A 72,089-nucleotide genomic window follows, 5' to 3' on the forward strand; every position below is an offset into this window, starting at 1 on the left:
TTACAGAGCACTGGCTTGAAGTCAACATGCCTTTTTTTGTATAAAAATATACCGCAATTGCCAGGTATGATCTTCCAAGTTCGGCTCATGAAAGCACCCTGATTCTCTCTAGAAATAATGACTTTTCTCTGGTAACAAAATATGACTTTTTTTAGGTGAATCCTTCTTAGAGTTTTCCTTAGTTTATAATAAAAATCTTAATCTTTTCATTATTTGCATTTATAGATCACCTGACTCTACAGTGGAACTATTTTTTCAGAACCTGCTAAATTTGTTAGATCACCTGCCTCATAAAAGCAGAAAAATTCTATGCGGTGACTTTAACATTGATTATGCTGCTGCTTGTGCTACCCAAGTGTCTCTGGTCAACATATTTGAATCGTATGGTCTCTCAATGCACGTTAATTCTCATACAAGGATTATAAAAATTATATCTACCATAATCGATTATATTGTCTCAGATTTCTCACCCCTTGATATCTGCTCTACAGTTATTAATGCGGGACTATCTGATCATCAAGCAGTGTATACGAAGTTTAACATCTTCAGCAAACCCTCCTCAAAAACCCGACGTTAAGTAGGGATTTTTTCCGTCCAGAATATTCGTAAATTCCAAAATTTATGCTTAACTTCTGAGTGGCAGTTTCCTTCTATAGACGTGGACTATAATTTCAGTGTTTTTCTAGATAAGCTTCTCCGCATCTTCATTAAGGCATTTCCTTTAATTCCTATTAAGCCAAAACATCGGAAACCTTGGGTTACGAAAGGTATCCGCATATCAGCCAAGAATATGCGTTCACTTCTATACATCAATAAATTTACTACCAATGTTTCTGTCACTGAATATATCACGAAGTTCAGGACAACATATCTAAAGCTTGTCAAATTAGCCAAAAAAGCCTATTATCAAAATCGTCTGGGAAGCTCTAAAAGTGTTGCAAAAGAAACCTGGTCTACAATAAACGATCTTCGAAATAAAACTCATACAGTTCAATCATTTTCCCTTCCAAATCCTGAAAGTCTAAACGATTACTTCGTTAATGTGAGTAAAAATATAACATCAACTATTTTGCCGCAAAAAGATCCCATTTCTTATCTCCCTAATTCAAGAAAGGTCTCGAATTCATTCTGTTTAAAACCAGTCGATAACTCTGAACTGACCCAAACAATCAATAGTATCAAAAGCAAATCATCCTGTAGTACTGATGGACTATCTATAAAAATTTTCTCTAATCTCACAGAAAATGTGTTGGAAATCCTCGTCTCAGTAATTAATGATTCCTTCGAAAAAGGTAAATTTCCAGAGTGCCTAAAGACAGCCATACGCTTCCGGATATATAATTTAGATTTGTAACAGTCAAGTTTCAGTTGGTAAATATACCATAATTAATAACTTATAATAAGATTATATTAATATGCAAAAATCTGTGGCAAATGGACTAGTATCCATGCCAAACATCACCATCATCATCATCATCATCATCATCATCATCATAAAGACAGCCATTATTATTCCTCTTCATAAGGGTGGTGAAAAATCTAATGCCTGCAACTATAGACCTATTGCTTTACTACCGGCACTCTCCAAAATTATTGAGAGACTCATTAAAACTCGACTTATATCCTTTATCGTTGATAACAACTTTTGATCTCAAAATCAGTTCGGCTTTTTAACTAATAAATGTACCACTGATGCCATGTTTTCTGTACTACATGAAGTTTATCAAGCACTAAACAATAATCTTTATACTGCCACTGTTTTCTGTGACTATTCCAAAGCTTTTGATTGTGTAAATCACGACATCTTGATTAAAAAACTAAATTTCTATGGAATTATAGGTATTTCTTTGAATTGGTTCCAATCCTACTTGAATAATAGGAAACAACTAGTTAGAGCAAATGATACTGTCCCTAGTCTCAAAAGCATTGTATATGGAGTACCACAAGGTTCAGTATTTGGTCCTCTTCTGTTCCTTATCTTTATAAATGACATCACTAATTTAAAAATCGATGGTAAAATTTTTCTTTTTGCTGATGATACCAGTATCACTTGGAAAAACTCAACTATTGCATCTCTTCATGAAACTATAACTTCGGATCTACTGACGATAAAGACCTAGTCTGACTCTAATTTACTCTCTTTTAATATAGAAAAATCAACAGCATTATCCTATAAAGGAGCTCTTCAACCTTTGCCTCTTAATAACAGTCAGATCAGTACCGTTGATTCTGTAAAATTTCTTGGTATTTTTTTAGACAGCAACCTGAAATGGTCCCTTCATATCGATTCGTTAAGTAAGAAACTCGCCTCAGCTTGCTACGCAATAAGATCTGTCTCAAGGGAACTCAATTTGGCATTTTTTGTTGTTCGAGTCTGACCTTCGATATGGTTTTCCTTTTTGGGGTTCTGGTACAGCTGCTCAATTTGATGTTATTTTTAAATTGCAAAAAAGAGCAATAAGATATCTGTTTGGCCTCAGAAGATCTACACCTTGCAGAAGTTACTTCAGAAATCACGAAATTGTAACACTTCCATCTTTACATATTCTAGAAACGGTTTGTTTAATTCGTAAACACCTTCATGTCTTTCCAGCAAGGCCCAATCATATTCACCAATTCATATTTACATAATTTTCCTTGATTTATACTAATTTTCCCAGATTATTACCATACATCTTTCATTGAGTTTATAATTCACATTGTGGAAATTCTCAATTATTATATTTATTATATTTCTAATTTAATACTATTCCAAATTAATACAAAACCAGCAAATTTCCATAAAATCCAACCATATTAATACCCTTTGCTTTAGTTTTGCTTGCAAGCGAGCAAGCGAACAAACAAAACACATATCCTAAACTAAGCCTAACCTCGCTTTCGGCCATTCATTCATGTCCGTGTCACAATAATTTCGACTCGAAATTATAGTATCAACCACTTTTTTGGAGTCGCTATTAAAGTGAAACAGTATCGATCAACAGGTAGGTAGTGAAAACGCGTTCCAAGATTGCGGCTGTAATTTTGAATATTTTTTCGAGATATTTGGCACACGTATTCGTAATATAATAAAGAATGGCGGTACAGAGGCCAATTTGAAAAATATATTAATATGTGGAAATTACTCTGTAATTAAATACAATATTAAAAAAACGTGCCTGTACCGCCATTAAGAATAACAAAAAAATACACTTTCTTCAAATAAACTTTTTTATCCGATGCCTAGATTTTGTGTTATTTTGGAACTACTAATGAAATAAAAAATTTTAGTAGTTCCAATATGACACAAAATCTAGGCATCGAATAAAAAAGTTTATTTAAAGAAAGTGTATTTTTTTGTTATTCTTAATGGCGATACAGGCTCGTTTTTTTAATATTGTATTTAATTACAGAGTAATTTCCACATATTAATATATTTTTCAAATTGGGCTCTGTACCGCCATTCTTTATTATATTACGAATACGTGTGCCAAATATCTCGGACAAATATTCAAAATTACAGCCGCAATCTTGAAACGCGATTTTGCTACCTGTTGATCGCTACTGTTTCCTCTTAATTTCGATAGTCGCTATTTTATGACGTCATTTCGTTAGTTCAACTAAAATCCACAAGGCTCGCACGGTCGCATTTCAACGACGCCATATATATTGCGACTTGTTTTCAGTCGAAATTTGAATTAGAATCAGGGCCCCGATCATTTTTTTTATTATTTAATAGTGTGATTGCCTCCATAAATTCTTGTATTGTTGTGTGTTCAATTTTCACTCTGACTAAGAAGCTGTCCTCATAATTGCCGATATATTTGCCGTAAAATCATTCTTCATTCACTGTTCCCTGTATGTTATATCTTTCTTGTTCTTTGTTTTAGTTTTAATGTGATGTTATTTCTTAAAAACATTATGCTATTTTCTATATTAACAAAAGTAATTTATTATATTTTCACTTGTAAATTATATAAAAATGTAAATCTTGTAGCATGTAATTTTGTACGGCAACCTACATAATAGCAAACACCTGTCCTTGTGCTATTACGGGACAACTTAAGCGCGGCGTTGCAGCTAAAAGTATAGCTATTACGCTGGTTTTTTTTAAGATTCTGTTATCTACATAATTTAAAGTATTAATAAGTCAGTTTTTGTTGTATTGTTATAATTTGTCAGTATTTTATAGTTTATTGGAGACAAATAAGAAAAGATTTATGCGCATTAAAAAAAAAGGAAATGGAATGTAAAGCAGCTACAAAATGTAATGCGGTGAAAAGATATTTTTTTTATTAACCTTCCAGTAGTAGCGTAGATTTTCGGGACATGCATCGTCGCGCAAATCCAAGAAACCGCTAATTATTCATCATTGTTTTTGGAAAAAAATATGATACCTTTTCAATGGGCTTTTAGGATTAATAATACACACACGGTACAAGAAACATACAGTACTTTTAATTTTAAGCATATAACTAAATCTATTAATACCTGCTCCTAAAGCAGAGCTTGATAATTTTAATCCTAAAATAATGGCAACGTTATGAAAACTAAAATCTAATTTATATATTGAATTATTTATAAGACAATAGTTAAAAAATTAAGAAAACTACCATTATTTCTGTTGGGCATTAGCATGGCATGATCATCAAATATCTGTAATCTGTTCCAAATTATGTATTTGTATTTATTGCGAATAAAACAAGCATATTTTGTTTTCCGGATTTTTTCCAGTCACAATAACTGCATCTTCCAGGTACTTTTCAACTTCTTTGTAACAAGAAAATGCAGCAGCTTCATAATACCCTGGTTAAATCTGAGAGTGAAGGACGAGTCTATAGTTTCCGGTTTCTATAGTCTGGTTTCGGAGGTTGTTTCCCCCTCATCAGTAGTCCCATATCCTCTTCTCTGATTTCTCCAGGTACCACACTTTCACTTTGGGCCTTTCCGAATTGCAAAGAACCAAATGTCACGGATGAACTAGAGCCATCTACCGAAAGACAAAATAAGTTATCAATCGAAGTAGCACAGAAAACGACAATAAATATCGTTCCCATACCACCAGATTGACAACAGGTGGAAAACTTTCTTTGGTTACACCTCCTGAGATTTTCAATGTTCGATGTTATATCTTTCTTTAACATTTTCGATGTTATATCTTTCCTATACTGTTGTACGGAGTTGAGTCGTGGACTCTCACAGACGCCACCTGTAAGAAAATTGACGCTTTTGAGATGTGGCTTTATCGTCGAATCCTGAAGATATCTTATACCGACCACATTACTAATGAGGGTGTTTTGCTGAGAATGCAAAAAGAAAAAGAGCTGTTAATCAAAATAAAAACAGCCAAAATCGAATACCTCGGTCACATCATGAGGAACAGTGAAAAATATGGACTGCTGCAACTGGTCTTACAGGGAAAAGTAGAGGGAAAGCAAGGACCAGGAAGGCGAAGGATTTCGTGGATGAAAAATCTACGTACGTGGTTCAATACAACCAGTACAAATCTTTTCAGAGCAGCAGTGTGCAAAGTACAGATTGCCATGATGGTCTCCAACATCGAAACGGATAGGCACTACAAGAAGAAGAGGAGATTTACAAAAATTATAAATCATACAGGATGCCGAGGAAATTAAGATGAGAGGATTTTAGATAATTCACAACCCATCTGCTCAAGTCAAGTCAAGTCAAATTTATTCATCACATGCGACATTATACAAAGTTGTACATGTATGAGACATATATAATGTACATATTAAAAGTATATAAATTAATAAATACGACAAAACATACTTAAAAGTTATTTGTAGAATATGGCTCTAGCTCACAAATGTATTGATGTACACACCTCCGAAAGTTTGGCTGATGTAAATTCATTCGTATATCTATTGGCAATTTGTTAAAGAAACTTATGGCTGCATAATGTGTGCTACCTTCCAACAAAACAGAACGATGCTGTGGAAGCATAAAGTGATTGTCTCTGAATCTTGTTGAATAAATATGGTTAAATTGAAATTTATTGAATTCATAAATTTTGCAATGTAAATACATTATACACGAAAATATATACAGACCAGGAATTGTAAGAATATTATTTTGTCTAAAGATACCTCTACAAGAATCTCTAAATTTCATTTTATATATTATCCTAATAGCTCTTTTCTGAAGTACGAATATCTGCTCTAATTCAGAGGTACAACCCCAGACTTCAATGCCATATTTGGCTATTGAGTAAAAATGGGCAAAGTATACTGTTTTTAATATTGATGTATTAAACAGACGTGAAAGAATTCTCAATGCATAACATGCGCTACTTAATCTGGATTTCAAATTAGAAATGTGGTTTGACCATTTAAAATTACTGTCTAACAGGACCCCCAGCAACTTCGTGCAGTCTGTTTTATCTATTGCTGCTTGTATAGTGGCTTGACGGTTTAATAAATTATTTGACGTGAAAATCATATATTTTGATTTCTCTTCATTTAAAACTAGTTTGTTGGATAAAAAATAACTGTTGATGGTGGATAGTATCTGTGTAGTTTTATTTTGCAAATTTTGATTGGATGTTGCTGTGACTAGAATGTTGGTATCATCCACATAACTGATGATGTTAACTCCACTCAGTGAATTAGTTATCAAAGCTATATCATTAATATATACTATAAAAAGTAGAGTACCCAATACACTACCCTCAGGGACACCATAATGGATATCCAACGTGTTTGATTCGTATTTAAGTCCATTAGATGTTATCTTTACTTTTTGTCTTCTATTTTCTAGGTAGGAAGTAAACCATTTTAGAACTACACCACGAATACCAATCCCCTCAAGTTTTATTAGCAACAAAGTATGATCCAAAGTATCAAAAGCCTTGGACAAATCGAGAAATAAACCACATGCCTTCTCTCGTCTGTCCAAAGCATCCAACACTAAGCTGACGAAATTTGCAAGAGCTGTAGTTGTAGACTTAGAAGATGTAAAACCATGTTGAAAATTATGCAAGACACTATGCTTTTTTAGGAATGCGTTTATTCTAGTATAAACCAGAGTTTCAATTATCTTTGAAAACACAGATAAGAGACTTATGGGACGGTAGTTGTTAAGGTCATCTTTATCACGACTTTTGAATAAAGGGATTACAATAGATAGTTTAAACATACTAGGAAATATTCCTTGTTGAAAAGAGGCATTACAAATATCCGTCAGTGGATCTGCGAAAGCGTGAATGCATTGTTTTAATAACTTAGGGGAAATCTGATCAAAACCACAACTGTGTTTGGATTTAAAACTTCCGACTACACTAGTTATTTCCTGTGGGTTAGTTGGATATAAAAACATAGAACAACTATTACGGTTTTTTGATGCTGATGTAAACCCACCTATTTTAATAGGATCCAAAGCAGCAAGTAACTTTGGAGCCATTTCAACAAAATGGTGGTTAAATTTGTCTGCTAAATTATTATTATTATCACTAGGTACTTTTGAGTTGTTTTGTTTCCCGACTGTTAAGTTTACTAAATACCAAATACATTTTATTTTACTTGATGATTCGTTTAACTGTCTCATGAAGTGACTACTTTTAGCTGCTTTTAATTTAATCGAATATTCTGTCTTTGCCAAATGAAGGACTGGCCTAAGATTACTATTTTGCTGACAGATCGTTTCTAAAAGTTTTAGCTGATCCCTTAAATTGTACAGTTCCTGCGTAAACCATTTCGAACGTGTACATTTTTTAGGTTTACATTTAAGTAGTGGAAAATGGGACCGAAAGTAATTTTGGATAGTGTTTAAAAAAGCTAATGATTTATCCTCAGCAGAAATTGTATTAAATACCTCTGACCAATTTGTTGACTCAAGCGTTTGAACAAAACGATTTATGTTCCTTTCACTATATGAACGGATGAATATATAGGCATCATTGTCTGTGCTAATGCTACATTGGAACAATTGCGCACGATGATCAGAGATAAAACCTTCCACAACCATTGTTTTTTGTTGGTGATTTATGTTTGTAGCAATATAATCAATTTGAGTTTTACTAGTTGCAGTTACTCTTGTATAATTATTTACAGTTACGGTTAAGCCATAAGAATCTAAAACATTTACCAAGTTCTGCTTACTTAGTGAATTTGATTTGAAATCTATATTAAAATCACCTGTTAATATTATAGCCTTACCTTCGGAGACCAGCACATCAAGTATTAGATCCAGTTTTGACATAAAAACATCAATAGAGCCACGTCCAGGCAGATAAATACACAACACAACACAATTAAAAAGGCAATAGTCTATTTCAACAGCACTCACTTCAAAATTATATTTCTCAGATTGAGAACATATATTACGCTCAGCGTGGTAAACGTTCTTACAAGAAAGATTCCTTAGTACTCAATAAAAGAGTAAATGTTTAAAAATGGGGGGAAAAAACCTCCAAAACCGATATAGACTCTTCCTGCACTCTCAGATTTAATCAGAGTATTACGCAGCTGCTGCATTTTCGTGTTGCAAAGAAATTGAAAATGTTTATACATTTTAATTCATTTACTCTTTTGTTGAGTACTAAGGAATCTTTCTTGTTGGAACGTTTACCACACTGAGCAGATGGGTTGTGAATTATTTAAAATTCTCTCATCTTAATTTCCTCGGCATCCTGTATGATTTAGAATTTTTGAAAATTTTAGGAGGTCTAACCAAAGAAAGTATTCCAAACCTGTTGTCAATCTGTTGAATGGGAACAATATTTATTGTCGTTTTCTGTGCTACTTCGATTGATAACTTATTTTGACTCATATTATTCTTCAGAGGATCAGGTTGACCAGCATCTTTAGTGTCACACATATTTCTTAATTGAACCTGTAGATTTCTTGGTATATTTGTCATTATTGCATAGAGTGCATATCGACGAAAACCTGAAGAATGAAACTTTAAACAAGGTTCATCAAGCAATAGGACGAAAACGTCCAGATAAACTTAAGTTGCCAAGGAAAGGAAATCTACAACTAAAGAAATAGGGGATATTAGAGCATCCACCCTATAGTTCCGATTTATTGCTCTACGATTTCCACATCTTTCTGCTATTGAAAATGGCGTTAAAATTTCGCGTTCAGTTGGACGAAAAAATACAAAATGCTGTATAGTCACAAGTCTTTACTACAAGTCACAAGAACTCTTTAAACAGGGTATGCATCGGTTGGTGAAACAATGACATATGTGCCTTAAATATGTTGGTAATTTTTTGTAATTATATTTGCCGATAATTTTTTTCTGGGTCAAAGATGAGTTTCAATTGAACAAGCCTAGTAATTGTAAAGCGACACAATTACCATTATTTATTAGGCTGGTAAAAATCCAAGAGTTTTCCAAGAAGCACATACCCAAAAACCAGTGAAATAAAAATATGGCAAGCAATTTATGGGAATCATATTATGAGAATCATATTATTTTTGCAATAAAATTTAACGGAGAAGCCTATTTAGCAAATTGAATGGACGGAGAAGCATGTTTAGAATTATTAGAGGACACAGTTGATCCCATTTTGATAGATTTGGTCGAAAGTGAGAACAGGCACTTGGCATATAATTTGCTTTGCAATCAAAATGGCGCATTTCCTCATTATATCATAAACGTAAGGCGATGAGTGGCCAGCAAGATCCCCCGATTTAACTTCGCTAGACTTCTTCCCTGTGGGGCTATTTAAAATGAAAGATTACCCAATTCATTTTATTAACGTTATATTTAATACAGTTTCCTATTAATGTTGCAAATTTTGTTTTTATTTTTTAATGTAGATATTGATGTGACGGGCACTATTTAAAATTGGAAAAGCTGTATGCATACTTCACAATTATTATAGTCTAGAAGTATAATACACTTTCTCCAAGATGAACCACAAATCAATTTATTAAAAAAATTAAAAGTTTAGAACACTATACGCATTTCGGGCCAACAGGAGCCATCATCAGCAATTACAGGTAACAACAAACCAACCAGCAAGTAAAAAGAATCATTTGGCTACTTCACATGTGCTCCAGAAATTGTAATTAATGAAAAAATTATTTAAGGAAGTAGTACTTTTAGGAAGAATCCATCTTGTGAATTTAAAATTGTCTCGATCAACATGGACGTTACAGCTTATAAACATGGGTTATGAGAGTTATAAGAGGTGTAACACTTTCAATAAACTGACATTTTATACAGGAATACACTTATTATGCAAAAAGTTATAAATGCCTGAAGTCTCATTGTGTCTAATGACTTTGTACCATCATCATCATCGCACAGCCAAATTTGTCCACTGTCGGATATAAGCCTCCTCAAGATGTCTTCACCCTTCTCTATCCTGTACAGCTGCAATCCAGTTTGTCGCTATTATTTTAATGGCGTCTGTCCATCTGGTAGGTGGTCTTTCACGACTTCGCTTGTCTGCTCTTGGCCGCCACTCTAAAATATTTTTTGTCCATCTGTTGTCTCTGTCTTGCGAAATGTCCTGACAATTTCCAGTTCAACTTCGTAATGCATTTTATGATGTCTTCCACTCTAGTTCTTCGCCGAATCTCATCATTTCGTATTTTGTGTCTCAAAGTTAGGCAAAGCATGGATCTTTCTATTTTTCGTTGTGCTACTTGTAATTTTCTTATTGATGCTTTAGTCAATGTCAGTGTTTCAGCTCCATAAGTGAGCACCGGAAGTAAGCACTGGTTAAATGCTTTTCTTTTTGACTTTATTTGGATGTTTTTCTTGAACACGGCTCTTTGTTTGCCATACACTGCCCATCCTAAAGCTATTCTTTTAGATAATTCGCATGTTTGGTTGTCTCTACTTATTTGTATTTCGTGGCCCAGATATATGTATTTATCAACTGTTTCGATATGCCAATTTTCTAGATATAGTACTAAACTAGATGTAGTACCCCACATGGTATATTCCTTATTTAAGATTAAATGTTTATGGTATTGAAAGGGAGCAGTTTGACAAATAATGACAGATATTTGTATCGTTAAAAATGTCTTCTTTTTAAAAATCGACATATTTTAGCATTTTCACAAATTGCAATGAAAATTACCAAATATCAGAGAGGACTTTTTTGATTGGCCAACCCTATGTATCTAATAACACTGATCGAATTTATAAAAATTATTTCATACTATAATAGTTATTTATGATAAGTGTTAAAAGTACAATTTTAAGGCACGCATGTGAAAGTTTGCAGAATAAGCGAAGCGAATTCTGCAATTCACATGAGTGCCTTAAAAATGTACTTTTTAACACGTATTTCATACAATATTTTTTATACAAACGTTATAGATTTATAAAATACAATATTTTTGTTAATTGCTGAAACCATGAAACCTATGACCCGTAAAAGGTAGAACTGGTTGTCTACACTCGAGGGGAATGTCTAAAAACTCGTAGCGAAAATATTTTACCGTTACATAAACTTGTTTTTTCTTGTTAAAAATGCAATAATACAGATTAAATTAAATTTTAAAAATCTTTTAAACCCCCTTTTTCAAATTGCACAAGTTGTACTATTAATATTAATGTTAATAAATGAAATATTTTGAGGTTTCACAATTTGACAATTCACTTTAAACTGCAGTGCCTTAAAAATTTTAAAGCACTAGTGCCTTAAAGTAGCATTTTTAACGCTCCTATGGAGTGTTAAAATTGCATTTTTAACACGGTTGTAGAAAAAATAAATTAAATTCATCAAAAATTTGAATTTTTAATCATATGCATAACAATTTTGGTTTTTACCATTTTTAAGTAATATCAAAATGCATGCATGCATAGTACATTTCCATTTAATTATAATTTAATATTGTTTTCCAAAGTTAATTAGCAAATTCGTTCAGGTTTATAAAAGATAATTGTTTTAATATAAATATAGTTTGTTATAGGTAATGATATGATTAATTATTAAAAATAATATAGAAACTTCCAAATATTTTGTAATTTGATATTTTTCGTTTTATTATTTTTCAGGGAAATTCCGTGGTATTTCTGGTTTACAATTTTATTGCTCTTTAGAATTATTATAGTATGTATGTAACTATGAAAACTTTGTTTATCTAATGTTGTATCAACCAATCTACAGAGTGACAATTTGAAAATAGTCCACGATTAATATTTTTAATTTCCGTAAATTATATAAAATGATATCTTGTTCTTGACCCTGCTTTTGATATATTTGTTTCAATATTGAGAATAAAGTGAAAGACTGCCTAAGCTGGGACATGTTCATAGACAAGAAGATGCAAAAACGGCCAAAAAATATATTACATGGAAGCCATGGAATTACAATATTACAATGGAAGCCATAAGGAAAGTGTAGAAGAGGAAGGCCCAAAACGAGATGGCTGGATGACGTGGAAGAGGACCTGAAAACCATGATTATAAGACAGTGGAGAAGAAGGCACAAGAGAGATCTGAATAAAACGGCATAGCCAGATAGGCAAAAGACCCACCCATTGTTATGGTGCCAAAAGAATAAGAAGAAGCTTCTTTCATAATTTTGCCAACAATATTCTTGATGTTGCACACTATTTAATATCGCTCTAGAAGGAGAAATTAGGGACAGAGTGCTGAAAAAGAGAATTATTCAAAACTCAACACAGATCATGGGATATGCGGATGACCTGGAGCTGGTAGCATGAGCTAAAAAAAATACTAGAAGAGGTACTTTTAACCCTGGTAAGAGAAGCAAAGATGAGATGATTAATAATCAATCAGAATAAAACCAAATACCTTATTAGCACAAGAGACAATCTAAACAGAATAACAGAAATAAAGATAGGTGAAAATACATTCCAGAGAGTAGATTGCTTCAAATACCTGGGGGTGATGGTGGAGGGCATAAACGGAAGGAGCGAACGAAAGAATTAAAGAAGGTAATAGAGTATATTGGAAATATCACCGACTACTCAAGGACTCAAACCTGAGCAAAAAAACAAAATCAAAAATATATAGATACAGCAGCAATTACACCACTGATAGCCTATGAAGCAGAAGTAATGTGCCTTACGAAAAAAAAAACAAAAAATAGTTAAGAAGGCTCAGATGGTTTGGGCACACACAAATAAGGGGGGTAGAAGAACTGATCAGGAAGATAATGCACTGGAAACCAGTAAAAAATAGACCAAGAGGAAGACCAAAAATAAGATGGGAAGATCAACTGCTAGAAGATATATGAAAGATGGAAATTGCAAACTGAAGAGAAAAGATTCAGGACCGGAGAGAGTGGCAGAAGATAGTAGAGAAGGCAAAAAACATCACAACCTATGAACGACGACCTAAAGGAAACTGCGGACTAATCCACCCCGTGAAATGTATTAAAAGAGCTTATAGTATTTGAGCGAACTATACTTTAACAAGAGTGAACGGTCCATAATATATTCTCGATCTTGCGAAGCATGTAACAAGCCATCTGCTGATAGGCCAGTCCATTGACGAAGGTTGCGGAGCCATGACTGTTTATTCCTACCACTTCCTATTTTTCCCTCGATCTTTCCGTTGAATACGAACTGCAGTATCCAGTATCTGCTACCTCACATTATATGCCTCAGATATTCAAGTTTTCTCTTTTTTATCGTATTCGTCAAGTCACCTTCGTCTTGACCTATTCTGTTTAAGAATTACCCGTGTTGAGCTGGCCCCCCTCCCACTTGAAAAAATTAAAAAACAAATAGCCCTGATTTATGAGCTATTTATGAGCTTTCATATTCCGCAAACTAAAAATTTTGAGCTCGTTCCACTGAGTAGGAATTTAATACTTTAGTGGGGGGCTGAGTCAGCCCCCCCACTACTTAAAAATAGGAATATTGAATCGATTTTTGCGGCAGAATTACGAGCTATTTATGAGCTCTTGAAATTATATAGTTTCGATTTTTGAGCTCATCCCCTTCTCCCCAAACAACCCTTTAATCGATTTAACTTAAGAGAAAAATGCTGAGAAAACTTAAAATATATCGTATTGCGCATATAATTCCTATAGCTTATAGACTCTAAGAATAAACTATTAAATCACGTGCATTTCGATTATTGAGCTACAACCCCTTCGCAAGAAAACCACCCTATCTTCCCAGCTTAAGAGAAAGTTGTACTTAAAATGCATTAAATTAATTATTTGGCGACTACATATCATTTAATAATTTATAAGGTTCCAAATTACGCGCATTTAGATCAGTAAATTGCAATTTATTTTGTATAGTGCAGTCACTGAAGGTAAAAATCAACGATTACCTTCAATTTCGGTGAACCTTCATCGATTTTCACTAAAATTGGTCAGTGGTTAGAGGATACCTCAAGAAACGAAAGTGACATGGTACCACCTTGCGCCTTTACCCTGAGGGTGGATACCGCCCCTTCTCGGGGGTGAAAATTATTTTATAAAAAATAACTGCACAAATCAATAAAAGAACAAATTAAAAGCAAAATTTATTATGTAAAGTTATTAAAATAAGTCAATACTTTTTAAGTTATTAAAGATCAAAGATTTTAATTATTCGTGAAAAAAATGCATGTTTTGAAGCGGTTTTTCGTAAATCACTGAAAAACTGTAAGTTTTTACAAAAAAGTTAATAGTAGTTTAATTCGTATAGCTTATATTCTAAGAATAAACTCTTAAATCACGCGCCTTTCGATTATAGAGCTATAACCCCTTCGCAAGAAAACCATCCCATATTCCCGGCTTAAGAGAGAGTTGTACTTAAAATAATTTAAATTAATTATTTGACGACTACATATCGTTTAATAATTTATGAGCTCGCAAAATATACGCATCTCAATTATTGAATTGCCATTTTCTTTTTATAGTGGAGTCACTGAAGGTAAAAATCAACTATGACCTTCGATTGCGGTAAATCTCCTTTCATTTTCACGAAAATTGGTGAGCGGATAGAGGATACCTCAATAAACAAAATTAACAATAACAACTTAGCCAAGGGTATATGTCACCCCTTCTCGGGGGTACGAATTATTAAAATCTTTGATCATTAATAACTTAAAAAGTATTGACTTATTTTAATAATTTTATATAATCAATTTTGCTTATAATTTGTTCTCTTATAGATTTGTGCAGTTATTTTTTATAAAATAATTTTCACCCCCAAGACGGGGCGGTATCCACCCTCAGGGTAAAGCCGAAAGGTGGTACCATGTCACCTTTGTTTCTTGAGGTATCCTCTAACCACTGACCAATTTTCGTGAAAATTGAAGAAGATTCACCGAAATTGAAGGTAATCGTTGATTTTTACCTTCAGTGACTGCACTATACAAAATAAATTGCAATTTACTGATTTAAAAGCGCGTAATTTGGGGGCTTATAAATTATTAAATGATATGTAGTTGCCAAATAATTAATTTAATGCATTTTAAGTACAACTTTCTCTTAAGCCGGGAAGATAGGGTGGTTTTCTTGCGAAGGGGTTGTAGCTCAATAATCGAAATGCACGTGATTTAATAGTTTATTCTTAGAATATATAAGCTATAGGAATTATATCCGCAATACGGTATATTTTAAGTTTTCTCAGCATTTTTCTCTTAAGTTAAATCAATTAAAGGGTTGTTTGGGGGTGAAGGGGATGAGCTCAAAAATCGAAACTATATAATTTCAAGAACCCATAAATAGCTCGTAATTCTGCCGTAAAAACCGATTCAATATTCCTATTTTTAAGTAGTTGGGGGGCTGACTCAGCCCCCCCACTAAAGTATTATATTCCTGCTCAGGAACGAGCTCAAAATTTTTAGTTTGCGGAATATGAAAGCTCATAAATAGCTCATAAATCAGGGCTATTTGTTTTTTAATTTTTGCAAGTGGGGGGGGGGCAGCTCAACACGGGTTTAAGAATTCTATGTTTGAAATGCGTTGAACCCATAAGCTTCTAATTTGTTTATAATATTAGCTTTTATGGGCTAGGTTTCGCATCCATAGAGTAATAGGATGATTAGAAACAAAAAACGAAAAACCATGGTTTAATTTGGGGGGGGTTATGGATGGGGCTAGGGATTTAAATTTTTTTTGATCGAATACTTTGTGATGTAGAACATGTTGTTTTTGAAGTTATACTTCTTTACGCACGAGGGTAAATTTTTATTTTACTGGGCGCATGCGCACACCGGCAGTATGGTATAAACGTTATACGGGATCTGATTGGGTGTTAAAATCCTCTGTCAATAGTCAATATGGAGATTTTGGATAAACAGATTAATGTTGTGTATATTAGTTATTACTGTTGTGATGGCAGAGAAAAAAGTTTATAATTGTAGTGACTTTTTAAATAGTTTTTAAAAGGGACATGTACGTAATAATAATTGTAAATGTTTCAGTATCCTAATAAAAAAATTCGTAGGTACCTAACTATTTGGAAAATTTAAAAAGGACCTACCAAAATAGTATGTAATGCTTTGATTTACAAAATTTGATTACCATCAAAATTTCTATCAATATTCACTTAATATATTGTTTTCCTCTATGTTTTGTTATATGATTTCAATTTCAATTCAAAATTATAATAATTTGATTAAATTCAGAACTGTCAAAAGTTTATTCCGTTTAATTAGTAGACCTTCGCACATGATGACACATGGTCTCCGTGGTTAAAAGTTTAAGGTGAATGAATTTCAATACTTAAGGCGGGTTCTCACTTGTCAGTTTCGCTGACGCAGTCTAACTGATTCAGTGATCCTGAACAAATAATGAACATGAGAACACCTTTTCATTTTGAAATGATCAGTACATTTATACTTTCAGTTGAACTGAAAGCCAGTTCTACTTTTTATCATTATTGACTGATCATGGTCGCATAATAAATAGAAACTGAAGCGCGAGAACATCAATTTTCGTGATTTATTCAATGTGGCAAGTTTTGAGAGCAATTTTGGAGCAATTTTTTGCAGAATCTCTTAAAATTTGTCTTCGTTCTTAAGTGGTTTGTATATGAATCACAAACTTCCAAAGCTAATTCTTTCAATATACATAGTTGCACTAGCACCACATATGTTTCTGCGAAATATTCAGGACCTAGTCCAACATCTACGACGTTTCTTTTCTTTCGATTCACTGGAATATTCTGTAATTCATTTACTAATCATTGTAAACATACTTCCCAAATAACTGGTTTCAATTTTTTTTAACCATTTTCATTACCATAATATAAAATGTTTGGATTAACTGAGGACGACTGAATGGAGCAAAACATGAAACGTGTAAATGCGAGGGTCACTTTTTATTTTTCATTATTAATGAATCAGGCAGACTGCGTCAGCGGAACTGACAAGTGATAACCCGCCTTAACTGCGCTGATAAGCGGGTTCGAACCCCAATGGTAACTTTTGTTTTTTTTATTTTTTTTTATACATTTTATGATTGTAATTATATTTATTATAAAAATTTATTTCAGAAAATACGTATTTAGTTAAACATTTTTCCGACAATTATTGTTCATAAAACATTTGTGGCATTTTTCAATGTGTTTGTGTGTTTTTTATTCTTTTATTATTTTAATTTTTGGCACTGTTTTTAAAAATTTTTGAGAAGTAGTGATTATAAGTTTAATATTTAAATAAAATATAAATAAACTGTTTAAAGTATATTAATTTCGTTGAAATCATATAATAGAATAATAGAAGTATAACTTCTTACGTGCGTACAAAGTACACACACATTCTTTTTTATTTTTGGTATATCGCCGTGAGCATTTTTCACTCGACAAGACTTTTAGTGTGATAAAAGTTTGCTAAACAAGCAAATTTGGCTCCCAATTTTTTTAAATTGTTGTAATGTTCATATTTGGCTCTTTGGCTAAAAAGTTTGCCGACCACTGAGTTAAGCTAACAAGGTGCCATATTTTCTCGACGCTGTTCTACAGAATAGAAGCATGAACCATTAACGCGGAGACTACTAATAATCTAGAAGCATTCGAACGTTGGAAATGTATAAGAATCCTGACCGAGCATGTAGTAAACTACGAGGTGCCACTTATACTTTTTAAGAAAATTTTGGTAAGTTAAATAGGTTACAAATTATCATCAGACGATTTTTGATGGATTATCTATACGTAAGGAAATCTTTTAAATCACCTAAAATGTCGGAAAAAAATGACTGGATGAACCAAGAAATTCTAGACCTGATGAAAGTTCGACGAAAATACAAAAATAGAAATATTATCAAATACCGTGAAATCAACAAACTCATAAAAAGAAAAATTAAACAAGCCAAAGAATTCTGGCTCGAGAATTCATGTAAAGAAATGAAGACCTCCAAAAAAATCATGACAGTTTCAACCTCCACAAGAAACTTAAATAAACCTCCGGAATTAGAAAACAGAAAAATGCTCACGTACTTAAAACCGCAGACGGAAAAATTTGTGATCACGAACAACAGTCACAGATGATTGATTGGAGTCACTGTTTATAACATTACCAAAGAAAAGCAGGCCCACCAAATGCATCGATTTTAGACTAATCAGTATGATGAGTCACACACTTAAGATACTTTTACGTATTATACAAAACCGAGTATTCCTTCTGTGCGAAACTAGAATTGGTATTAAGCAATTTGGATTTAGAAATGGTCTAGGAACTAAAGAAGCACTATTTTGTATGCGCGTTCTATTACAAAAAAGTTGTGAATTCCGAAAGAACGTTAATGTTTGTTTCATCGTCTTCGAGAAGGCATTCGACCGAGTACAACATGATACACTTTTCGATTGCCTGCAGGCAGCAGGACTTGACCACTACGATATAAGACTGCTGAAATACTTATATTATAATCAAGTAGCCTCTATCCAAATTTGAGACAGTCGTACTGAAAAACTGCCGAAGAAACGTGGAGTACGACAAGGTTGTGTTTTATCACCCACCCTTTTTAATCTGTACTCTGAAGAAATCTTTAGTGAGGCTTTGGATGACAGACAGGAGGGAGTAAGGCTAGACGGAGAAGTAATCAACAATATTAGATACGTTGACGATACAGCCATTCTTGCTGAAAATTTACAAGATCTTCAGACACTACTAAATCTAGTCAGTGAAGCAAGTTACCGGAGAGGCCTTAAAATCAACATTTCAAAAACAAAATGGATGGCAGTTGGAAAGATTAATATAGATCAAGGTCAGCTTTCTCTTAGTGGAGAGGAGTTAGAACGGGCAAATCATTTCCAGTACCTTGGCATCTGGTTAAATGTAAATTGTGACTCTGATGAGGAGATAATAACTAGGATCCAAATATGACGGAAGGCTTTTATGACCTGGAAACCAGTTTTATGTAACATAAACCTGTCGATGAATATTCGAAAGAAGGTGCTGAAATGTTATGTGTGGTCTATCCTATTGTATGGTTGTGAGACATGGACGTTAAAAACCACAATGCTAAACAAAATAGAAGCATTCAAATTGTGTACTATCGATGAATTCTAAAGATATCGTGGGTTTCGCACATTTCCAATGAAGATGTTCTTCAAATCCTGAATCCAGAACGTCTGCTCATAAGCATCATAAAGAGGAGAAAAACAGAATACTTCGGCCATATAATTAGAGGACCTAAATACCATCTTCTTTGCCTTATAATACAAGGAAAAGTGGAGGGAAAGAGATGGATTGGTCGAAAGAAACTTTCATGACAGCGTAATATTAGACAATGGTGTGCCTGCACAGTTGAAGAATTATTTCGCGCAGCAGCCGATAGAGAGAGATTTCTGGAAATTGTAAACATGATGACGGCCAACGTCTGAATACAGACACGGCACCTAAAGAATAAGATCTATATGGAAATAAAGTTTTCAATTGGTAAAGTTCGTCGTTTGATTATTATTATTAGTCACATTGGAATAAATTAAGTTTTTGTTCTGTTAAGATGGCGAATGGATGCCCAACTCCAAAGCCAGTAATTCCCACTCATATACACAAAGTTCTTGTTGATCAATGTTTGCTTCATATTCTACGAAAGATTCCCATCAAGAAGTGACTTAATGTTTCCATAGTTTATTTTGGTCAATTGATATGTTTCCTACCGTCCAATTCTGTTGGAGTTATGCATAATGCCAGTTATTAGTCAAGATTAAAGTAACTATTACCTGACGGTAACTGGAAATATAAAGAGCTTTTAGCTAGGTTATGGGACAAAGATATTTTGTTAGAAGAAGAAAAACAAAAATCTCCAAAAGTGTGCTGTCGATCAAGTAGCAAAAGAACAAGGAGTTATGGTGTTGCGATTACCACCTTATGATTTCCAACTTGATTGAACTAATCTGTACTTAAGTGCAGGAATATGTCGCGATCAACAGTAGGTACCACATTTACATTTGAAGTTATTATTCTTAAATTAATAAATAACTTGATATCAAAAATTCCATCTAAAAATTGGTAAAGAGTTATGACATGTCATGACAGAGGAAGAAAAATTCTGGATAGTCAGGATATGATATTGGAGGAGAAAATAGAACCAATTATAGCTAGTTAAAGAAATAAAAAATGCAGGGATGTGTTTATGTGTCTTTAAAAAAGACTGTAGAAAAGTCATCATATTTTATATATTCAGTTTTTTTTGGTTTATTAAATAAAAAAAAATAATAAGTAGCAAATTATGTCTTCATATATTTTGCGGCATATTTCATTGTTGTTTAAAATTTTCAGACTTACCCACCACAAAAATTTGTCTCATACATTAAAACTACCCCAAACTTCACTGTTAACCCTTTTCTACTTACAATAACATCAATATCCAACTTCATCCAAATTGTCAAAAATTTCGCACGTGCTCCGAGCCGACGTTTCGTCGTAAGCAGCGCTGCCTATCACCAATCACTCTCCGTACCGTTTCAAAAACCCGTCACGCGGTAACTAGAAGCTGGATGCTGCGAGAAGACACAGGACATGCCATCCGGAGTGGCGGGAACCAGCACCGCGCACGCGTCAACACAACTTCTTCGCCGTCAAACTCACCGCCTACTACCTCCTGCTTGAATGGTCGTTAATTGCCAGGCGGATCGGTCTGTGCGAGATAGAATTTTGCCAAAAGACAAAAAACTGAGATGGAACGAGTTAAATATTTATGCGAGTGTAGAAGAGAGGAAGGTTGGTGATGAAATTCTAGTTGTTTTAAAGTATAAGACGAGGAATGCTCGCCAGTGGAGTAAATTATTAGTTAGGCCAGACGAAGTTATAGTTTGTGACAAAGGGTTAAGGGAGATCAAAGGTCTACACGTATTTAAAATATTCATTAATTTTTTATGGAGTTGTGCTTTCCATAATTTGAACACATTTTCAGGTACTCAGAAAAAACGACAGGGGAAATATAGTGGCGCACGTTTTAACTAATCTTGTTGCATTTTCTTGTTAAAAACTATTTTTATATACCTTTTTAGTATTATACGAGGTATCCCCGAGAGTTTCTGATATAAAAACTTCATTTTCAACTTCATTTCATTTCAAAACATTCCTTAAGACTCAAATGTGCTAACAATAGATACTTTTCCTTTATGAAAAACACTGCCGGCTGTCAACATACTCCTTGTGGTGATCATCATGGCAATGTGTATCTTGTTTGCAGCAGCGATAAAAAGGTGCACATATGTTGTGTTGAACCAGATTCTAAGGTTCATCTAAAATATTCTTCCTTGTCGGATGGCTTGTAGGAGGCCATATGTGGTAAACATTACCGATATTGGAGGAGAAAAAGTTTTCGTTAATCGGGATTTGTTAGAATCTGTTTTCAACTCTACGAAAGACCATGATGAAGAAATGATTTCTGATGTTTCTAAAGATAATTTTGATCAAATGATACTTTTATTATTACCGATCAATTCTGTTGTAGTTATGGACAATGGCAGTTAACATTCAAGACTCAAGTAACCAGTACCAAACAGTAACTGGAAGTAAAAAATAAAGCTGGAAGAAGAAATTACGTGTAACTTACGTTCACCAAACTAAAGTTCCGTCAAGTAGCAAAAGAATAAATGAACACAAAAGGTTGCATAAAAATATAATAAGGGAAATAAAAGTGCAAGAGTAGCATGGTTTATAAAGAAATGTATAGAAATTAAAACACTACAATGTAAACATGACGATTTCCATATTCACAAAAAGATAAAAGAGGTACAGAACACCAGAAAACAACGCAATACAGGCATAGTTGTAGATATCAAAGGAATGATTTTGGCTACAATTGAAGATATATTAAGATACAACGAATATATGCAAGAACTATTCCAAGATGCAGCAAGAAGGCTAACTGAACTAGACAACCCCTACGTTCCAAAAATAACAATCGAAGAAGTAACTACGACCACTAACCGAATTCAAGATGGGAGATTACCAGCACCTGATAATGTGCATGGCCAAATTCTAAGCAATTAGAGGCACACCAAATCGCTCAATCATTAGAGGCACAAATAGCTCTTACGAAGCTATTCAACACCATATATGAGACTGGTCACTCACCACAAGACTGGCTACTATCAATATTCATCCTACTTCCCAAAAATTTACGCTAGTGAAGAACACAGATAAATTCGTTAGACGAGCCATGGACTAAAGTGCTCCTTACTATTATTTACTCGCGCATATACACCAAATTAGAATAACACCAAAGTGAAGTTCTATTTAAACTCGGACGAGAACTCGGAACGAGGGAAGCACTTTTCAGTTTGAAAATTCTAAACAGAGAGCCAAGAATGTCAACTGCTATGTGTATGCCTGTTTCATTGATTTCGAGAAGCCTTTTGACAAGGTACCACATGACAAACTAACCGATCCAACTAAAAGCTGGATGCTGCGAAAGACACAGGACATGCCATCCGGGGCATCCGGAGAACACAACTTCTTTGCCGTCAAACTCACCGCCTACTACCTCCTGCTTGAATGGTCGTTAATTGCCAAGGGATCGGTCTGTGTGAGATGGAATTTTGCCAAAAGACAAAAAACTGAGATGGAACGAGTTAAATATTTACGCGAGTGTAAAAGAGAGGAAGGTTGGTGATGAAATTCTAATTGTTTTAAAGTATAAGACGAGGAATGCTTGCCAGTGGAGTTAATGATTAGTTAGGCCAGACGAAGTTATAGTTTGTGACAAAGGGTTAAGGGAGATCAAAGGTCTACACGTATTTAAAATATTCATTAATTTTTTATGTCGTTGTGCTTTCCATAATTTAAACACATTCTCAGGTACTCAGAAAAAACGATAGGGGAAATATAGTGGCGCACGTTTTAACGAACCTTGTTGAATTTTCTTGTTAAAACTATTTTTATATACCTTTTTAGTAACATACGAGGTATTCCCGAGAGTTTCTGATATAAAAACTTCATTTTCAACTTCATTTCATTTCAAAACATTCCTTAAGACTCAAATGTGCTAACAATAGATACTTTTCCTTTATGAAAAACACTGCCGGCTGTCAACATACTCCTTGTGGTGATCATCATGGCAATCTGTATCTTGTATGCAGCAACGATTAAAAGGTGCACATATGTTATGTTGAACCAGGTTCTGAGGTTCTTTAACCAGGATGTTCTTTTTCTTCCTGGACCTCACTTTCAAAATTTTTTGGACTCTTATGTATTAAGCGATTTCTTCCATCGTTCAGACTCAGGTGGGGAGGGGTCGCAATATTTGTAAATGTAAGTTGTGCATATACTAATAAAAACTGTTCGCTTGCTAAGATTGATAAAATATTTGAGTATGCCTTGATTGATTTGGAATATCAAAATAACATTATAACTGTTGGCTGTTTTTACAGATCATCAAAAGGTACACATACTTTCATAAATAAAATGGACGAAATGTTATCAGAAATATAAAACAAAAGTAATATAATTTTCATCTGTGGTGACTTCAATATAAATTTTGATCCAAAGGTGCACAATATAGATGCATTAAGATTAAAAAATGTTTTTATGGTTTAAATCAATGTATTTTTGAATATACTAGAATACATAATGACTCTAAAACTCTGATTGTGCTGTTGTTTATACCGATGTGATTGATCATTTTTTACAGAAAATTGAATACAAGTTGAATGCTTCTTTTTCGAGGGATAATATTTTTTATAAACGTGATTTTAATAGCACTCTTAATATTAATTATTTTAATCAATTGCTCTCTAGGGAATCTTGGTGCTTTCTAAACTCACATATTATATCTTCGGATAACAAGTTTTGCATATTTTGCATAGAAATTGAAGCACTACAACGCAAACATGACGATTTCCATATTCACAAAAAGATAAAAGAGGTACAGAACACCAGAAAACAACGCAATACAGGCATAGTTGTAGATATCAAAGGAATGATTTTGGCTGTAATTGAAGATATATTAAAATACAACGAATATATTATGCAAGAATTATTCCAAGACGCAGCAAGAAGACCGACTGAACTAGACAACCCCTACGCTCCAAAAATAACAATCGAAGAAGTAACTACGACCACTAAGCGAATTCTTTCTCATAATCCTTAGTGCTCTTCAGGGCGTGGGATGTCGAGTTCCGCCTTTTATCCATTTCTTCCAATCGCTTCTATTGGTGGCCTGGTTCTTCATATCGCTCATACTCATGTGTCTCATTTCACCTGTATCCTTGATCTGGTCCATCCATGTCTTCCTCTTCTCTTTTTTCATGTACCATGTCCTTTCAAAACATTGGTTACCATCATAGCTATCTTAATTTTTTTTACTGCCACCCTAAATAGCATGCTTGTATCAACACCATACCAATCTCGCAGGTTCTTCAACCATGAGGTTCTTCTTCGTCCTAAACTGCGTTTGCCTGCTATTTTTTCCTGCATGATATTTTGTAGCAACCTATATTTGGGACCCCTCATTACATGTTCGAAATACGAAATATGTCTTCCTCGGCCTTCCATTTTTCTTTTGTTTCCCATTTTGGCTTCATGTACCTTCTTTGTAAGTCTTTTTTGCTCCATTCGTTTAATATGTCCAAACCAGCTTAACTGTTTGTTTCGATCTTCCTTATTATCGGTTCTTTTTCCAGCTCTCTTCTTATATCTTCATTTCTAGATATATCAGACTTCGTAACTCCAGCTATTCTTCTCATGTATTTCATCTCGGTCGCGTTTATCATTGATTCATGTTTCTTTTGCACAATCCATGTTTCCGCCCCATATGTCATTATCGGATTTACTATGCTCTTATATACTCTGAGTTTAGTTTTGTTGTTTATCTCTGACTTACCAAAAATTGTATTATTTAAAGAGTAATACAGGTTAGATGCCTTCTTCAGTTTATTACTTACTTATTGCCAAGTCCGTTTTCCCATCATCTGTTATTATATTTCCCAAATATTCAAAAGTAGATACGTGTTCGATTACTTGTTCCCTTACTATTATATTAGTATTCCTTTCTTTTTCTCATCTTCATTTATTATCATAAGTTTTGTTTTGTTGAGATTTATTTACATTTTTAAATTCTGTATCTCTTTTTGCCAAATATCTATTAGTTTCTGCATTTTCTCTACTGTGTCTGTGATTAAAACTATATCATTAGCTTATAGAAGGGAGTTGATCCTTATTGCATTTAAATTTTTATATCTTACTATGTATTGAGGGTTTCCTGTTTGATCTTTGGTATTTTTGATTAAAGTATCCATGACTATTATAAACAAGAGGGGGCTTAGTCCATCTCCTTGTTTAATTCCCTTATCTTATTTAAAATTACCTGATCTTTCTCCATTTATTTGTAGGTACTTGGCCTTCTACTTTCATATATATAGATTTTATGACTTTTATCATCTTTTTTGGTATATTATAACTTTCCAATATTTTCTACATTATTTCTCTGTTTATCGTATCAACTTCTGCCTTCAGATTAACGAACATGAGAATTAGTTGATCCCCTTTCCGGCATTGTCTCTCTATTATATTTCTTCGTAAACGCCTTCTCTATAGTAAGCAAATTCAAGGTGGGAAATTACCAGGACCTGATAAAGTGCATGGCGAAATTCTAAGCAATTAGAGGTACACCAAATCGCTCAATCATTAGATGCACAAATAGCTCTTACGAAGCTATTCAACAACATATATGAGACTGGTCACTCACCACAAGACTGGCTACTATCAATATTCATTCTACTTTCCAAAAATTTCATGCTAGGAAATGTAAGAACATGGATAAATTCGTTAGATGAGCCATGGACTAAAGTGCTCCTCAGAACGAGGAAAGCACTTTTCAGTTTGCAAGTTCCAAACAGAGAGGCAAGTATGTCAACTGCTATATGTATGTCTGTTTCATTGATTTCCAGAAGGCTTTTGACAAAGTACCACATGACAAACTAATCGATGCAACTAGAAACTGGATGCTGCGAGAAGACACAGGACATGTCATTCGGAGTGGCGGGAACCGGCACCGCGCACGCGTCAACACAACTTCTTCGCCGTCAAACTCACCGCCTACTACCTCATGCTTGAATGGTCGTTAATTGCCAAGCGGATTGGTCTGTGTGAGATGGAATTTTGCCAAAAGACAAAAAACTGAGATGGAACGAGTTAAATATTTACGCGAGTGTAAAAGAGAGGAAGGTTGGTGATGAAATTCTAATTGTTTTAAAGTATAAGACGAGGAATGCTCGCCAGTGGAGTTAATGATTAGTTAGGCCAGACGAGGTTATAGTTTGTGACAAAGGGTTAAGGAAGATCAAAGGTCTACATGTATTTAAAATATTCATTAATTTTTTATGGTGTTTTGCTTTCCATAATTTGGAACACGTTCTCAGGTACTCAGGTACCATTATAGTGGAACTTTACCGCGCTGAGCAGATGGGACGTGAATTGTAAATTGTAGAATTCCCTCATCTTCCTTAGTCTCAGCATCCGTATGGCTTGCAAATTGTAGAAGCCTCGGAGGTGTAACCAGAGAAGTTTCCCATTGTTTTCATTCTGGTGGGGTGTAGAATAGCATTATGTTGTTTTATACGCCATTAGAGTGAAAACTTTTTGCTAGCAGTTGCCGCTAGGGCATCTATGCCATTTCGTTCGTTGCAATCCGGGACTGCACGCTGGGGTTTGTTTTGGTTGGATCAGGGAGAGCAGCATATATGCCTCCTGATGAGAGACTAATAAGTTTCGAAACCGGTAGGGGTGCTTGTAGCACTCTCTGATTGGACTAGAATATTGTTCGGCTGTGTTTTCGTTTTGCAACGAAATTGAAAATGGTTATTCATTTTTGAAATTGAAAATGGTTATTCATTTTTTTTTAGATTGTTTCTCTTTAATGGCAACCAGTTTCCTAGTTTTGACAACTGTCACATTTAAGAAAATATCCATAATATACGTATTAAAAAATAATCTTACGAATATCACACGACAGTAAGAATAAATAAGAAAATAATGCTTCATTTTTAATCAAATTTGTTGTCATTGGGCAATAGCCACTTGAGCCCTGCGGGCTCTCGTGTCTATTGCCAGACAACAAACTTTCGAAAAACTGTTGCATTATTTTCAATTTATTCTCACTCTCTTGTGATATTATACCCAATAATTTTTGATAATTTCCCGTCGTCAAGTATATTACGTCAGATGCCCTTCGTTGCTATGAAAAAATACATAGTGACATTAATGACAATTAATGTTTTAAAAATTATAAAAGTGATGACTTTCAACCGTCTAATATTTATAAGAACTGTGTGTTTAATTGTACTAATTTGTACTTACATAAATAAATTACAATAAAATTTTGGTTTTGAACAGTTTTTCATAAAATAATCGCAACAAATTGCACTCGATCTCTAAAATTAATATAGAATTTAAGAGCTCTTTTGCAATTACTACTGATAATTCGATGAAATAAAATTATTTTGACATAATATTTAAAAGTCAGATCAGTAGACAATAACAATGGTTTTGAATCGTCGTCATGGAAACCAATATCGTCGTCGTAGTAACCGATTATATTGAAAGTTTGGTTTTGACAACCTTGTCAAAGAAATAATTTGTGTATTTTCACTTCTAAATAAAAATTGATATAACTATTTTTTGTGGCTTTTTTTCCAAACGTACGGCCTTAGAAAAAATATTGTTCCTAACTCATGCGGAAAGTGTCTTCCCCGCACTCGACTGCTTGCCCGAACTCCGCTATCGCGTCGTTCGGGTCAACGGCAGTCTCGTGAGTAAAAGTATCACTTTCCGCACTAGTTAGGAAAATAACGTTAACACTACGTTAACTATTGTAACATTATGTGGCATATTTAATTAACATCTCAAACGGTGTTTGTTTTTAATTTAATTAGTCTGTACAATCAAATAATCAATGGACAAAAGTAAACATTGGTTAAAAATATTATAACAAAATAAAGATGTGATGTTTTATTATAGAATTATTATTAAAATACAACTAACGAAAACAACTAGATTAACAGTATTTGAAAGTAAACATAAATATTTCGAATAAACTTTGATTAAAACCCCTCGTTCGTTAACTAGTTCATAACTAGTAACCTTTGGCTTAACCCCCGTAAACATATTGCAGTTTATGTTTTGATCCACTTAGGAAGTATCCCTCCGCTCCTTAAGGAACCCGAATCTGGCCTAGAGCGAGTCGGTGCCGAGTTAATCACTTGATATCATGAGCTGGTATCAGTCTAGATGAGAACGCCAAACGAGGTGATGTGTAAGGGGTTAAGTAGCCCTTTAAAGACCGACGAGCTTCATTAGGTTAAAAAGGGTTCTTATTTATGGGCTGTTTACAAGCATCTCGTAAGTTGCTAATTAGCAACTTTATAAACATGAATTATTTTTATTACGTTAAAAAAAACAACATGGAAAAATGAGAAACGAGTATTACCGACTCTATGTATCTATCTATATAGGGTGACAATTTGAAAACTTTATACCGTTAGTGTTTTCATTCTCATAATGAATATGAAAAGTTATATTAATAGGCTACTGATTATGTATTTTAGAAAGGAAGTACAAGGTTAACGGGGTTTTATTGTTTCATAATATAGTCAATGGACCTCTAAATATAAAAAAATCGCGGAGTGCTACCGTTTAAATGGGTGCGTTTTTGAGAAAGGGGTGAATTAGTCCCTAGGCACAGGGCGAATTAGGGTGAGCTATATGCACCTTTGGTACAAATACGTCTACAGGTACACTGTTCCTGGTTAAATTTACTATCGAAATATCACATGTTAAAGTCAAAAATATTTTCTTTGACAAAAATATGTTCAAAAGAAGTATATACACTCCTGGCCAAAAAAACCTGGACACCTTAAAAATGAGTCATTTTTGATGTCTCGAATCTCATAAACCCGTTGTCCGATTTTAGTGATTTTTTTAATATGTTATAGCCTTATTCTCTAAGAATATAGATGTAGTAATAGTGTTGTTGAACATGTAAATGTCATTGTATACAGGGTGTAACAATAATACTGTGTTTTTTCCTGAAAGTTCGTAACACCCTGTGGAATATTCTAGCGTTGAGATGTTGTACTGCTCTAAAACCGGTTGAGATGTGCAAATTAAATTTGGTAGGTTTTAAGAGGTAGTTATTTCACATTTTTTGACATACAACTAAACATTTTATAAAAAACCATACAGAAGTAAAAACTTCTTTTGTATATTGGTATAAAAAGTTTTATTAAAAAACATAAAAGTCCTCCAAAAGGATTTGCAAAACGTTTTCAATCTGAATCAGATCATCCTCAGTGAGTTCTGCTTCGTAAAAGAAACTAGCAACTTTTTGAAAAAGGTTACATCGACATTAATGGTTTACATAATAATTAAGTGATATTTGTAGCGACTCCAAGTCGATGTTACAAGATGAAATGTGCTAGGAGTGCTCAAAGGGCAACATGGTTCCCTGCTCGTTAAGAACTTGTGGTTCTTGCCAGTTCAATGGACACCAACAGACCATAAAAATTTTATATTCGCCATTGGCGTGCATACAGGTAATATGACCGGATAATATGACCCGTATGCACGCCAAAGGTGAATATAAAATACATAATTGTAGTCAAAAAATGCGCAATTACTGTCTCTTAAAACCCACCAAATTTCATTTGCATATCTCAACCGGTTTTAGAGCAATAAAGAAATCGTCAGTGTGTAAGAAAAAATTGAACACCCGGTATTTCGGAAACGAAGCATTTGCAGATATATGTTTATAAATTAAACGGTCATTATTTTTTCATGCAGAATTACCCCTTAAAGTTTGTCGCACTTATTTAGAAACACCCTATATTGATGAAGAACGTGGCTACTTGTCAAAGTACCTAACCTTTTCATTATCCAACATAAGTGAATGAGTCAAAAAGCAGAATGTTAAGAGAGGCTAGGGCTACAACTGAGTTTTAATTTCAATATTTTTTAAATGCTAGAATATTCCACAGGGTGTTACGAACTTTCAGGAAAAAACACAGTATTATTGTTACACCCGGTATACAATGACATTTACATGTTCAACAACACTATTACTACATCTATATTCTTAGAGAATAAGGCTATAACATATTAAAAAAATCACTAAAATAGGACAACGAGTTTATGAGATTCGAGACATCAAAAATGACCCATTCTTAAGGTGTCCAGGTTTTTTTGGCCAAGAGTGTATATATCAATCGGTTTTAAAACGTTTTGCGACGTTGTCCGATGCCTAATTTCCATGACACTCTATCATCCCATTGGCCCTCTCTAAGATCTCTTGCGCTCATCGCCTTCGTTACTCCCTCTCTCCAAGATTTCTTGGGTCTTCCTCTCTTTCTGCGGTTTGGTGGTACCCATTGCATAATTATTTTAGGGAGTCTTGAGTTATCCATCCTCTGGATGTGTCCGTACCATATCAGCTGTTTTCTTTCTATGTCTGTTGTTAGAGAGCCGTCAACCCCCATTCGCTGTCTTATCTCATCATTACGTATTCTCTCTCTGCGTGACACTCCTACTGATCTTCTAAAAGCGTCCATTTCTACTGCCTCCAGTTTTCTTCTGTTGTTTTCGGTTATCCGCCAAGTTTCTGCTCCGTACAATGGACTGCTTTTAATAAGAGATTCGTAGATATTATGTTTTCTTCTTATTCCTATTTCATGACTCCACAGTACGCTGTTTAGACAACCTATTGTTTTTCTGGATTGTTCTGGATTCAAAAGAAAATAAGAAAAAACACGAAAGAAGGCAATTTTGTTTTTTGCCCCATAACATTTTTCCACCGGGATATAGGTATAGGCATTTCTTTAAAGAAAAAAAGTCTATCTTTCCTCTTTAAAATGACGTTTAGTAGAAGTCGCGATGATTTATAGTTTACAAGATATGATTTTTCAAAATTAGCCACTAGCATCGATTTTGAGCCATTTTCCTTGTTACTTCGCAAACATTGTTCTGTAACTTTTTTCTACGCAGCCTTAGGTGTATGCAATTTCACATTAAATACAAAGAAAATTCAATTACCTTTAAAATTGTCTATTATAGAAGGCTGTATGACTATTTTAAGCAAGATATGGTTTTTCAAAATTTTATACTTTTAATGACTTTTAATATATTTTACGATTATTTTTAAATTTCTCGTTATAACTTTTTTCATTGTATATTTAGGTATATACATTGTACAACAAAAAAGAAAGCCTATTTGCTTTACTTTAAAATGATGTATTGTAAAAAATTCTAGGACTATCTTAAACAGAAAATATGCATTTTCAAAGAGTGACATATACACATGCAATAGGTCCCACTAAGTTGGATCCATATGAAAAATGTTTTAATATTTACTTTGTGAAAAAAATATTGTTTATAAAATGGTCTGCATAGTTCAAAACCTAAGATGCAATCATCAGATATAAAATTTTATCAATAGTGTACAAGGTATATTAAAAAATACGAATTTCGCTCAGGAGTAAAATACCTTTATATTTCACAATATCGAAAAGTGTTCTTAAGAAAAGTTATTTGGAATTAAAAATGATGTTATAATATGCAACTATATTCTTCTAATTGAAAAAAATAAAAAAATTTAAAATTTTTCTCAAAATTACGGACATCATGCCCTTGGATATCCTACGGATATCTTGTTTAAAAATAGTCCTAAAATTTTTGTAATGCACCATTTTAAAGTAAAGAAAATAGGCTTTTTTATTCTACAATGTATACAGTGAGCACGAAAAGGTTGGAATAAATTCATTTTCTCGAGAGTGGACAATTTTGGAAAAAATCCCGAAACAGGTCAATTTTTATTTTTAAATTACGATTTTTTGGCATATATATCATACTAGTGACGTCACCCATCTGGGCGTGATGACGTCATCGATGATTTTTTTAAATAGGAATAGGGGTCGTGTGATAGCTTATTTGAACGGCAATTCAATTCTCTATTTAGTAATATAACCATTAACATAATTATCTATACTGGTTGTGCAAAAAAAAATTCTGGATTAAATTTACTAACATAAAAAGAAGAATGCAAGTAATTTATTTAATTCAAAATACATATTACTGCTCTCAGGAAACAGAAAAAAATGTTTATTTGAAAAATAATCATTGCTTTACGCTTATATTAAATGTTCAAACTGTCAAGAGGAAACTGGGTGGCTGCTTTAATACTGAATTTAAGCAAAAAACAATCATTGCTTTACGCTTATATTAAATGTTCAAACTGTCAAGAGGAAACTGGGTGGCTGCTTTAATACTGAATTTAAGCAAAAAATAATATTTATTTGTCAAATAAACATTATTTCCTGTTTTCTGATAGGAGTAAAATGTATTTTGAGTTAAATAAATTATATACATCCTTCTTTTTGTCAATAAATTTAATTCAAAAAAATTTTTTGTACACCCTGTATAAATAATTATGTTAATGTTTATATTACTGAATAGAGAATTGAATTAGCTTTGAGATGAGCTATCACACAACCCCTATTATTATTTAAAAAAATCGTAGATGACGTCATCACGCCCAGATGGGTGACGTCACTAGTATGATATATATGCCAAAAAGTCGCAATTTAAAAATAAAAATTGACCTGTTTCGGGATTTTTTTCCAAAATCGTCCATTCTCGAGAAAATGAATTTATTCCAACCTTTACGTGCTCACTGTATACCTAAATGTCATCATCATCATCAATGACGCTACAACTCTTCTTGAGTCTTTGCCGCGCTTACTATTGCCTTCCATGTTTGTCGGTCCTGTGCCACTAATTCCCATTGTCGCACTCCCATTTTCTCTAGATCTTCTTTGACTGCATCTTTCCACCTTTTTCTATGCCGCCCTGCAGACCTTCTTCCATCTCGCCTTTCCCAGAACACATTGTTTATAATGCGATTGTCGTTACATACCTAAATGTACAAGAAAAAAAGTCATGATGAGGAATTTAAAAAATAATCCTAAAAAATATCAAAAATCATTAAAATTATAAAACATTGAAAAACATAACTTGCCTAAAAATAGTCGTACCTATATTCCTATACAGTAGACCATTTTAAAGACAATTGACTTCTCTTTCTACTAAATGTACCACTATGTATACCTATAAATGCGTAGAAAAAAGTTACAGAGCAATGTTCGCGAAATAATGGGGAAAATTTCTCAAAAATGCTGTGACCGATGAACTTTGAAAAATCCTCTTTCAGAAAGTATAAATCCTAGAGACTTCTACTAAACGTCATTTTAAAGAAGAATAATGTAAATCATTTTTCGCTGAAGCAATGCCTATACCATATCGCTGTGAAAAAAAGTTATGGGGCAAAAAAGAATATTGCTTCCTTTCGTATTTTTTCTTGCTTTTCTTTTGAATATATTTTTGTAAAAAAAAAATATTTTTGACTATAAAATGTGATATTTCGATAGTAAATTTAACCTGGAACAATTTTCCTGTAGACGTGTTTGTACCAAAAGTTCATAGAACTCACCCTAATTCACCCTGTACCTAGGAACTAATTCACCCCTTTCTCAAAAACGCACCCATTTAATTGGTAGCACGTCGCGGTTTTTTCAAATTTAGAGGTCCATTGACCATATAAGACAATAAAATTCCGTTAACGGTGTAGTTCCCTTTAGTTCTCTTATTTTGAACATAATCATTAGCCTATAATAGCAAAGGTATATATTATTATGTTACCCTTACAATTTTAAATGGGAATGAATGTCAAGTCATTTTAAAGGATGTTTAACTTTCTCTCTAATTGTAGTTTCATCATTAGCCATTTTAACTCCACTGCTGAACATAGGCCTCCAGTAAATAATTATATTGAAGCCAATCTGGTGTACCCTGAATCCAGTTATGCTGAAGGAACTTTGTAACGGATATACGATTGGTTGTTGGGGCACATTGCCTTTAGTCCTTAAATAGCCCAAGGCATGTAGCAATCGTCTTTACATTAATAAATACTTACTACAATAATCTATATCACCAGGATTATTGTTTATTTACACCTTTGAATAATACCAAGTATGACATTTCAATGTAACTCTAGGTTACTGAATCCAAGAATTTACATTACCCCGATTATTGACTTTGAGTAAGGTTTAAACATATTTTATACAGAGTGTCGTAATATTACTACAACTTGATGTTATCCAACCACCTTGTTGGAGGACGTCCTCGATTTCTATAAGCATCATATCTAGACCTCTCCATTGCTTTTTGTGCTACTTGAATTTTATTGATTACTTTTCAAGTAAGGGTCAATGTTTCTGCTTCATTCGTCAGAACTGGGAGTACACACTGATCAAAGACCTTCCTTTTCAAGCGCATGGCCATATCTGATCAAAATACCTTCCTCAGTTCTCCGTAAGCTTCCCATATTAATCCTATCCTTCCCATATTAATCCCATATTATACTGTTTAACTCCTATTTAACGAACTACTATTTAAGATTTGTATACGTGTAGCTATTGTTAAGTACACTTTAGACTACATTACTATTAGATCATTTGCCTAGAAATCTTCTTGCTTTTATAGTACGTTGATTCACATATTGATCAACAACATCCATTTAAATGGTTTGCTCTATTTTTTACTTAAAAATATTTTGACATTAACGTTTTCCTCTACATTTCTCACAGTTCCGAATGTCTCCTTTATCTTTATCCAGTGATATAATTATGCATTCCCTCCATAAGTCCTTTCTTTCTCATATATATTCTCCTGATCATTTGCTACAATAGATCAATCCGTTTCTCTAGTAGAGCCTTCCAAACCTTCACAAGTAGGGTGGGGAGGCTTTGGGGAGGGTGGGCTACAATGAGACAAAATTCACTTTAACTCTTTAGATGGGAAATAAGCCACAACTAAATTGAAAAAATAATTTTATTGACGTTTCGAAGCCCAAATCGGGTTTCGTTGTCAAAATACAAAATACTCTTTTGTATTTTGTATTTTGACAACGAAACCCGATTTGGGCTTCGAAACGTTAATAAAATTATTTTTTCAATTTGATGGTGGCTTATTTCCCATCTAAATAGTTAATCATAAAAATGCCACAAGGAAATAGCTTCAGAACAAAATTCACTTTATTATTTTTTTATTTTTTTTTTCAGTAGACAGATTATATTCAAATTTAGTATTCTAGAAACTTTGACGTTTTCTCTGCGTTTTACATTGAAATTGATGATCTGTGATTGATTTCAATCAGTTTCATAAAGTTTTTTAAAAATCATTGCAAGTGTCTCATTGTGGCCCATGCTTGGGACCCTTGATTTTTTTAACTTTTCCTTAAAAAACTTACTTCTACATCACTATTTATGTCCTTTGTTGCGATTGCTTTACCTATGTAATAAACATCTCTCATGTCTTTAGCCTCAAACTTAACAAGGACAAAATCTTCAACATTTGAGTCTTCATCAAGGGGCTTACATTTTGAAGGAACAGCTCTTTCTTGCTGGTCATTATCAATGTCTGAAAACTTCTTTTCGCTGTTACTAGAAGCAGTAATTTCAAATTCCTCGCTGCTCTCACTTGAAACGTAGTGTTCTATGTCTGACTGCCTACAAAAATTCTGTCTCATTGTGGCCCAATGCATCTGTCTCATTGTGACCCAATGCACACAGTGTTTTACTCTTTTGTTATTATAACCGATGTAAACATAGGAACTCAAATGTAAATATCATGAAATTCAACTATATAAACATGTGTTATATGTTAGTTATAAAAAGTAACAGAATATCTGCTTAACTGGGTAATATTTTTTGATGAAAAAGACTAATGAAAAAACTTCTGGTGTCGAAAAAGTACGAAAGTCAAACAATCCGTAATAGGTGATAGCAGCTATTGGTAATGTAGGGTTGTGGTAAAGATGAAATTCATAGAACTGCTCATAGAGTGTAGCACCTGTCATGCCCCGCTACATTTAAATACTTTAACTATTTCATAGTGGCCCATGTCTCACTGTGGCCCACTCTACCCTACTCTAAAGTATTCTATAAAGTTCTACTACCCTCCCAGCTTTCATCCTATTGAAAGCCTGGGCAAACTCATATATTGTTATCCCCGATATTACATTCTCATTTGGGGTCCCATATCATCTATCTCTCCTCTCTTATTATTACGGTGCTTTATCCTTAAGGACGTTAGCAACTGCATTTGCCAATTTAATCTTATTTGCAGCCGCCCTGAATAGTTCTGTGGAGGTCATATTCGTCCATGGTCGCAGGTTTTTAAGTCAAGAGGTGTGTCTTCTTCCTGGTCACCTTTTGCTATTGATTTTGCCTTTGATTATAAGTTGGAGCAGTTCATACTTTTGATTTCTTATGATGTGACCAAAATATTGTGTTTTCCGTTCTTTTATTATAAGCAAAAGCTCTCATTCCTTATTTATCCTCAGCAAGACTTCCGCATTAGGATATTCTGAGCATTTTACCGTAACTTCAGAGTTCGAATGCTTGGATTCTTTTTTGTGTTGGTTCTGTCATTGTCCAGGCTTCAACACCATAGAGCAAGGTGGAGAAAACATAGCACTTAATTATTCTAGTCCTCAATGAGATACTTAACTGGCGATTGCATAGAACTTTTTGCAGTTTGTAAAACACTGTACGTGCCTTTTCCAGATGTGTTCTTATCTGTAGTGAGTGGTCCCCAAGTTTCATCAAGATTACTTCCAAGGTACGTTATTCCTGTTACTCTTTCCAAATCTGCTCTGTCGACATTGACCTTCACCCTTCTGTTTTGGCGCTTGCTGATGACCATCTGTCCTCTGGTGTTCTTCATTTATCAACTTTTTAACGTACTCATACTATCTTTCTTTTATGTCGGGGTGTAGAGCTAGTTCGCGTCCGTAGTAGAATACTACCGTGCACCCTGGGTAATGCTAAATGAACTGGCACATACTGGCAGTCAGACAATCCTTAGGGTCTCCTGACCAAACAACACTTCCAACGAAAGATGATAAACAAAATAAACGGCCCTTGTGTTTCTATCAAAACTATTAAAAGATGACAATATTGACTTAGTTGCTATACGGGAAACAGGAAACCCACTGCGAAACAGAGAAGCAACTACAAAAAAGGGGCAAAATACCGGGCTATGAACTATTAGGCCCAACTTACCACCGAACATACGGCACAGCCACATATGTCAAAGAAGATATTGAAAATGCTTCGCCAATCTCTACTTCCACTGATGACTGTATTTATAATGTGGTCACAAAAATTAGCAAGCATTACAGTGTCCATTTTGTTTTTTATCAATAAATCCTCATAGTAGGGGAGGAAAGTATGCTAAATTTGCAGTTACTCGAGCGTTATGGGGACCTATTTGATTGTGAAGAGTGGGTGCTAAAACCAAAAAAAGTTACGTTTTCCATAAAGTGTGGGACTCCCCATTTTTTAATTTAATTTTCCATCTCCACAATAATTGGAAAAAATGTTGCGAATAAAAGTTGCATATTTTTACGTCAAGGATCCAAATCTGCAATAAAAATTGGGGGCTCCTATTTAAGATTTTATAGCACCCCCCCCCCCCCCACCTCCGTGGGGGGTCGTGTTTGACGTCATTCGGTAGATTTTTGAAACATATTGAATAGGTGTATTTTGCAGTTGTACGATCTGATGTTAATTTCGCGAAATATCGCATGTTCGTATTTAAAATTTTTAATTTACCCCCACCCCTCTCCGTGGGGTGTCACGAGCCAACACGGAGGTGGGGTGGGGGATTTAATTTAAAATCTTAAATAGGAGCCCCCAATTTTTATGGCAGATTTGGATTCTTTACGTAAACTTTTATTCGACACCTTTTTCGAATTATGGATAGATGGCGCTATAATCGGAGAAAAATGATTGTTTCAAATGGAAAATTAAATTAAAAAAATGGAAAGTCCCCCACCTTATGGAAAACTTAACTTAACCTTTTTGTGATTTTAGCACATACTCTTCACAATATAATAGGTCCCCATAACGCTCGAGTAACTGCAAATTTAGTATACTTTCCTCCCCTACTATGAGGATTTATTGATGAAAAACATGGATAGTTGTTAACGCACATAACTTTTTTATTATCTCACATAAGTAAATGAATCAAAAAAGAAAATCTTAAGAAAGCCTAAGTCTACAATCGAGCATTAATTTTAATATTTTACATATGCTAGAATATTCCACAGGGTGTTCCAAACTTTAATAAAAAAAACACAGTATGATTGGTACACCCGGTATGAAATGATATTTACCTGTCTTGCAACAATATTATTACAACGATATTCTTAAATAATAAGGCTATAACACACTGAAAGAATTACTCAAATCGGACCAGGGGTTTAGGAAATTCGAGACATCGAACATGTCCCATTTTTAAGGTGTTCGGCTAATTTTGCCGGTGTGTGTATTTTTTAAGAAAATATAACTCAGAAATTTAATCCTCACAACACAGAATTTTTGAAAATAAACAACTTCTTTGACTCCTTTTCATTAAGTTAAGGACAATAACAAACCTCCTAAGGGCCTCTTTCAATGAACCCTTAAATAAAACATTTAAAAGATTTAGACTCAACATAAATACTTAATTCCTGCAGCAGCATCAATGAGTTCTTCTCTCTCTTTGGTTGTTCTTCTTATACTTATTTCTAATTTCCTTACACCTTAAGTCTTCTTCCACTTATTGTCTCCATCTCAGTTTAGGTCTACCTCTTGTTCTTGTACCTGCGTATATAGTATCCATTTCGTTATAACTTTTAACGGGTTGCTCTTCTCTCGTCTCATTATGTGTCTATATCATCTAATTTTCTGTGCTTTTATTGCTCTGTGTTCTCTTGGCCTTGGCCCATCCATTCTTGTATTTCGTGATTTGTATATTGTTTTGCATCCTCTCCGTTTTCCCTCTTTGGTCCCAGTATTTTTCTCATAATTTTCCTCTCAAAATCTTTCAGTTGTTCTTCTTCTCTTGCTCTTAATGTAAATGTCTGTAACGTATATATATTAATCTTGATCTTATCGTCGTTTTGCAGACTTGCATTTTTGTGTTTCGGCTTATCTTGTTTTTTATAAAAATATTTCTATTTCTAGAACGCTGTTTTTTATCGCTTGAAGTCTTCTTTTCATATCTACATTTCCATTTCTTCTGTTGACTAATACTCACAACTATTTGAACGTTTCAACCTGTTCAAAGCTATGTGCGTATATTGTCAGTTCTGTCATTTGTGTCTTCATTTTCTTGCTGAAGTTCATGTATTTTGTTTTATTTTCATGTATTTTCAGTCCTCTCAGTTGGGCCTTTGTTTTTTATTTCTTAGAAGGTTTTCCTTAATGCACTTTTATCTGTTGCTACAATAGTTATATCGCCGCATATCCTACTATATTTGTACTGCATTTATATTTATAATTCCTGTGTTTGACAGATTTTTATTATCTTTTCTAGTGATGTAATAAATAGTATCGTTGAGAGTGTATTTCCTTGTTTTGTTCCATTTTTTATTTTTAATGTTTCTGTTCTTTCTCTTCCGGTGTCTATTGTTGCTTGAAATTCCCGCATAGTCATTTCTATCATTCTGATAATTTTATTTGGTAACTGACTCTCTTGTAAGTCTTAGATCAATTTTCTTTTGTTTAGTTTGTCAAACGCTTGTTTAAGCATATTACAATCTGTTCCTTGCTATATACCTGGATTATTTTAAACTCTCAAACATGGCTCATTTTCGCTTATTTGCCTGAAATATTGAGACCAAGTGTGGAAAGGTATCCAAAGCGAAACAGCTCCTTAATAATCTATCAGCACAAAATTTATTATTCAAAATGACATTCAATATTTCCTTTTTTTAAGAATATATAACTCAGAAATTTAATCCTCACAACGCACAATCCTTGAAAACAAACAACTTGTTTGACTCCTTTTCATTAAGTTAAGGAAAATAACAAACCTCCTAAGGGCCTCTTTCAATTAACCTTGAAAGAAATCGTTTTAATATTTATACGAAAGAAAACATTTAAAATATTTAGACTCAACATAAATACTGAATTCCTGCAGCAGGCAGCAGCATCAATGAGTTAGTGAGTTGAAAAACAAGTCAGTCGAGCTTGTTAAGCAAACATCCTCGCGCGATGAAATTTTATGCCGAGTCAAGTGTACTTTGTGTCAGTTATCCTCAGGTTTATGACTGATGGGGTCACGTCAAACACTACCAGTATATATAAAGGAGATAAATAAATATGGTCGAAGGCACATAATCATCCTTGTTTCACACGCTAAGATTTGAAAGTGCGATGGTTGAGACTCACGGTGACATTCCAATAGTGGCTCAAGCAATCCTGTTAGTCCAGAGAAATAAGGATTTTCTTAGGACACTGAAATATCCAGGTAGCTGACTACTTTTTTAGTTATTTTAGACCTATAGGAAGAAAACCTACCTGTCTCCTGCCTAGAGTTCGCGTCCGTTTTTTATTTATTAACAATTTAGTGCAAAAAACGCGATTTTTTCGATTTTTTGCACCCCATTAAAAAGCTAAATAGTTGACATAAAATTACAAAATTTGATTTTTTAGAACATTAAAAAAGCTTCAAAATACCGATTTTTTAATGTCAAAAAGTCAATTTGTTGTTTCGCAAATTGCAAAATAAATTAAAATCGATTTTTGTTAATAACTTTTACTACATTTAACCTAGAATTTTAGTAGTATGGTTTGGTTAGACCCAAACCCAGACATCCAAAGTGAAAGTTATCCTCCAACACCAAATTGTTCTATATGGTCCACATAATGTTCAGAAAAAAGGCACACCATTTTGAGCGTCGGGTTTGGGTGGGAGAGGGGGGAGAAATCTGAAAATTAGTAGTTTTTTAGGTTTTTCTTCAATATTTCTAAAACTAAGCGGTTTAGCATGAACAACCCTTTACACAAAATTGTTCTACATTAAATTTGAAATAAAGAAGGTCCTATGCCTAACCCTTCTAAAATGAACGGTTCCAAAGTTACGGAGGTATTATAGTATAATTGGTCCAAAAAAAGGCCTAACCCAGACATCCAAAGTAAAAGTTTTCCTTCAACACCAAATTGTTCTATATAATCCACATATTGTTCAGTAAAAAGTTACACCATTTTGAACGTCCGGTTTGGGGGGAGATGGGGGAGAAGTCGGTAAATTAGTAGTTTTTTTAAGTTTTTCGTCAATATTTCTAAAACTATGCTTTAGCGTAAGGAATGTTCTATAGAAAAATGTTCTACTACATAAAATTTAAAACAAAAAAGGTACTATACATAATTGTTATAAAATAAACGGTTCCGGAGTTACGGAGGGTGAAAAGTGAAGGTTTTCGATACTTTTATATTTACCGATTTCTCCCCCCTCTCGCCCCCAAACCCGACCCTCAAAATGGTGTGACTTTTTTCTGAACATTATGTGAACCATATAGAACAATTTGGTGTTGGATGATAACTTTCACTTTGGATGTCTGGGTTTTTGGTATAGTTATATCATAAATATTGCCCAAAAAATATAAAAAGTATCGAAAACCTCGACTTTTCACCCTCCGTAACTCTGGAACCGTTGATTCTATAACAATTATGTATAGAAAATTTTTTGTTTTAAATTTCATGTAGAACATTTTTGTTTATAACATTGTTTAAGCTAAAGCATAGTTTTAGAAATATTGACGAAAAACGTAGAAAAACTACTAATTTACCGGTTTCTCTCCCATCTCCCTCCCAAACTGGACGCTCAAAATGGTGTAACTTTTTACTGAACAATATGTGGAACATATAGAACATTTTGGTGTTGGAGGAAAACTTTTACTTTGGATGTTTGGGTTAGACCTTTTTGGACCAGTTATACTATACTACTTCCGTAAGTTTGGAACCATTCATTTTAGAAAGATTATGCATAGGTCCTTTTTATTTCAAATTTAATGTAGAACAATTTTGTATAGAAGGTTGTTTATGCTAAACCGCATAGTTTTAGAAATATTGGCGAAAAACTTTAAAAACTACGAATTTACCGATTTCTCCCTCCTCTCCCCCCCCCCCCCAAACCCGACACTCAAAATGGTGTGACTTTTTTCTGGACATTGTGTGGACCATATAGAACAATTTGGTGTTGAAGGATAACTTTCACTTTCAAAACAAACCCTCAAAATTTGAGACCAATCCATTAATTAGTTTAAAAGTTATTCTATTTGATTATCCCAGAGACCTTTATTTTGCAATTACATAAGACAGAAAATAATGAACATAGGGCAATTCTAAGTATGCCATATGAAAGTAGAGTAGTGATAGTACCAAAATGCCAAATTTTTAAAATTTTGTAGTTTATAAACATTTAGAATAACTTTAAAAATATTATCCGTAGACACAATATTTTTATATATTCGAAAAGCTAGTATTTTAGCACGAATTCTCAAATAAAGAAATTTAGCCTGGGTTCATTTCAGACAAAGTTAGCATATGTGTTTTTTTTTTAATTTACAGCTAATTTGTTTATAACAATTGAGGAATCTCAATAATTCCATTTTAAAGAATGATATTTGTATTTTTTGCTTAAAAATTTGCAAAAACGTTGTACCTTTACAGCACCCTCTACGATTCTTCAAAAATGTAGTTCAAACGGTTACTAGGGGAACCTACAAAAATCTACTGAGTTAAGATACCGAAAAAGCGATTTCAAGCTATGTAATACAATTTTCGGTATCTCCGGATCAACTCAATGGATTTTAATCTTTCTTTTTTAAATTGGTATGTAATTTCTACGCACATTACAAATATACAATTTGTTTATAAATTTATTAATTGATTTAACAGTCTATTTGCTTAAACCATTCTTGAAAAAATATTTTTTTTACAAAAATCTATTTTTTTAATCATAGTATCATTAATGATCATGAAAAAAGTTAAAGTACACTATAATAAATAAATTGTTTTTATTAGATAATTATTTATTGAAGATAATTTATTTATAAAAGTATACCTTATATTAACATTTTCTATGATTAATAATGATAGTATGATTAAAAACAAGGATTTTGGGGAAAAAATTATTTTTTCGAAAATTGTTTAAACAAATTAGACTGCTTATTAATTAATAAATATCTAGACAAATTGTATATTTGTAATGTACAGAAATATTACATACAAATTAAAAAAGAGAAAGATTCAAATATTATTATATTCAGTAGATCCGGAGATATAGAAAATGATAGTAGTTTTAATTTGCCTTTCTTAGTTTTTGAACTCGTGGCTTTTCAACTTTGGGTGAAAGACTAAAGTTCTAAGGTAGTTTTAATAAAAGTTATTAACAGATAACGATTTTTACTTATTTTGCAATTTGCATAGCAACAAATTAACTTTTTAACTTTCAAAAATCGGCACTTTGAAGGTTATTGAATGTTCTTACTTATTTAAGCCGTCCTCTTGTACCTTACGGTGTCGAGGCAGTGAATGTTCTATAAAATTAAATTTTGTAATTTTATGTCATTATTTTTGAAAGTTTCAAGTTTGATTGAAAAATATACAAAAACAAGTAAAATAAAAAATAAAATCTGAACTTTTTTGAGACTTTTTGTAAATGTTTTTTCACTCTAACTTTACAAAAATCTGCGCGGAACTAGATAAGAGATCTAGTTTCAAAATAAAAAATAGGTCCCTAAGTGCTTTGGTCACAGAGACGTGTGACATATGTGACGTGTGACGTGTGACATTGTTAACATAGTCGTTAAATGGGACTTCGGGTGCCTTTAAGATTACTGTAAGATTAACGGTTTAGTTTGTAATTGAACATATTTCGTACGGTTATATTTTTTGAAGACGTGTTTTACGCATTTCTTTTATTGCTTATAGGATAGTTTATAATTCACATTATATCTATAATAATCATTTTATGCCCTCGATTAGCAAGATACCGATATCAAATTGGACGCAAAGTTTACAATTCGAACCTAGCCTTACAGTACGTCTTGCCGACAAAATTTTAAACCTTAAAAATAATCCCTTAATAGATTCTTGTGTTGAAGTTAGAGCACCTAAGACAGTAAATGTACTCATCTTAAATTCTTGAAACAGAATGCTAAAGAAGATATTGAAAAATAATGAGTGTATAAAATCAAAGGGATTTTCAAAGAAATTGTCACACGACATGTAACAGGCGATTATTATATCGAGCAATGGTTAGATACGCGACAATTCGTTTGATTTAACAAGGAATGTAAAATATCTAGAAAGTATTTATTTCTTAAGATCCTTTGAATATGGTAAAGAATTGTTTTATAGTTATATTTCAGTTGACATTTGTTTTGTTTTGTTATGTTATTTAAATTAAATTTAACGGGACACATCTAAACATTTCGTATTATATATATTTGGCACCTAGGACTTTTCTATTGGTTCTTTGCAGCACGCGGCGATATTTCAACCAATAGGCGGCGATGTGCCAAACACGTATACGGAATGTTATTTAGTGCGAAATTCATATACGGAATATTAAATATTCATAGACCGAAAAAGACAACTTTTTATTAGTGTCAGTTAAAATACTTGTTAATGTATTATTAAATAAAAATAAAACAATTATGGTATTTGGAATGTTATAAGGTGCGAAATTCATATGCGAAATGTTAAATATTCATACACTAAAAACGACGACTTTTTATTAAAGTCATTTAAAGTAAACTGATTGTAAAATATTATGTTAATGTATTATTAAAGAAAAATAAAACAATTATTACCTATATGGAATGTCATTTGGTACGAAATTCATAAATAACATTCGATATAGGTAATAATTGTTTTATTTTTCTTTAATAATACATTAACAAAATATTTTAAAATCAGTTTTGTTTAACTGACTTTAATAAAAAGTCGTCTTTTTTATTCTACGAATATTTAACATTCCGTATATGAATTTCGCACCGAATAACATTCCGTATACGTGTTTGGCACCTCGCCGCCTATTGGTTGAAGTATGGCCGCATGCTGTAAAGAACCAATAGAAAAGATCTAGGTGCCAAATACATATACGGAATGTTTAGATGCTAACGGGACGGACTGAGCTAGCATCAGGCAGGAGGTAAGTGACAGAATTGACACAAACGTACCAATCTAAGCTAAGGAACAACTTCATGAAGAACCAGAGAAACTAACCATAAGTATACAACAACATCAGCCATATGCGGTGGACAAACAGGTTATTGAAATGGAAACCAAGAGAAGACAAGAGAGGCATCGGTCAACCGCTACAAGATAAACCGACGATTTAAAAGGATAAATAAAAACTGGATGAGAGCGGCGCAGAATAATAGACAGGGTTGAAAACAAGAGGAAAACTATGCCTATGTTCAGCAGTGGGCTTTTGGGGCTGGATAATGATGATACAACTATTGGCATGAAACAATACCAAATAAATAAGAAGCAAAACCAAGGTTGAAAGGAATAGAAAAGCCAAGAAAATATGGAAACAAAAGAGAGTTAGACAGTTAAACAGTTAAAGAGAGAAATGAATATATTCAAAAATATGGACTAATAAATGGATAGATAAACGATTTGACAGATGACCAAACCATTGACAATTCGTTGTAGAAATATGCAAAAAAAATAAATAAACCAACGCAGCAGATTCTACCAATTAGAAAAGCTGGAACATGAGCACGTGATGGATGGGCACAAAAACACGAAATGGAAAAAAACACGAAGTGAACAATACTAATCAAGAAGTAATACAGGCTGTATTACTTCTTGATCAGTATTGTTCACTTCGTGTTTTTCCCTAAGCCCTAAAAATTCATCAAAGTAATTCAAAAACAATATAAATCCCGAAATGGTTTCCAAATCTTACTAAACAGCAGGAGAAATACTACAAAAATTATATAGAAAGGTAAAATATTATATAACGCGGAAAACATCTGAACTAGTTATGATTCTAAGATCAGGGAAATCAGTAAATCAAAGTTTTCTATCAATTTTAATTCGTTAATAAAAACTCAATACTAGACCAAATACATCGCATAACAAATATTGTAGATCTTTCACAGAGAAGAAAATATACTCAGCTGATTTTTAAATTTAAATTTTCTTAACTGGAGCAGGCTTTCATCTGCTTTTAGTTGAAAATTTATAAGAACCTTCTAACAACTGTGTTGGTTAGATTTTCGGAAATTTAATTCGGGAATTTTTTTTTTTCGGAAACGTCAAACTTTAGTTAAAAATGTAATTTTCATTACAACCACTTGTGGTTTAATCCTATTACTCTGGGCTAATTAGCAAAATACAACAATTAAATTGTAAATTAAAAATTTAAGGTCGCTATAATAACCACAATAATGATGATACATAATAATAGCTATGATTTTTGTATAAAAAGACATTGTGCCTATCTAACGTACTTTACAGAATTGAAATTGGATAATTGATTATTTAAGCGGCCTCAGGAATATTTTAAAATTATAAACAATTTTTTGGCTTATAAACAAATAGAACATCTCGAGAACTATTAAATAAAATTAAATCATAAAAATAGGATTGGAAAAAAAGCGGCAGACTCTTCTTTTAAAAACGTTTAATTGTGATGAGTGGTTCCTGAGATACAACCGCTCAAAGTTGACCGGCATTTACGGCAATGATATAAACAACAGGATCATATTTTTTGAACCATCACCTTTTTATTTTTGTCCTCTTTCTCCACACCAATTTTCATATCGTTATATTACTCAAAACATATATTATTATAATAAAAACTATCGATATTAGGAGTGAAAATTGCCAAAAATAGCAAAATTCCAATCAAAAATTAAGTTGTAGAAAATGTAATCTCAAAGTTCAAAATCAGTATACGTTAAAAAATGCATTTTCTCGTCTACCCATGGAGCAATTTTCTTCATTCTTTTTTTATTCCCAAGTAACTCGAGCAGAGCCATCTAACTAACGTATTATTAAATGTCAAAGTTGCTTTTGTTTTGTTATATTAAATTAATTTATTTATTATAACAAAAATTTTTAATTTGTTTAAATAAAGATTGTTTAAATAATTATACAGCTTTCAAATGAGAATATTTGTGTTTTTAACGTTAAAAGGTACACTTGTAGTAAGTTTATCTAAAAAAGTCTACAACTGGAAAAAATAGGTAGTTTTCTTTTCTTATAAATAAATTATTCTTTTATAACAAAACAAAAGCAACCTTGACATTTAATAATGCGTTAGTTAGATGGCTCTACTCGAGTTACTTGGGAACAAAAGAATGAAGTAAATTGTTCCATGGGAAGCCGAGAAAATGCATTTTTTTGGGAAGCCGATAAAATGCATTTTTTTTAACGTATACCGATTTTAAACTTTAAGATTACATTTTCTCCAACCTAATTTTTGATTGGAATTTTGCTATTTTCGGCAATTTTCACGTAATATCGATAGTTTTTATTATAATAATAAATGTAATGAGTATTTTAAAGATATGAGAACTGGTGTGAAGAAAGAAGACAAAATAAAAAGGTGATGGTTTGAAAATTATGATACTATTGTTTATATCTTTGCCGTAAATGCCGGTCAACTTTAACCGGTTGTATCTCAGGAACCACTTATACTACGTTTCGTCTTTGAAAAGAAGCGTCCTGCCGCTTTTTTTCAACACTGTTTTCTTGATTTAATTTAATTTAATATTTCCCGAGATATTCTATTTGTTTATAAGCCAAAAAATTGTTTATAATTTTTAAAATATTCCTGAGGCGGCTTAAATAGACCAATTTCAATTCTGTAAAGTACATTAGATGGGTACAGTGACTCTTTATTCAAAAATCATAGTTATTCTAATTTATCGTACTTATTGTGGTTATTATAGCGACATTAAATTTTTAATTAACAATTCAATTGTTGCTAAACTGTTTATTCGATTTCCATCGGTTTCTGGAATTATAATCTATGCAAAAATGGATTTTATATTACCAAGTTATTTAATTAATAATAAACAATTACTTATCTAAAATTTTAGTTGAAAATTAAAGATTTTTTTGTAAAAACCCGCATTTTCCGGGGAAAATTTTCGTCGCAGTAAATCGAGAAAAACATGTCTATGCAGAATTTAATTGTATTGAATTTTTATTTGAGTGTTTTTGGTGTAAAGTTGAAATCTTTGGAGTTACAGAGCAAAAATTGAAATAACACGATTTTCGGGCTCCATTTTGTTTATAAAAAAAGTAGCACACTATATACGGACTTTGCATACCTATATTGTTAATATATAGAATCATAACATTCGATTCCAGCAATAAAATTGGTGGTAAATAACTTTTCCCAAAAATGGCATATTCTCCGATAATCTGCCCAGACTATATATAGTGCTAGTCAAAAGTCCGTACCCCCCCCTCGTATCTTTTGAACGGTTATACCTATAATAGTGAAATTTGGAGGGAGGAAATAAACGGACGTAATCTTCTTAACTAGTCATGACAGGTGACGTAATAGTGACAGATGACTTTACAGCGCCACTGTGAGAGATAATTTTAAATGGGACCTTATGACAAGTGATACATCGTCTGAAAGGTAATGAAAATACCTACTCAGGCATACTAATTTTGTTTGAGTTTAAGCTAATTTTGATGAACAAATGAAATAAATATAAAATTGTACTTTCGCATTTAATTAATAAAAATTCTAAATTCCACCTATGGTTACTTGTCAAAAAGGTTGATGTTGTCGTAAAAACTACTAGAGAATAGGGCTTTTCATCGATTGTCATTTGTTTCGAGCTTCTGTCATATGTTATATAATCTGTGTATAATATTAATATACACGGATTATACGACAGATGACAGAAGCTCGAAACAAATGACTGTGAATGAAAAGCCCTATTGAAAAATGTCAACTTTTTTGACAAAAAATCCATAGGCGGGCATTTGAATGTTTATTAATTAAATGCGAAACTACAATATTATATTTATTTAATTTACTCACCAAAATCAAAATCAACTTATACCCAAAAAATTAGTATGACGGAATAGGTATTTTCAGTGTTTGTGTTAATGCGACAATATAAATAGGGTTATATCAACAAATATAACTTTAACATCCTATCTCTCAGTCAATATTAAGTCTTCACATCTCATGATAACAACATTTATTTACTGCTATACATATAATAGCACTGCTTTTCTTTATGAATCACTTTATACAAATGAAGAGTATAAGTAACTGTGACGGTTTTGGTTTTGCATTAAACTGATACGCCAACGTAAAATATTTCATAAAGTAGTTGGTAATATAAAAGAACAAGTCCATTTTTAAGTTGGTAGACGGACGCAACCGGATGTGGACCATAAATCTGTCAAAAGCATACGTCCAGCAGATTCGTTCTCGTCCTACGTCTTTCGTCCTGCTGCGTATCCTGCAAATTGGGTATACAGTTTGTCTTAATTAAAGGAGCAGGATATAATAGTGTAACTAGGGGCAGATATGGATAATATATATATATATATATATATATATATATATATATATATATATATATTTTAATAATATTATATATATATATTAATAATATATATATATATATATATATATATAAATTTCGCAAATACTTTTTCTTGTTTACTTTGACGTATTCACTAAAAATAAAAAATAAAATTTTTTTCAATATTAGACAATATTCTATTAACATAAAATATATTGCAGTTACCATAACTCCGAAATATATGTCAAAATAACATCAGTCATTTCTCAAGTCAATGTTCAATATAATATGTTAAACGAATTTAAATTATCACTCTTATAGTTGTAAGTAATGAAATGTTTTGTCTTTTGTCCATATCTAATCTTAATAAATTTACAGTTTTCTCCTGAAGAAGTCACCAAATAGTGACGAAATATTGAGACCTAGAACAAATAGAGTTTTATTTCATCTGACCGAATTGCCGTTATTCAAAAAAAAATCACTATATATATATATATATATTATATATATATATATATATATATATATATATTCCAAATAAAATATGTTTATGGATTAATATACCTATACAGTGAGCACGTAAAAGTTGAAATTTTCAAATTTTTCAAATTTCAAATTTCAAATTTACTCAAAAATATGTGTGTACAACATTTTACATTTAGATCTTATATTATTATTAGTATCGACTGACTCAGCACCATGCCTAGGCAAGAGTTGCCTGTTTTGCACTGTACTATGTCAATCGAAACTGTATCAATTGTACATAAAAGTAGTATTAAGGTTGGAACTAAGAAGTAACATACCTAACTATCGAAGAGATAATGCAACAGAACAAGACGGATGGTAAACCTCTCTAGCTGCTGAATACTTTGTTAATTATAATACAAATATACACCCAAATTCTACTCTGATTATGCTGTCGTTCATACATTAAGACATTGCGTCCAAAAATAATTGTAAGTGGGTTTTTAGATAGGTTTTTATGTATTTTTTAAATTTAAATAATTTAGGTTCTTGTTTGATATGTATAGGAAGTATGTTATAAAATTTAGGTCCAAAGAACATTAGGGATCTTTGTGTTACTGATTTTTTGAACTGCTGAATACTAATATGCATATTTGTTACTGATCGAGTTAATCGGTTGCTTTGAAATTTAAATTTTTTTGAGTTTATATAAACATTTAAAACACAGTTGTAGATGTAGAGGGATTTAACACTAAATATCTCGGATTCATCATATAATTTTTTTGTTGGATGCAGTTTTCTTTTTTTAAAAATTATTTTTAATAGAGTACTTTGAACTGTTTCTAAAATGTTAAGAGTTTTGTTAAACGCGCCACCCCATGCTACAATACAATATCTTAAGACTGATTCTGCAAGCGAGTTATAAACCAAGATTAATTTTTTCCTGGGTAGAATATCTCTTAAGATATAAAATTTATGCATTAGAGCCCTTATTCGTTTACTGACATGAGTGATATGGTCTGACCAACGTAAATGTTGATCTATGAAGACACCTAAATACTTTATAGAGAAAACTTTTTCTATTGAAGAACAGTCACAATTTTGTCCTTGACATTTTGCGTTATGCAATTTTATATGAAAATTTGTAGGTTGGTCAACAATTGTTGGGCTAAAGGCGATATATTTTGTTTTATTAATATTTAATGTCAGTTTGTTAAATTTTAGCCATAAGTTTAGCTGTTTTAGGTTCATTTCAGAGCTGGTTTTAACCTCCTCCCATGTTTTCCCCATAAATAATATTGCTGTGTCATCGGCATAACAAACAATGTGGCCGTTGAAACTATTAATTCTTGTGATATTGTTCAGATAAATATTAAATAAAAGTGGTCCTAATACTGTTCCTTGTGGTACTCCGAATTTTATTGTAGTTTCAGAACTCAATTCTGGGCCAATTTTTACTCGTTGAGCTCTTTCCGACAAATAATCTGCTATTAGATTTAGTGCAATTCCCCTAACCCCATAATTACTTAGTTTATCTAAGAGAATTTTATGAGAGACCGTGTCAAACGCCTTAGCTAAATCAAGGAAAACCACTACGCATTTCAATGATTCATCCACAGCTCCTATCACTTTCTCCAGTAGGTCAACTACAGCCCTTTCTGTACTTGATTTTTTTACAAAACCAAATTGCTTATCTGAAATAACCTTATTTATATGAAAAAATTCAAGCAACCTTTCTTTTAGGGCCATTTCAAATATTTTAGCAAAATTATTTATTAAAGAAATGGACTTATAGTTGTTCAGTTTACTCGAATTTTCGGATTTAAAAATGGGGGTGACTGTAGATTCTTTCCATTGTAGTGGTATTTTACCACTTTGAAAACACAAATTTATAATATGAGTTAAAGGCTGTGAGATTAGATCATGGATATTTTTTTATTGTTGTAGCATACAATTTATCTGGTCCAGGAGCACAGTTATTTTTTAACTTTGATATTAGTATTGTTACTTCATTTTTAGTTACTGGTTTTAAGAATAAGCTAGATTCAACCTTATCATTAGCAATAAAATTATCAGGTATACCCGTATTCTATTTGCCATATCAGCACCAATATTAGAAAAGAAATTATTAAACATATCTGCTTTTTCTTTGTTATTACTTACAGTTATATTGTCATTAACAATTGATATGTGTTCAATGTTTTTAGATTTTTGATTCCGACCAGAGATATCATTTATAATATTCCACATTTTTTTGTGTTTCCACCAGCTTCATGAATTTTATTTTGATAAAAGTCATTCTTGGTTTTTTTTAGTAGACTATTAAGTTTGTTTCTATAATTTTTATATTCAGCATTAAGTGCTGGTGAAAATTGTTTTAATAATTTCTTTTTAAGAAAATCTCGTCGTTTGATTGACGATACCAGCCCCACCGTTATCCAGGGTTTTATTTTTGATATTTTTTTATTCATACTTTTTACCTCCGTAGAGGTTTGTATGTAATTATTTAAGTTATTTATAAATGTATCATATGCAACTTGAGAATCCATTTTGTTTATATAAATATCATTCCAATGTTCATTTTTTAGAAGCTGTTGTAGTTTTCCGATATTAAGGTTTTTAATTATGACTGGAGATTCAGATGTAGGGTTTTTTTAGTTTGATTATTTACCAAAACGGCTGGAGTGAAGTGATCAGTCATGTCAGTGTGAAAAACGAACGGATCAATACTAATTTGCTGTTTTAGATTAGCTTGTGTTTTTATAAATATATGATCAGTGATTGATTTTGTATTTATTGTTACTCTCGTTGGCTTGTTTATATAGGAAACAAAACCATTAGAATTTAATATATTCAAATAACTGTTTGTATAAACTTCATCTTTTTTTTAAATCAATATTAATATCACCTGCAAATATTTCAATATTTTGTTTTTGTATTGTTCCAAAATATTCACCCAAATCCCCTAAAAATTGTTTAATATCTGTTGATGGAAGCCTATAAAAAGCCGTTATACCTATTTTGCAAATTGTATTAGATAATTTTTTACTAGAGAAGGTAACCCTTAAAAATTTACTTTCATTGATGGGTAATATATTTACCGAGGCACCTAAATTATTCCTAATATAAACAACAACACCATCACATTTATTAGCTAATGATTCATTATAATGAATAGTAAAACCTGGTATTATATAGTTACTAAGATCAGTTATTTCTCTAGTTTCTGACAAAATTATAACATCGAACATGTTTTTGGACATTTCAATGTACACTAGAAGTTCCTGAAAATTTTTTTGTATACTTCTTATATATTAAAGTGAACGATGCCCAAAGAGTATCTATCGCCGTCAGTCCTGTTCTGCATGCTATCCTCAAAATTGTTAAACGCCATTGTGTTTATCTCATCATTATCTAAATTAACCAAATAATCAATCATCATTCAGATTTCTACGTCTGAACTCCCGAAATAACAAAAAGAGGATAAAAGAAAAATTATCTTACAAGTGCTAAACTGGTTACTGCAATTATGTAGTACGTGAGAGAAAAGTATATAAAATAAAATCAACACAAAAGCAGTTAATACTGAACAGATAGAACACTTCACTCTGGTTCATATTTTGTGGAAATAAGTAGATAAGAACAAAAAAATATATATAAAAATATAAAAAGAAATAAAAACAATAAATTACCACAACCTAATTGAATCAAAATAAATACCTGAACAATATGCAGAGATAAGTAATTAACTAGTTTTTCAAATTCGTCTTTATTTCTTGCAATCATCACTTTACCGTCCTTAGTAATATGAAGTTTACCATTATCAGACCAAACATTTGTTAAACCAAATTTTTCTATAGCGTGGTTCAGCATCTTGACTCTTAAGGGGGTTAAATCTTCACGTATAACTATACCAGTGCCTTTCATTAACTTTTTTTTTCCATAAATAAGTTTTTTAGTAGTAAAATAGTTTAATTTTAAGAAAATGCCTCTAACTTTATTCTGTTGCATCTTACCAATTCTATAGCACGACACAATGTCGTTTTCTGCCAGGGTAATAGACATTTTTTTGCTGAGTATATTTATAATTTCTTGGGACGTATTTTCTTGAGGTTTCTCTTTCATACCAAATATTCTCAAGCTAGTTGCTCGCATGGATTGGTCTATCTGGTCCATTTTCATTTCCATTTTGCTTTCTACTAAATCGGCGTTGGTAAATTTATCTTCCAATTTCAGCATTTTGTTTTCAAAGTTTTCAATTTTCAATTCATATATTCGCTTCAACTCCACCACTGATTCCTCAATCGTTTTTAGTTTCTGTTCAATTGTGTTTATAACTGACTGAGAAACTTGCTTTGAGATATCACTGATAAGAGTATCGCTTTTTATACACTTACTAATAGCTGAATTTACAGCTTGTTCTATTTCTTCTCGGATTTCTCTGGTAATCACCATTGTTTTTGTTTAAATCTTTCACTCACTAATAATATACGATGTGTTACTTAGTCTTTCAAATTTTAAATAATTAATTTGCTGCGGTTACCACTTTATTTTTAAATTTATCGGGAGCTCAAACAATTAGCGACTATTCAGAACCAACCATGAATGTACACTACATGAAATAAAATCATTTTTCCAAGAATGGACGATTTTGGAAATGAATCCCAAAACCGGTCGAATTTTATTTTTAAATTATGATTTTGTGGCATATACAGGGTGTCCAAAAACTCTACCGACAAACGAAGACAGGAGATTCCTCAGATAATTTTAAGACAATTTAACCCAATTCACTTAGTCCGAAAATGATTCCTAAGGGAGCTAGAGCTATTTGAAGATGGCTTTAAATTTTAGATAAGTAATTGTTTATCAATAATTAAATAACTTGGTAATATAAAATCTCTTTTTGTATAGATTATAATTCCAGAAGCCGATGGAAATTGAATGAAGAGTTTAGCAACAATTGAATTGTAAATTAAAAATTTACGGTCGCTATAATAACCACAATAATTATAATACATAAGAATAACTATGATTTTTATATAAAGAGATACTGTTCACGTGGGCTCAAAATGGTCTGACTCAGCCATGTTGTCTTTATAAATTAGTAAAAGAATTTAGATGTGATTCTATTCGCTGTAAAGGGTTATTACCCTATATCTGTGGCTTTTGCCCAGTATTCATGATTTTTGTTGTGTTGTTAAGCAATTGCTCTTCTATAAAGGTATTTTAAGAGGACGTAAGTTTTTCACTCATTTTTTATATGAAAAAAAAAATCTTATCTTAAATATGTCCTTTTAGGAAACTCTGATAATGGCACGTTATGTGTTGAAAGTACTTAGCTGATATAAAATATATTTTTTACACACTATCAAAAGTTTTTTGAAAACATACACCTGTTTGCCGTTTTGACCGATCATAATTTTCAAACCATCACTTTTTTGTTTTTGTTTTCTTTCTCCACACCAATTTTCATAACTTTAAAGTGCCCATAACATAAATTATTATAATAAAAACTATCGATATTACGAATGAAAATTGCCAAAAATAGCAAAATTACAATCGAAAATTAGGTTGGAGAAAATATAATCTCAAAGTTCAAAATCGATATACGTTAAAAAATGCATTTTCTCGGCTTCCCATGGAGCAATTTTATTCATTCTTTTTTTGTTCCCAAGTAACTCGAGTAGAGCCATCTCACTAACGCATTATTAAATGTTAAGGTTGCTTTTGTATTGTTAGCTTATGCTAAGTATCATTAAACAAGATCAATGGCTTCATAATATACCTATCTAGAGACGAATGAAGATGTTGATTAAACATATCTTGTACATATACTTATTGTCTTTATTTTAAGACAAATAGAAAAATCAGTAGAATACATCAAGCATGCCGATATATGTTTTATTGATCTAGCAAAGGCATACGAACGCGTCCAACTAGAAGACGTCATGCATCTCCTCTATTATAGAAAAATCTACATAAACTGTTATGAAATGTATTAAATGAAGGTAGTTACATCATGACACAGCTGAAAGACTCTTATATACAGGGAAATAAGTGAAATAATAAGGAATACATGTCGTGTAGACAATATTAACGGTTGGGAGCTAAAGAGAATAAGAGATTGAAATGAACATAGCAGGAACATGCAGGTTGATGAAGTTTAAATATAGTCTGGGCTGATTATCGGAGAATAGGCCATTTTTGGGAAAAGTTATTTACCAGCAATTTTATTGCTAGAATCGAAGCTTATGATTATATATATTATATTAATAATATAGGTATGCAAAATCCGCAGATATTGTGCTACTTTTTTATTAACAAAATGGCGCCTACAAATCGTGTTTTTTTCAATTTTTGCTCCATAACTCCGAACATTTTAACTTTACACCAAAAACACTCCAATAAAAATTCACCAAAATTAAATTCTGCATAAAGAAATGTTTTTTCCGATCTGATCTGACGAATATTTTCCTCGGAAATTGCGGGTTTTCCCAACAAAATCCTTAAGTTTCAAATAAAGTTTTAGATAAATAATTATCTACCAATAATTAAATAACTCGGTGTCATAAAAGATTTCTTGGTTTAGATTATAGTTCCAGAAGCCGGTGAAAATTAAACGAATATTTTAGCAACAATTCAATTGTTAATTAATAATTTACGGTCGCAATAATAACCAAAATAATTATGATACACTGATCAAACTTTGAAGTCTTTTAAAGACAAAATATTAATTTTTAATTTTTTTGAATAATCTTTAAATATTTAAAAAAAATAGATATAAACAAATTAACGTTTCCCAGAAAGTTTTTATTATATTCTAATTTTAAAAAATAGGTAAATTGCGTATTTCAAAGACGTTGAAAATGAATGCTTTAAAACTTTTTTGTAACCATTTGCAAAAAAGTTATGAAACAGCAAAATAAACATACGATTGCTACGTTGTTTATAATTTTTTTTAATTCTTTCAAAGCGTAAAAGTGAGTTTAAAGTACAGACTAGTTACTTACAAAAAATATCGATTATTAGTTTAATGGTTATATTTTAGTTAAAGATTATAAATATATTTTTTTTGTAATTTACACGCGCGAAAGTAGACCAATACAGTATCGTAGCTAAATTTTCACTCGAAGCGACGACCGTCGCACGACGTACACTAGTATTTGTATGCTGCGTGTCAATCGCTTCGAGTGAACATTTTAGCTCCAGCTCTGTATCAAGCCTACTTTCGCGCTAAAAATTACAAAAAACACAGTTTTAATATTTGATTAAAATATAAACATTAAACTAATGTTTGATATTTTTTGAGAGTAATTAGTATGTACCATAAACTCACTTTTAAGCTTTGAAACAATTAAAACAAATTATAAACAACGGAGTAATCGTATGTTTATTTTTCTGTTTCATAACTTTTTTGCAAATGGTTGGAAAAATTTTTAAAGCGTCCATTTTCAAGACCTTTGAAATACGCATTTTAAGTATTTTTTTTTAGTTATAATATAATAAACAATTTCTGAGAAATGTTAATTTGTTTATAACTTTTTCTTTTTCAACATTTAAAGATTATGCAAAAAAATGAAAAATTTATATTTTGTCGACAAAATATTAAATAGGCATCACATCTTTATAATTTTTCTAAGTTTGATCAATGTCTCATGATTATTTTGGTTGTTATTGCGACTGTAAATTGTTAATTATAAATTGAATTGTTGCTAAAATATTCGGTTTATTTTCACCGGATTCTGCAGTTATTATCTATACCAAGAAAGCTTTTATTTCACCGAGTTATTTAATTATTGATACATAATGACTTGCTCAAAAAATTTATTTGAAAATTTGAGATTTTTTTGGGAAAACCAACATTTTACGAGGAAAACTTTCGTCGGAGCAAATCGTGAAAAACATGCCTCTATGTAAAATTAAATTGGGATGAATTTTTATTTGAGTGTTTTTGGCGTAAAGTTAAAATCTTCGGAGTTATAGACCAATAATTGAAAAAAACACGATTTGGGGGCGCCATTTTGTTAATAAAAAAGTAGCACACTATCTGCGGACTATGTAACCTATATTATTAATATATAGGATCATAATATTCGATTCCAGCAATAAAATTGCTAGTAAATAACCTTTGTTAGTACTTTACTAATTAGACCAGCATATTATAATTATTTTTTTTTTTAAATTTAAAAATTATGCAAAAAAAAGAAAAATTTATATTTTGTCGATAAAATATTAAATAAGCATCTCATCTTTATAATCTTTATAAGTTTGATCAATGTATGATGATAATTTTGGTTATTATTGCGATCGTAAATTGTTAATTAACAATTTAATTGTTGCTAAAATATTCGTTTAATTTTCACCGGCTTCTGGAATTACAATATATACCAAGAAAGCTTTGATATCGCTAAGTTATTTAATTATTGATTAATAATTACTTATCTAAAACTTTATTTGAAAGTTAGAGATATTGTTGGGAAAACCCGCATTTTCCGAGGAAATTTTCGTCGGATCAAATCAGAAAAAACCTATCTCTATTCAGAATTTAATTGCGGTGAATTTTTATTTAAGTGTTTTTGATGTAAAGTTAAAATCTTCTAAGTTATAGAGCAATAATTGAAAAAAATACGATTTGTCGGCGCCATTTTGTTTATAAAAAAATTAGCACACTATATGCGGACTTTGCATACCTATATTATTAATATGGAGGATCTTATAATTCGATTCCAGCAATAAAATTGCTGGTAAATAACTTTTCCATGAATTTTGCTAATTAGCCCAAAGTAATAGGCGGTTTGCGTAGTGTAAAGAAAGAAGGAAAATAATTTAAAATGAAACTCTTGTATTTCACGATTATTTAGAAGAGGTTTAACAACGTGGCGTAGAGTTAGTAGTGATAATATCGGCATAATATGGCACCAGAAAATTGGATAATTATAAGAGATCTTTTTTGAAGTTATACTTCTTTACCGGCGATATGAGGGTGAATTTTTATATGTTAAAACCTATGATCCCGGCGCATGCGCATTATAACTTTGTTCTGATTGGATGTTCAAATGACATGTCAAAAATTATTCAATATGGCGGCTGTGGCACAGCTGTAGTTAGATTATTTATGGTTGTTGCGTTTTAAAATTTGTGTGAAAAGAAACAACAAACAAAAGTTAGTTAATAGTTATACTGCCTTTTTAAATAGTTTTCATATACCTATATTTTTGGACTTTTGGACTATTTTGGACAAAGAAAACTCATTCTAATTTGGTAAGTAGTTTTTATTATAATCATATTGTAATTATACATTTGGATTAGGTTGAAATACAGTAGAGCGTCGATTATCCAAACTAATTGGGGGACATAGGTGTTCGGAAAACCGATTTGTTCGGATAACCGAACTACAATATATTGATAGGTACATATTTATAGTCATACATATTTATCCACAAGTAAATAAAAGCCATATTTATATACCTACATATTTATTTATATCTTGATAATGACAACTAGCAACTAAACAAAAAAGTGCAGTCTTTGCAACAACATAATTATTTTTGGATACAATATTGAAGAAAATTGAAGATATTTTAAGCGTCAATTACTAACGCTTGCTTGGTATTCGAGTGCGGGACGCGGGAGTCGATAGTTCGAATAAGCGGTCGTTCGGTTGATCGACGTTCGGATAATCGGCGCTCTACTGTACATTTATTTTCTCAAGAATGGGGATTTTAGAGAGAAATTCCAAATTAGGTCCGATTTTTATTTTTAAATTATGATTTTTTGGCGTAGATTTATTTATCTAGTAGGTATGTAATGCTTTGATTTACATACTTAATTTGATTACCAACAAAAGTTCTAGCAATCTTCATCTAATATATTGTTTTCTTACTGTTTTGTTATATTTTAATATTTTCTTCCACAAAATTTAAACTACATAATTTAATTATATTCAAAACAACTGTCAAACAGTAAAACGTTCAGTTACCCTATTTTTCCACATGACAAATAATGTGGAATTGGACGAGTGAGTCTAGGCTTTATTTTTTTTATTTTTTATAAATTTTATGATTGTAAGTATATTTGTTATATAATTTTTTTTTCAGAAAATGCGTATTTAAAATTTTTGCCAACAATTATTATCGTTCAGAAATCATTTTTTCTTTGTGGCATTTTTCAATGTGTTTGTGTGCGTTTTATTCTTTCATTTTTTTAAATTTTTGGTATTGTCTTAAAAATCACATAATATGTAGTAGAAGTATAACTTCTTACGTGCGTACAAAGTACACACACATTCTTTTTTTTTAAGCCTTTGACTGATCGCAAGTTGGGTTTCAACCTCTCAAGAGAGATCTTGGACGTAAAAATCCAGATTTAGCAAGTGAAGCAAAAACAGAATTATTTAATCTTGGCTGCCTAATATGACACCTGCGTGCAGTGCAGCGGCGTACAGTGTACGCCTAGGCAGAAATTCACGGCAAATCAAGTATAAAAATTAATCTAAGCAAAATAGAATATCCAAGAGGAAAAAAATTTTTCCTGCAGTTGGCTGTAAACCATTTATTACAAAAAAACATAAAATCCTTTATAAAAGGTATATTTGTTAAAATCCCTATACAGGGCTACATCACAGAACAGAACTAGTTTTCAATCAGTTGACCGATCATCATCAGTGTTTGCTGAAAATGTGTATAATCTGATAAAATAATGCAAAGTATTTAAAACTTTGACTACGATTTTAAAAGTTATAGGTTACCAAAGTAACAAATATTTGGGTAAAAACCCTTTACAATTAATCCATCATAGGAACATAGAAATAAGATGTGAATTTAAACATGGATGTTTAAATTATCCAATGTTTTATGCTTTAGGTAGGGTAAAAGCACCAGTTATTGGCCTCTTAAGGAGAGGTCGTCGATATATCTATGAAATGTTTTGTCACTGTGGCCTATTATAACTATTTTTAATATCATGGAATTTTATTATTATTTCTACATATTGCAAAATTTGATTATGTTAATCTTTCATGTCTGAAAATATTTTATATGTGTTCTTTTGTAAATGTGCAAATGAACCAGTAATTGGCCACCCTGTTCCAGTTATTGACACCATATGTGTTAGTAATTGGCCATCATTTTTTAAAGTGATATTTTACCAAATAATTCGTAAGTTAAAATAGGTTGATAGGTAGGTGTTTGGGTAAGCAACGATTTTGTGATGAGTGATGACTGTGGACACAAAAAAAGTTTTGTCGAAGTAAACTTTTATTTTTTATTCTGGCAAGATTCGCAAACATATACTTGATCTGTGTCGCCATAGCATCTTGTTATTCAAGTTACATGATATATGTTCTAAGACACATTTGGCATCTAATGCCTTGCTTACACTCTGTAATATAGTAATATTTAGTACACATAGATAACACACACCTTTAGAAACTTTTTGATTTTTAAAATACGATGGAATATAGAATGTTTGATACCAAGTTTGTATTTTTAAAACGCGGAAGAACGTTTGACATTAAGTTTCTATTTTCGAAGTCTGAAGGAATATTTGATATTTGATAATAAATTATCAGACAGAATTGTAATTTTTGTTGAAGACTGATTTGTATTATCATCAAATAATTTCCGTTTGGGTACAATTTTTTTCTCAGGGCTTGGAGATTTAGTGTGGGCGAGAAATATTTTTGGAGATAATCTTAAATTCGCTTCTGGTGTAGGTGAATACTCATTATTATGAGTATTATGAAATGTCATTATTATCTTGGTTATTTACAGAACTTGATGATTTCGTATGAACTTGATGATTTCATTTTGAATAGTCAAGAGCAGAAGAATTCCAAGGAAATACATCCAGGATTTTAAGACAGGGGCAAACTGTACTTCCGTGATCACTTCTTGGGGGTTGTCTCTCCTAAACTGAAGTACAGCTTTGTTCCAAAAAGTTTTTAGATGCTTAAATGCAGCCACATCCACATCCACATCCACATCATAAAGCTACTAAAATAATTTTCAAATCTGTACAAAGTTGACTTGTCTGTACAGTTAAATTGGTTTTATGCCCATCAACGAAAAGTATCACTGAACGTGTAATATTTCGATCTAAATAAGGTTTAAATATATTTCCAATATATTCATAAAAATTTTTGTTGTCCATCCAACCATTTTCTATTAAACCAATACCCCACGAATTCGACACAGCACTTAATATATCATTTGGCAATCTTCTATGGGGGTAAACATAACTGTTAAGTTAACCTTTGGGTTATGTTCAATTTCATAGACGTTTCTGGAACCCTTCATAGGGTTCAACTGTTTAGCTTTGGGACATACATAAAACCATGTCTCGTCACCATTGAAGATTCTTGGTGGGTCTTGAAGAACGTTTGAAATTCCTTTTTTATCTAGATAAGATTTTATGTTGTCAAACTATTTGGTAATATCTCTTTGGTTAATGTTTGAACTTGCTGATGTCACTCTCTCTGAAGTCCTTACCGAAATGTTGGGATTGCGCTTTAGAAATGCTGATAGCCATGTTCTGCCTGGTCTATTTTCAACAAATGGATTAACACTATGGTTACTCTCTAAAAATGATTTAACGGAGTCCTTAATATCCTTAATGAAAAATCCAGCGTTTCAGTTGGTAATCTTCATCCTTCGAAAGAAATGGATCTGGTCCATGCGTTCTGTTATGAAATTTTTCACTTTTCCGGTAACTTATGGTGGCTCTAGGAATATTAAAAATTCTTGAGGCTTCTCGCTCACTCATACCATTAATTAACGCTAACGCCTTTTTAGCATCGTCTTCGGAATACTTTTTTTATAATTGTTTTAAATTTTTGATCGTTTTTGGCATATTTTCTAAAACAATTTATAATTAGTTATTGGCCACACATAAAACACTAGTAATTAACATATGTCAATCAATAGATTCTTACAAAATCTAATGTTTCAGTTATTGGCCATCTAGGCCAATAACTGATACATTGATAATTTCATGCATTAGTAGTTGGCCACCTTAAAATTTACGTTATTTGAATAAATAACGTTATATTCGTTATGCAGTTTGGAGCAGGACATACACTATATTCTCAGAAGAACATAAAATATAAAGTAAAAAGTGAATTGCAGTATATATTACTTACCGACCAACACAAGTTTCTCTAGGTAAATAACAAAATTTCGGTTGCAAACTAGCGGCACAGAACAGTGTCTCGTTCAACATCGAATACTGACTAAAATGTAAAGGTTACCTTGAAACTAGATGTGTCATACTCTAGGAGACATATTGCCCAAACTTAAAAAAGGTAGTTAGGATTAACAAAATATCAACATTTTCCTAATTCTAATCAAAACATATTTGTAGGACAATAACTAGAACATGGCCAACAACTGGTGCATTTACCCTACCATAGGGCTTTTCATCGATTGTCATTTGTTTCGAGCTTCTGCCATGTGTCACATAATATTAATATATCTACGTCATACGTCTTTGATTTGTAACACTGTATATACCAATACCGTATGACGTAGATATATTAATATTATGTGACACATGACAGAAGCTCGAAACAAATGACTGTGAATGAAAAGCCCTATTGAGTTCGAACAAGTGAATCGAATGTGAACAAGTCAAATTCCAGCTTTTTTTGTACGCGGGATCCAGGCGTAGTATTGAATTAGTTATACAGCAAAGTTTTTCGTGATTAGTCTAATAAGTTTGAGTAAGTAATCGGCACACTTTTTAAGAGAACTGGAGATATTCATGACATTTTCACATGATTTATTCATCAATTTGTGGTTGTAGAAATGGGACATTCTATATAAAACCTTCTGTAGCACCGATTATGCCAGTTGATGCTCCCGAAACCGCGACTATAAATTTAAACAAGGGAGGAGGAAGGGACGCAGAAGGGTAAAGGAGAATATCCAGCTAACCTGGATTATTCCTTGACGATGGGTCGTAAGGGACAGGATAAGAGCCAATAACTACGGCTTTTTTCAATAGATCTATAGGTAGAAGGTTGCTGTTTACTACAAAAGTATTTTACGGCCTTTTTTAGAACGTAAATATATACAAGTACAAAAAAAATATATGTTTATAAATAAATTTCTCTATATTTATATTTGTTACTATTTCTTCTTAATATATACCTCTATTTATACTTTTGTATGTGTTATATACGTTTTTGTGACAGTTGAGTACTTTTCCAGACGTTTTACAGGTTAAGCCCTCTGACCTGATCTGTTCCTTCAATTCACCTCTTCCTGTGTCATCCAATATTTATTTTACCTTTCGTTATAAAGTTTTACACCAGATTCAAAAACCGGTCGTCGTTCTGAAAAAAATTGAAAATTTTGAAAAAGAACTTGTGGAAAATAGTACCAATTACCAGAAACATCTTCAACCTAATCTACAACTTATAGAACAATTTAAAAGAATCCACAAGGAAAAGAAAAAGTTTTCCTGTAGTTGGCTGTATACCATCAATCACAAAATTGGAAAGAAATCCTTTGTAAAAGGTATAAAAATTTTTTATTAAAAATCCCTTAAAAGGGCTACATCACAACAAAACGTTTTCGATTTTTATAAAAAATCATCATCAGTGTTCGATAAACTGGATGCTAGCTGAGCCACAAAAGAAAAATATCTGGGTAAAAACCCTTTACATAAAATATAGATGCCTTAAAAGTGCATACTTCAATAAAAAGGCCTGTGATCGTCACATGGCAAACAGGATAATGCCCTAAGGTAAGGTATACAGGTTTCCCAACACGTGGGATCCAAATTGAGTTGATCACATTTCAATGACTTAATGGCAACTCCATTAAGTTGCCATTAAGTCATTGAAATGTGATCAACTCAATTTGGATCTCACGTGTTGCAATGACTTAATGGCAACTCCATTAAGTTGCCATTAAGTCATTGAAATGTGATCAACTCAATTTGGATCCCACGTGTTGGGAAACCTGTATACCTTACCTTAGGGCATTATCCTGTTTGCCATGTGACCATCACAGGCCTTTTTATTGAAGTATGCACTTTTAAGGCATCTATATTTTATGTAAAGGGTTTTTACCCAGATATTTTTCTTTTGTGGCTCAGCTAGCATCCAGTTTATCGAACACTGATGATGATTTTTTATAAAAATCGAAAACGTTTTGTTGTGATGTAGCCCTTTTAAGGGATTTTTAATAAAAAAATTTTATACCTTTTACAAATGATTTCTTTCCAATTTTTTTAATTTAAAAGAAGATATAAATTATTTGAAAGAATAACGGAAAGAATGAATAAAACTACTCTAATCAGAAAAATCCACATAAAGCCGAAACCATAATAATAAATTGGGTAAAGACACAAACACAACAGATGGTGAAGGATAGAAGCTGCATTAATGATTTGAAAGAAAAATGGTAAGAATGAATATAATTACTCCAATCAGAAAAACCCATATAAAGCCGAAACCAAAAAATAATCCACATATTACTTTCCACCTCTTTATTACTTCCTTCACGTCCCTACAGTCACATTTACAGTTGATTAGACACAATCCATAATGATTTTCTTTGCTTATTCATCTCTATCCATTAACCACCATCATCTATCCAATTATGCACACACAAACCAACATCGGTTATCATCACCCACATACATATTCATCTCTAAATTTTCATCGGTACTTTTTCTAAGACTATCTTCGCCCCATATATTTATACTGTAACTAAATTTAATAGTCGCACTACTCTTTCTGGGTCCAGTTCACGTTACATTTTCATTATATAAACCTCTAACACTAACCCTCTCCCTTTTGTTTAACTATATCATAATATGATGGTTTGTTTTGTCGAACCCTTAGAGTTCCAGGTAGCCTGCAGGGATCTTGAGAAATTGTCGCATGAATTTGAGCTTGTCTTATATATCCCTCTTAGATCAGAAAACAGTTCTACACCTCTGTCACCCACATAGTGATCTTTTATGGTACTTCCACATACTACAAAAACTTCCAATCATTCTAATAAAACTTATAATTTTAAATAAACATAAAATTGCTTTTCTAAGCCCTAGATGTTCACATATAAAGGGCTTGATAACGTTTATTAAGTTTTCGGTCTTACGTGCAATGTGGTTTTCCTATTTCTTTCATTACAATATTCTAACATTCACATCAAATCTATTTTCATTTTAATAGACTATTTACCACAATGGAAACGACTGTTTTTATTGTTAGTAATTTAACAAGCTTTACAATAAATATCACAAAACCAACAGGGAAATTATAACTTCCTGTGGAACTGTCATTCCTGTCATGTCATCATTCAAAATTTCCGCTATCAAAGTCACTTGCTTCCATACAGTCATGATGTGAACTAGTCAAATTGAGCTCCATGGTACCTCGAGCGTAAAACATTGGATATTTTATACATCCATGTTCAAAACCACATCATTTTCATATGTTCCTCGGACGGATTAATTATAAAGGGTTTATACCCAAATATCTTTTACTTTGGTGGTTAGCATGTTAGATTCTGAGTGAGTATAACCTATAACTTTTTATAACCTTAGTCAAAATTTTAAATACTTTGCATCATTGTATCTGGTTATACACATTTTAGGAATACACTGATGATGATCGGTCAACCGATTGAAAACTAGTTATGTCTTTGATGTAGCCCTGTATAGGGATTTTAACAAATATACCTTTTATAAAGGATTTTATGTTCAAAAAATAATAACAAATTAGGTAAAGACAGAAACACAACAGATGGTTAAGGAGAGAAGCTGCATGAATTGAGATAATAAAACAAGACCGTCAGTAAAACAAGATGTCAACAATACCGAAAAAATCTAATAGAGAACATATTCGAAATGACGTGTAAAGCAGGACTAAGGTGGAAGATGTAATCGGAAGAATTGCGCAAATGAAATGAAACTGAGTAGGACACGTGGCACGACAAAACAAAGAAAGGTGGACGAGAAATATTGTATATTGGAGACCACGCGAGCAAAGTCGTAGTAGTAGACCACAAAGACGTTAGCTAGACGACATCAAAGTAAAAGTGTGGAGAAACTGGCACCAAACAGTACATAAAACAGAAAAGAGTGGGGAACAGATGGGAAGGTCTTTATCCAGGGGTGGATGCAAACAGATTGAAGAAGAAACAGAATATGCTGTGTACAGCTATGGATAAGTCAGTAAGTAAGCAAGTAAATACATTACCATATTAAAAATATCTAAGTTATTATAATACAAACAAATAAATGCTGTAAATGATAAAACTCACAGTTTATCATGCTGGTCACAACTCAAAAGAAACAGCACCTATGAGGAGAATAAATATGTCGAGCTATACTAACGATAATGAAGCTGCCAACAGAGCTTTCTATGTTTAGTAAATAACTGTATAATAACCGCAATTCGACAATTGCTAATGAGGTCATTTATACATGTACGACGGCCGGAATAGTGGGCACAGGACAGCGGGAGAGTCCAATCCACCTCCCGCAAATAATCAAACCCGCAAATATGTGCGCTATAATTCAAAATTTAGCCTTTTCATGAACTCAGGTCATTCACCCTTAGAGGCCATGTGTCTTTAAGCAAAAAAGGTAGGCTCTCTAAATGCAGTAAATGCAGATCAAATATAATCCTATCTGGTAGAACCAGATAAAACAATATAACCGGAGAAGTGATGACGTGGTAATAGGGCAGCTTCTGTGCTCAACAGGAAAATTCTAAAAACCTCTTCTATATTTTATAATCAAACGAGGAGGGACAAGACTTTAAAAACATACCGGAAATGCAAGTATTCGCTATTAGTTATTGGCTTAACTATTATGCCTCAAATCTTTTATTCTGAGTATTATTTATACCCTACAACTAGACAAATTTTGGAAGCAAGTGTTAATATAAACATTTTTAATAGGTACGTACTTTTAAAGTACGAGAAAGACAGTGCGTCTGTATTTATAATACAAAACTGGTTTAGCGGCAGACTTTCAACTGGACTAAACACTCACTAAATTAAATATAGGGGAACTAGAAATACGGCGTAGTTAGATATAATAAATAATTTATTAAATAATATAGGCATATTTTGGTACCGTACAATCAAAATTTTGGGGGTAGATATTACTAAAAAAATGAAAATGGTAGCAGCTCCTACAATCCACAGAAATGACTGCTTCAAATGATGGAACTCGCAGTTTATCATGCTGGTCACAACTCAAAAGAAACTACCTATGAGGAGAATAAATATGTCGAACCATACTAACGATAATGAAGCTACCAACAGAGCTTTCTATGTTTAGTAAATAACTGTATCATAGCCGCAATTCGACAATTGGTAATGAGATCATTTATACATAAGGAGATCATTTCCCAGGGTCTACCCTTTAACTCAAAATGTAGCCGGTTCATAAGCTCAGGTCGTTAACCCTTAGAAGCCATTTGTCTTGAAGTAAAAAACGGTAGGCACGACCTTCTAAATGCAGATCAAATCTAATCTTATCTGGAAGAAAAAGATAAAACAATATAACTGGAAAAGTGGTGTATGGTAAAGGGCAGCTTCTGGGTCCGAAAGCAAAATTCTAGAAAAAATCTATATTTTATTATCAAACTAAGAGGGACAAGAATAAAAAAACTTACCGCAACTGCGAGTTATCGCCATTAGTTATCAGCATATCTAATATGCCTAAAATCTTGGTTTATGAGTATCATTTATACCCTAAAACCAAACAACTTTTAGAAGCAAATGTTAATACAAACATTTTTAATAGGTACTTACAATACGAGAAAGAAAGTGCGTCTGCGTTCATAATAAAAAACTGTTTACACGGCAGAAGTACTTGTGCTTTTTAACTGAACTAAACACACACGAAATTATAAATAGGGGGAAAATATAGGGGAACTGGAAATACGGAAATATTAGGGGTACTGGAAATATTAGATGTAATAAATAGTGTATAAAATAATATAGGCATATTTTGGTACCGCACAATCAAAATTTTAAGGGTATTAGTAGAAAATGAACGAAGATACTCTAATTTAAACAAATTACTGCTTTAAATGATGAAACTCGCAGTTTATCTTGCTGGTCACAACTCAAAAGAAACAGCACCTATGAGGAGAATAAATATGTCGAGCTATACTAACGATAATGAAGCTGCCAACAGAGCTTTCTATGTTTAGTAAATAACTGTATCATAGCCGCAATTCGACAATTGCTAATGAGATCATTTATACATGTACGACGGACGGGATAGTGGGCACAGGACACCGGGAGAGGCGAATCCACCTCCCGCAAATAATCAGACCCGCAAGTATGTGCGCTGCGGTGACGACCGACGGGTCACTTCTCTCACAACAATAATTAGAATTTCATGTGTTATGTAATCGGAATCAGGATAGGATTAGCCCTTAGGGAGCAGTGGTGATTTCCCCATGGGCCACTTTAATTGGAAATCTGCCGTTGCAACACTGACTGATTGTGTGAGAATTTATCGACAGATGTGTTTGGATAACTGTACTGAATCGTAAAAAAAGGTAAAAAGATATAAAACATGATGAAGTATTAGTGAAATATGAGCTTTGGGACTTCTACGTTCATCTACGTTGTTTTTTAGAAAGTGTAGTGTGCAAAATGGAGCGGTGGGCGTACCGGTTGATTTGCGTTGTTCATTTGAAGACATAAATTATTTTGTGCTCGTAAAAATAGGTCTCGCTAGTAAATGATTTGCGATAAAGTAGTGTCAGTTTTTTGGAAACTGTATAATCGTAACAATTTTGTTATCTCAACTAAACCTAGTATGAAGTAAACACTTCTGTTGTATGTAGGAATATGAATTTATTAAAAATTATTTAAAAGGTATCTAAAAGATACTGAAAAAATCACAAAACGTTTTCGATCCAAACTGACCATCTTCAGTGTGAAAGTTCAGAGTACAGGTATTAGAAACTCGCTACTGTAGAATGTGTCAAAGCCTTTCAATTATATTGTTAACCGTCGGATGACCAAGGGGGTAAATTTGGACCCCAGCGTATGTTTTTCTTTAATAAATTCAAAATTATTTTCAATTTTTAACTCATTATTTTTTATTTGACTTTAATATTATTCTAGATATCCTCATATTTTGAAATAAAAAAAAATTCACTATATTTTACGAATATAAAATATATTCTGAACTTGATGTTTAGTAAGATACCGTCTATTATGTGGAATTCCAAGTAGTTTTACACTGCGCCTTATGAAAATTTATTTTTAGACTGTGGTGCCTGTTATGTACGAATCATGACATTCCTCTCTGCTACAGTTAGTCATTATTATTATTTCCTGGCGTATACACATATAAGATATGGCCAGCAAATATCTTACTGAGGCTGAGTTACAGGAAATTGTTACTGCTAGCGATTTTTATGATATGAAAGATTAAATAATATCAGAAAGCGAGTATGTATTGTTAGATGAAGATTTAAATGCTGAAAACATTTATTATAGGTCATTTTGACCTGGGGTCATTCTTTACCCCTGTTGGTCATCCGTGTAACAAAAAAAGGTTGAAATTCACAAGGAAAAAGTTTTCCTGTAGTTGGCTGTATACCATGTAATACAAAAAAACAATAAAATGCTGTATAAAAGGTATATTTAACTTGCCGTCTCACTTCCAACATATGAACAAGTCATATTTACATCTCAGATGTTACCTAGGGCAAATTAGGAATTATTTCAAACATCCAGGCTTAAGGTAGCATTTTACACCAATGCTTCCTTGACTGAATGTTTTTACTGGGCTTTGATCCACATATTTTTGTATAATACTATCTTGGTGGTTAGCATGTACATTGCACGTAAGCACTGATGATGACTGGTAAACCAGTCGAAAACTAGTTATGTGATTGATGTGGCCCTTTCGAGGGTTTTTTAAATATACCTTTTATACAGCATTTTACTGTTTTTTTTAAGGTTGGTCATTGGAAGGTTAACATATTTGACATTATGATCAATTTGACATTACGTCGATGTATTAAGATTATGATAAACTATGTGGATGTATGTCATCTTTGCTCGAATGAGGCACGTAGTGCTTAGGTGAGAAGCAACTACCAGTTGCATAGACAGTGAATAACGACCAGTGAGAGGTAACGACCAGTTACATCGACTTAATGTCTCACTGATCATAATGTTATGTTAACAATGGAATTGAAAGGTGTTTAAACACTGGAAGTTCACCCTGAAAATGATCAGTTTAGACCGAAAACGTTTTGCGTTTTTTGTAATTTTTCCTTTTTGTAATCGTTTGGAAAAGTTTTAATAGTTATTTATGCATTAAGAGCGAAAAGTGCATTATCGCTTGATAGTAATAGTTTACTCGAAAGCAATAATGTCACAGACAACATTTTTTTCAAAAATCACTTAATAAAACGAAACAATTTTTAAATCATTAATTTTATTATAACTATTTTATATCTGTCATTATAATGTCATAACATTAACTTTTATACTCCGTCCACAAACCCTTTTTTTCGTGCGTCATTAATTTTGACGTCATTTAGGATTTTAAGAATGTCGCAAATCATTACATGACATTTTAGTTAAATCTGATATCAATATTTATACAAATATTTGCCGTAATATTAATATTTAAAATAGTTTAATGTGAAATTAAATAAATATAATATCAAATTTCACTATACAATGCCCGAATATACCAATGACATAAAATATTTATATTTACGTACCTAGAAATTTCGTACGTAAAAATTTCTAACCTAGAAATTACAATTGTCATTTTACCATATGATCGATTATTTTTGTGTCAAATTATCTATAGGGCTTTTCAGAGACATGTAAAGAGGATATACTTGGCTAGGGATATGCCACTCAATGCATCGGGG

This window comes from Diabrotica virgifera, chromosome 2 (assembly GCF_917563875.1).
Source record: "Diabrotica virgifera virgifera chromosome 2, PGI_DIABVI_V3a".
Lineage (NCBI taxonomy): Eukaryota > Metazoa > Arthropoda > Insecta > Coleoptera > Chrysomelidae > Diabrotica > Diabrotica virgifera.